Source organism: Cornus florida, unplaced genomic scaffold (assembly GCF_030987335.1).
Source record: "Cornus florida cultivar Cherokee Brave unplaced genomic scaffold, ASM3098733v1 CherokeeBrave_3.0.0_Hap2_Chr04, whole genome shotgun sequence".
Classification (NCBI taxonomy): Eukaryota; Viridiplantae; Streptophyta; class Magnoliopsida; order Cornales; family Cornaceae; genus Cornus; species Cornus florida.
In genome coordinates this window covers 57,703,108-57,775,196 of record NW_026775574.1, presented here as the reverse complement: position 1 = coordinate 57,775,196, position 72,089 = coordinate 57,703,108, and the positions used below count along the sequence as shown (strand labels likewise).

General features: G+C 37.3%; 1 protein-coding gene across 1 annotated transcript; it reads left to right on the top strand.

Annotated features, from left to right (window-relative positions):
• Nucleotides 1-40,778: 40,778 nt before the first annotated feature.
• On the top strand, nucleotides 40,779-44,460 carry LOC132303313 (glyceraldehyde-3-phosphate dehydrogenase A, chloroplastic-like). Its single transcript, XM_059800531.1, has 5 exons — nucleotides 40,779-40,938; nucleotides 41,101-41,220; nucleotides 42,177-42,499; nucleotides 42,601-42,845; nucleotides 43,849-44,460. Exons 1-5 carry the CDS (start codon nucleotides 40,894-40,896, stop codon nucleotides 44,349-44,351), a joined length of 1,236 nt encoding a protein of 411 aa, XP_059656514.1. The 5' UTR covers nucleotides 40,779-40,893; the 3' UTR covers nucleotides 44,352-44,460.
• The last annotated feature ends 27,629 nt before the right edge of the window (nucleotides 44,461-72,089 follow it).

Sequence of the window (72,089 nt, the reverse complement as noted above, 5' to 3'; positions counted from 1 at the left end):
TTTCCAGCTCACAAAAGTTGTCCTTTATCCAATCATTGGAGAATATTTTGTATACGACCCCAGCTCATTTTGTGTGTCCCTTGACCTACCTATATATAGAATATGATACACTTTTTGAGAAGGATCCATTTATCACAATAGAGGCTATTCTTAAGGAGGAAGAAAGGAGGAGAAGGCTAGAGACACAAGCTTGGGAGCTCTTCATTAACTAAGGAGTAGATTTCTTCCATGGAGTTTGCCCTTAAGGGTTGGAGAAGCATTACCATGAGTGGCTAGACATCCTCTTGGGGCTAGAGTTAGCCCCAAGCATGCTTTTTACATCTTGATTTTGTGTATTATTGAGGGATTAGTGTTGTAATACATGTTTTGGCACTTATATATATATAGATCTTGTTAATTCAATGATTTATGTGGTTTAATACTTCCAATTGATCATTGCATTCTATCCATATATCTATGTATGCTAGAATAGATGTTCATGTGTTTGTCTCTATTTCTTGTGTTATTGATGCATGTCTATGTGTATTAATGTCATAGATCTAGAGATTGTCAAAACATAGTGCTTAATGGAATGCTCTTGTAATTTTCTTGATGGTTCATGCTCATTGCTTGATGGATTGTGCCTCTCCCTTAGTTTAATTAGTTTAATTTCATATCATTAGCTTAATTATAGTGTAGTGGTAGTATAGTTGTTAGATGGAAGGGCAATCCATGCTTGCTGTTTGATGTTCCATACATTTGAATGCAAGTAGCATATGTCTCTAACCTTGTGGTGTATTTGGCTTGTGAGCTTAATGAAAGGATTAATGACTTGCTAGATATATTGTGTTTTTCACATGTTACTTAGACAATATATACTTAATTGTTAGATATATTGTGCTTTTCACATGTTGCTTAGACAATATATACTCAATTGGTCATCCTTGCTAATTGAATCAACCAAACACACACATACATCAGTATTACAACACACATTTCCCTCATTAGTCACTTGTTAAGGGTGTAGAAAAGTATTGTTTGGTGGTGACCTCTAAACCCCAAGATTTCTCTCCCTTACTTACTCTTTATTACATTCAATTATTTAGTTTAATTTGCTCTCTAGTTTAATCAACCAACCAACTATTTTGATCACTCGACCTACTAACCCTAATAGTGATTCCACAACCAAATTCAACTCCAATCCCTTGGGACGATCCCTACATGCCCTAACTATATTTTTAGTGAAGGTAGTAGTGGTTTTTATAAATGTAAAACTTGGCCCTCGCCTTAATGCACACTCTCAAGCTTGTGGTGAACGGCACACCATCAGTTTTTGGCAACGTCGTATTTGTGGAATTCATTAGGAATTAGTACTCTTTTGATCGTGTCTTTACTTTGTTTTTATTTTTCTTTTTAATTACTCATTGCATTGAGTTGGAAAGCAATCAAGCAAAGGAACATTCAAGCAAAGGAGCTAAGCAAGCAAGGAAAAATGCTAAAAATCTAAAAAAAATTGCTAAGCTAAGCTATAAATTTGGAGTTTAAGTGCTAAAGGACCTTTGTGAGCTTTTCTTTACTCAATCCCTTAGTTAAATCGTCGGCCTGCGTGGAGGCTTGTATTTCAATTCTTAGTTAAATCGTAAGCCCACGTGGAGGCATTTTAATTATTTTTTGCATTGTTATCAAAGCATGGGAGTATGGGATCATTGTATGTGGAGGAAGTTTGTTGATTATTGACTTCTTGCGAAGGAGGAGGTGCTTGTTTTGTTGTGATTTGTGTGTTGCTTGTAGTATTGTACAGACCTTGTCATATCATTCATTCTAGGCATTCACATAAAAAATCTAGAAGGTAATCTTGGCTACTTAGACCCATGTTTCATACAAAATCCCCCTCTTAATCAACATGGCCTCGGAGTTCAAGCTTTAATTCCTCCAATGGTCCTTCGTGATCATTATAATCTTCATGCATACCATGCACCTACTTGCATTGTGTTGCCTAATTTTGAGGCTAATCAATATGAAATCAAGACCGAGACCATTCAAATATGTCCACTCTTTTATGGCTTAGATGAAAAGGAACCATATAGGCATCTTAACGAATTTCTTAAACTATGTTCCACCGTGAGGTACATGGATGTCCCGGAGGAAGTTCTTAAATTACTTCTCTTCCCTTTCACGCTTAAAAATAAAGCAAAGCATTGGTTCAATACTTTATGGGTAAATTCAATAACATCTTGGGCACAAATGCGAAATGAGTTTCTAAAAAAATTTTACCCCGTAAGTTTGACCAATGTAATGCGTGCTTTAATTAGAGAATTTTCTCAAAGGGAAGGAGAGTTATTGCATGAGGCTTGGGAAAGATTGAATGACTTGCTAAGAAAGTGTCCACATCATGGTATTCCAAAATGGCAAGTTGTCCAATACTTCTATGAAAGCCTATCCGACATGCAAAAGGACATAGTTGATACCTCATGTGGAGGTTCGTATTTTGGAACACATGAAGATGACATTTGGTACCTTTTTGAAAAAATGAGTGAAAACTCTTTGCATAAATATTACACTTCTCGGCTTGATCATGGTTTTAATAAAAAGGAGAAAAGTGTAACAGTGTGTCAAATTGAAAGTTCAAGGGAAATTGCAGCCAAAGTTAAAAATCTTTCTCAAAAACTTGATCAATTCTTGTTGAATCAAAAATTGGCTACCAATTCATCTCCTTTTTCATCATACAACTCATCTTTGTGAGCCTTGCATGACATGTTTAAGTGTTTTGCATACTACTTTTGATTGTCCCCATGGACATGTGGTTAATGAGCACTTTAAACAAGTTAATGCTACATTTACTCACCCTTATTCAAATGCATATGTTCCATTGTGGAATGGAAGCTCAAGCCCTTATCAAGCTAAAAATTTTCAAAGAAAATACATTCCACCTCATAAAAGAAATGGAGATTCTCAAGGGTTTGTTTCTTCTTCTTTCCATCATCAAAGAATGAATGACTTCTCACATCCTCAAATATACGATTCCCAAGTTGGCTTTCATTATCCTCAAGCACTTTCTAGTAATTCTACATTTGAAGATAAGTTTTTGATGGCCTTGGGTAGCTTAGAGAAGGATACCAACTTGTTGCATTCCCACTCTCAATCCATATCAAAGCTTGAATCCCAAATTGGGACCATAGCTAATGCATTGAATGCAAGAGAAATTGGGAAATTACCTAGTCAACCCGAGAGGAGTCCAAAAGCCCAATTTTGTGTGGAAGCAAACCCTACATCGGGGTGTTCTTCCCAAGCTCAAGTGCAAGCCATCACCACCTTCAGAAGTGGTAAGCAAGAGGACAATAGGGTTGAACTACCAAAGGAAGATAGTGAATCAGTGCAACCTAAAGTTGTCACCCCTCTAATTCCCAATTCCACTCCTACTTCCTTGAATGAAAATGTTCCTAACCGGAATTCTCAATCTTCTTCATCATCCTCTCAAATTACAAAGTCTTGTGAGCCAAAAGCTCCATTCCCTTATGCTTTAAAAGAAACTTCACTTTATGGGAGGCAAGAAGGGAAAATATATGACATGATGGAAGTTTTTAAGCAAGTCAACATAAATCTTCCTCTTTTGGATGCCATTAAGCAAATTCCACCTTATGCAAAATTTCTAAAAGATCTTTGCACACAAAAAGGAAGAGCAAGGGACTAAGCCCTAAAAAAGTGTTCCTCACGGAGCAAGTGAGTTCCATTCTTCAACAAAACACTCCACTTAAGTTTAAAGATCCCGGTGCTCTGACTATTTCTTGTGTAATTGGAAACCATGAAATTTGTACAGCTCTTCTTGACTTAAGTGCGAATGTTAATTTAATTCCTTACTCCGTGATGTCCAACTAGGTTTGAATGAGTTAAAGCCAACCTCGGTGGTGCTTCAATTGGCAGATAGATCCGTCAAAACACCTAGGGGCATGGTTGAGGATATACTCATCAAAGTTGATAAGTTTTACTTCCCAGTTGATTTTGTAGTTCTTGATACCGAATCGGTTGCCAATCCCACCAATCATATCCCGATCATCTTGGGAAGGCCATTCCTTACCACCGCAAATGCAACAATTAATTGTAGATTCGGGATTATGGACCTTTCTTTTGGCAATATGATGGTCAAACTTAATGTTTTCCATGCAAGTCGACATCCCATAAATGAAGATGAGTGTTGCCTTGTTAATATGTTAGATGAGGTTGTTGAGGAATCAATTCCAACGATGGTAATGAAACAACCAATTGAGGATAGTCTTTCATCTCTTTTATCCGACGATCCTCTTGCTTCTTGTCTTCTTGAAATGTATGGAAATTGTGGGTTTGATGATGAAAGATCAATGAATAAAGTAAGCAATCTCATGGAATCTGTTGCAAGCCTAGATTTTTCATCTTGGAAAACTCCAATAGAACCTCTTCCTCCACTCTCTAGCACTCCACCAGTCTCATTATTAGTCTCTCCACCAATTCTTGAGCTTAAAACTATGCGTTCCAATCTTAAATATGCATTCCTAGGACCAAAAGAGACTCTTCCGGTTATAATTTCTTCAAGTCTTGAAAAAGACCAAGAAGATGCTCTTTTAAGTGTGCTTAAAGAAAATAAAGAAGCCATAGGATGGAGTGTGGTGGATCTTAAAAGGATTGACCCTTCTATTTGTATGCATCGCATACTTATGGAAGAGGATGCAAAACCTTTTAGGGATGCCCAAAGGAGACTTAATCCAAACATGAAGGAGGTAGTTAAGAAGGAAGTTGTCAAACTCTTAGATGCCGGAATCATTTACCCAATCTCCGATAATAAATGGGTGAGTCCAACTTAAGTAGTTCCCAAAAAATCAGGGATTACGGTGGTTGAGATTGCAAAGGGTGAGGAAATCTCTAAGCGTACCGCCAATTCATGGCGTGTATGCATTGATTACCGCAAATTGAATGCCGCCACTAGAAAGGATCACTTCCCCTTGCCATTCATTGATCAAATTCTAGAGAGATTAGCCGGGCAACGATATTATTGCTTTCTTGATGGCTATTCGGCGTACAATTGATGAACGCTGAAAAGTACACATTTAAACCTGTTTAGCTTGAGTGTTCTAGGACCTTTATCTATCTTATTTTCCCGTTTTAGTATTTATTTGTGTTTTTGTCTATTTCAGGTCAATAATGTTAAAATGGGCTTAAAATGGTTTCTTAAGGCCTTTTTGGAGTCAAACTAAGTCTTAGTGATGATCCGGAGCAAAAAGAGGCTGATTTGGAGCAAAACGAGGCTGATGCTGAAAATCTGCTAAGTTGAATCGATCGAACTTTTTCTGAGATCGATCGCTTTTTCTGAGATCGATCAAAGTTGGATCAGTCAAAAATCAAAGTTGGATCGATCAAACTTTTCTCCGATCAATCGAACTTTTTCTCTGATCGATCGAACTTTTGCTGGCAGCGAGCTGTCTTATTCCCGTGCGCGCCCAAAAGTCCACCTACCACATAGTACGGGATTAGATATTTTTGGAGCTATATTCCTGACTTAGTGACTAAGAAAAGGACCTTCTATATAAAGGGAAGTGACCCATTTTGTAAAGAAGCTTTTTATCTTTTTATTTTTTACATTGTATTTTTTATTTCTCTCTCTAGCAAAGTTAAAGATTAGGGTTAGAAGAAAAGAGGGAAGTGGAGGCACATCTCAAGACCCATCTCTAGATCCACTCTCTCTCCATCTCTAGAGCTTCAAAGAAGAAGAAAAAAAAGAGGAAGAAGAAGATAGAGTCATATTTGGAGCTTAATTCCATGACCACGTCTACCTCCTCCATGATTGGTTAGATCTACACTTAAGGCTTGGATGAGCCCTAAGTCTTGTGTAATCTAAACCCTTGTATTACTATTTTTAGGGATTTATATATATTGTTGTGATTAGTGTTCTAGCCTTGTGAATTTCATGAATCTTGGTATATTTCTATGATTTATATGATTTAATTCTTCCCATTAATTCTCTAGTTTATTTACATGTCTATATGTGATTAAATTAGGAATTATTTCTTACTTGATTCATATGGATTAATTCTTTCTATTGATTCTCTATTTGATTACATGCTGTCATATGTGTGATTATTTGAAAATTAATCTCCACACTAGTTTTTCTATATTAATTGCATGTCTATGTGTGGTTGATTGAAAATCTAGTAATGGCTAAGCATAGGTTTCCATTGAATGGGTTTGTCAATTAATTTGATGGTTTATACTTATACTTGATGGGTTGTTCTACAATTTAATTCATGTTTGTAGGTAGGTAGACAATCTATGCTTGTATAGATATTCCATGTCTTATTATTGCAAATTCCATGATTTTCTAGATTGATGTGTGCTACAATTGTTGCTACTTAGATGGGTCATGCTTAAAATTGATGGGTTGTGGTACACTTAGTTTAGGTAGACAATTCATACATAAATTAGATGGTCCATGCTTACTATTGCAATTGGTAGTCGTATTTTGTTCACAACAATGTATTCCCCATTAATGGAAAGCAAGTGGTTAATTACATGAGCTTAGTGGTGATTCCAACACCCTATGTCCTCTCTTCATATCTCTTAAATCCCTATCTCTAATTAGTTTTATTTCACTTTCATTTTAATTAATTGTTTTCTAGTTTAATCAGCCAATCTCTCTCTTTGCAATCATTTGGTACATTAGAGTTAAAGTTAAATTCCAATACATATAATCCCTTAGGACGATCCCTACTCACTCTTGCTACGTTAGTAGTAGTGGTGGTAGTGGTTTTTATAAATTTAAACTTGACCTAAAAGGCTTTTCTTGAACTGCACATTCACTACATTATTTTGGCATATAGGAACAACCGTCGTCAACAATCAAATAGCCCTCGACCCATTAGACCAAGAGAAAACCACCTTTACATGTCCATTCGGCACATTTGCTTATAGACGAATGTCTTTTGGTTTGTGCAATGCACCCGCCACATTCCAAAGGTGTATGATGTCAATTTTCTCGGATATGGTGGATGAGTATCTAGAGGTTTTCATGGATGATTTTTCTGTTTTTGGGTCTTCATTTAATGCATGCCTCAAAAATTTACATCTAGTGCTTAAGAGATGTCGTGAAACCAACCTTGTACTTAGCTGGGAAAAGAGCCATTTCAAGGTTCAAGAGGGTATTGTTTTGGGTCACGTTATCTCAAGGAGAGGAATAGAGGTAGATAAAGCGAAGCTTGAGCTTATTTTAGAATTGCCTCCACCTTTAACGGTGAGAAAGGTTTGCTCCTTTCTAGGTTATGCTGGCTTTTATCGCCGTTTTATCAAAGACTTTAGCAAAATTGCTCGACCCTTGTGCAATCTTCTTACCAAGGAAACTCCTTTTGTCTTTGATCAAAGCATGCTTAGACACTTTTCATAAATTGCGTGAATTATTATAATCTGCTCCTATCATGCAACCTTCCAATTGGTCATTGCCATTTGAAATTATGTGTGATGCTTCTGATTATGCCATGGGAGTAGTTTTGGGACAAAGAGTGGGTAAGCTTCCTTGTGCCATCTACTATGCAAGTAAAACTTTCTCGGGAGCTCAATTAAATTACTCCACTACCGAGAAAGAATTACTTGCCGTAGTGTATGCTCTTGATAAATTTCATTCCTATCTCTTAGGGTCCAAGGTTATTTTTTATTTTGATCATGCCGCCTTGAGACATCTATTGATAAAAAGGGAAACAAAACCTAGGTTAATTAGATGGATTTTACTTCTTCAGGAATTCGATTTTGAAATCAAGAGCAAGAAAGGCACCGAAAATGTGGTTGCCGATCATCTTTCTAGGTTATCGATAGAACCTTTCCCTAGTCTACCAATTTTTTACTCTTTTCCGGATGAACAACTCTTTCAAGTTTCCAATGGAAAAATGCCTTGGTTTGCCGACATTGTAAATTATTTGGCAATAGGCAAGCTACCAACTTCTTGGTCGAAAAACGAAAAGAATCATTTCTTTGCCAACATCCGGAATTACTATTAGGAAAACCCTGTCTTGTACCGATATTGTCCAAATCAAGTTGTGAGGAGATGTATTCTGGAGAGTGAAATTCCAAGCGTCCTAGTGTTTTGTCACACTCTTGCATGTGGTGGACATTTTAGTGCAAAGAAGACTGCCTTGAAGGTTCTTCAAAGTGGGCTCTTTTGGCCCACTATTCATAGAGATGCCTACAATTTTTGCAAATCATGTGTGATGTCAAAAGATGGGGACAATGTCTAGAAGAGATATGATGCCCTTGACCAATATACTAGTTGTTGAGATCTTTGACATATGGGGCATTGATTTTATAGATCAATTTCCTATGTCCTATGGTTTTCAATACATTTTTCTTGCCGTTGATTATGTTTCCAAGTGGGTGGAACCATGTGCTACCAAAACAAATGACCACTCCATGGTCATTTAATTCATTCAATCCAATATCTTTACTCATTTTGGTATGCCAAAGGCTATAATAAGTGATGGAGGAAAACATTTTTGCAATCAATTCTTGAAGCACTTATTTCTTAAGTACTCCGTCACTCATAAGGTAGCCACTCCCTACCATCCTCAAACAAGTGGACAAGTTGAAGTGTTTAACCGGGAAATTAAGCATATTCTTGAGAAAACGGTTAACACCACCCGAAAGGATTGGTCAAGGAAGCTAAATGATGCTTTGTGGGCTTATCGGACGGCATATAAGACTCCCATTGGCATGTCTCCTTATAGGCTTGTATATGGAAAGCCTTGCCATCTTCCGGTTGAGTTAGAACATAAAGCCTCGTGGGCGATTAAAAAGCTCAATCTTGACCTTGATAAAGCCAGAGAGAATAGGCTACTTCAATTGAGTGAGTTAGAAGAATTGAGACACAATGCTTATGATAATGCCAAACTCTACAAAGAAATAACCAAAGCCTTTCATGATAAGCATATTATGAAAAAGTCTTTGGAACCCAGTCAAAAAGCTTAGCTTTTCAACTCTAGACTGAAACTCTTTCCTGGGAAATTGAGAACCAAATGGGAGGGTCCATATGAAATCATCTTTGTTGCACCTCATGGGGCGGTTGAATTCAAAATTTTGAAGAAGGGAAACATTTTTAAGGTTAATGGATAGAGGTTGAAACCTTATATAGAGGGTCAAGTCTTTCAAAGACATTTGGAAGCTGCACATCTAGTTGACTCGGTGTATGAAAACATAAAAAATTGCATTAACAAGGGACCAAAAGCTTCTTTTGAGCTTAATCCAACAAGTTCTTCAAAGAACCATTTGTTGGGTGGAGTTAAAGCATCTATCACCCCAACAAGGAGGGGATGCATAACAAGATCTTTGACTCGGGCTAAAAGAGCCCAATGTCTTGCTAGAGACGTTAAAAACTAGCAAAAGCATTTCGTATGGTGTCAAAACCCTATTCCTCCCTTATTGCTATCTTAAATTTCATTTCTTGCCAAGTTTAGATATTGGCTTTGGGTTCATACACATGGCTAGGGACTATGGTTAGGATTGCATGAGCTTTTATGCTGGAATTGAGCATTTTGCATAAGCTCGATTGATCTCAAATAAGAGTTCGATCGATCAAACTTCATTTTGCAGCAAACCTGCATCCAAATCACCTCTCTGTCTCATCGATCCAGGGAAATTTTCCGATCTTAGTTCTCTGTTAGATCAACCAGAAGACCTTAGATCGATCCAACTTCAAAGTTCGATCGATCTTGAGCTCCAACACTTAGAAAAATTTTGAGCCTGCATCAACCTGCATATTTCAGCTCTCTGTCTCATCGATCGAAAACATTTCAAGATCAATCTGAAGTTCTTCGATCGATCCAACTTCATTATTGGATCGATCTGCAAGTCCCAACACTTAGAAAAATTTCTGAACCCAAAAACCTGCATATTCTACCTCTCTGTCAGATCGATCGAACATTTTGTTCAGATTGATCTCAATTTTGGAATTTATTGTTCTGACTTTTAAATTTTAAATTCAAAAAAATATTTTATTTTATTTTATTCTATTCTTTTCAAAAATTCCAAAAATATTTTTATTTCATTTTTATTTTACTTCCAATATATATATATATATATATATATATATATATATATATATATATATATATATATAAATAAATATAAATAATAAAAATGAGACATTTATTTGTTTTATTTTTGTGTGTGTGTACATACTTTCATTCAAAAAAAAAAAATAAGTAAATAAAAATAAATAAAAAGATTTACCATGGTGCCCTTATGTGTAGTTATGCATACTTTATGCTTGAGTTAGGGCTTGATCTCATATCTCATTTTCTTATTGTGCTATATTGTCTTAGATTGCATGCTTGATTATTCTTATCCCATTTGATAGTTGATGTGAGTTTGCTAGTGTGGTTATTTAAGTAGGTTTTTTATTCCAAGTTTGGGGGAGACATCTTTCGAATTGGATCATTGCCGGGTTTCATGTTTTCGCCACCACGGTATACTCTTTCCATCTTTTCCATTGTTCTCATTGCACATTGAGGACAATGTGCGGTTTAAGTTTGGGGGTAAGGTGTCTTTGTTGCATTCTACTTAAAGTTGAGTTTTAAATGCATGATTGAGATTTGAGATTGATTAGCAATGATTTTGATCTTTTAAGGACTATATTGCTTAAAATTTAAAAATTACTTGACTTGAGAGTCCAATACTCCTTGTATGCCTTGTGGATGTCATTTAAGAGTAAATTTTTTGAAAAATTGATATCTTGCTTACATTTGTGGTCCACATCATCCTGGTTATATCCCAATTGAGCTAGTAGTGCAATGAAAGCTTTTATTCTTGATAAAGGGGGATAACAACCCCTTTTCACTAAGTAGCTGGGATTCTAGCCTCATCAAGTACTGAACTTCTCGCGCCGAAAGGTGGAGGGCCCAAACTCTAGGTTAATAATTGAACTTGCTTCAAAAAAAAAAAAAAGCAAAAGCAATAAAAAGTGAGGACTTCTCCCAAATAGTGAGAAGTGGGAAATGATTAGATGGAGGTTGTCTTGATTTGTAGCCTAGTTGATTTGAGCTTGTAAGTCCGTAGGGGTGTTTAAACGCCTAATGCCCTAAAGCCGTCTGGTTTGAGAGTCATTGACCTAACGCTCGACCTCATGAATCGCTAGAAAGCTTAATAAATCAACATATTGCACCATGCTTCCATCTTTGATCCTAAAAAAAAAATAAAATAAAAATAAAAATAAAAATTGAGTGAAAAGAATAAGCACACCTAGATGAATAAAGCTTTAATAAAAGGTCCACTTTTTATCTTGATGATCGGTACTAGATTTTTGTGCTAGTTTGAGGGTAAGGATGTGCTCATTTCTTTAGTTGGCTTAGATAGCAACACACTTGATGCCAGTCCACTCAAAAAGGATTCTAGAGTTGTTTTGATTTGCATGATCATTTTCTTGATGTGTGGAGGACCTTACTTGCTTGCTTGATGTTGAGATTTTGGGAGATTGCTTAGAAATGTTTGAAAAATTGCATACTTGAGGTAGTTTTCTCTCAATACTTGTTTGCAATATTGGTGCCTCTTTTGAAAGAATGAGCGTAATATTTGTGGGTATCATTTCTGGAAACCCTCATGAGACTTCACTCGTCCACTAGGGGTAACCAAGGGGTTTAAAAGGCTTGTTGCATATGCTAAATGTAATCTTGTTCCCTACAAAAGTGGCATTATCCATTTATTACTTTCTAGTACATAGTTGTATAGTTGTTCATTTCATTCCTTTACTTTCTAGTTCATTGCTAGGTACTAGCAATATTTAATTTTGGGGGTGTGATGAGCGCTAAAAAGTGCGTATTTAAACCCCTTAAGCTTAGGTATTCTAGTACCTTTATTTATCTTACTTTACCGTTTTAGATTGATTTCATATTATATCCATTTTCAAGCACTTAACCTGAAAATAAGCTAACTCAGCCAAATAAGAGCAGAAATGAAGCAATTCTGGGATGAATCAAAGAAATGAGTCAAGTGGAAGCAAAAGGTGGAATTCAACATCTTCGATCGATCTCAGATCAAAGTTCGATTAATCCAACATGATCGATCTCAGTACTTCAAGATGGATCTGAGCCATGCTGACATTTTCAGAGATCTCAAAAGTCGATCGATCCAACATCATTCTTCGATCAATCAAACTACCTTGTCCTTATCCAAATGATTGATCTTATCCAGTTATACCACCCTACTAATCACTATTGTCCTTTTCCCAAAAATATCTTCGAAATATCTCAGATTTGTTTTTATCCAAAAAGGCGCCGCCATTGAGGATCGATCCAACTTCAGTTCGATAGATCTCAGCTATGTTCGATCGATCCAAGTCCAAGGTTCGATCGATCGAACTTCCTCCAGTACAAAAAAGTTTAATTTCCAGCTCACAAAAGTTGTCCTTTATCCAATCATTGGGGAATATTTTGTGCACGACCCCAGCTCATTTTGTGTGTCACTTGACCTACCTATATATAAAATATGATACACTTTTTGAGAAGGATCCATCTATCGCAATAGAGGCTATTCTTAAGGAGGAAGAAAGGAAGAGAAGGCTAGAGACACAAGCTTGGGAGCTCTTCATCAACCAAGGAGTAGATTTCTTCCATGGAGCTTGCCCTTGAAGGTTGGAGAAGCATTACTATGAGTGGCTAGACATCCTCTTGGGGCTAGAGTTAGCCTCAAGCATGCTTTCTACATCTTGATTTTGTGTATTATTGAGGGATTAGTGTTATAATACATGTTTTGGCACTTTTATATATATAGATCTTGTTTATTCAATGATTTATGTGGTTTAATGCTTCCAATTGATCATTTCATTCTATCCATATGTCTATGTATGCTAGAATAGATGTTCATGTGTTTGTCTTTATTTCTTGTGTTATTGATGCATGTCTATGTGTATTAATGCCATAGATCTAGAGATTGTCAAAACATAGTGCTTAATGGAATGCTCTTGTAATTTTCTTGATGGTTCATGCTCATTGCTTGATGGATTGTACCTCTCCCTTAGTTTAATTAGTTTAATTTAATGTCATTAGCTTAATTGTAGTGTAGTGGTAGTATAGTTGTTAGATGGGAGGATAATCCATGCTTGTTGTTTGATGTTCCATACTTTTGAATGCAAGTAGCATATGTCTCTAACCTTGTGGTGTATTTGGCTTATGAGCTTAATGAAAGGATTAATGACTCGTTAGATATATTGTACTTTTCACATGCTACTTAGACAATATATACTTAATTGTTAGATATATTGTGCTTTGCACATGTTGCTTAGACAATATATACTTAATTGGTCATCCTTGCTAATTGAATCAACCAAACACATACACACATCAATATTGAAACACACATTTCCCTCATTAGTCACTTGTTAAGGGTGTAGAAAAGTATTGTTTGATGGTAACCTCTAAACCCCAAGATCTCTCTCTCTTAATTACTCTTTATTGCATTCAATTATTTAGTTTAATTTGCTCTCTAGTTTAGTCAACCAACCAACTATTTTGATCGCTCGACCTACTAACCCTAATAGTGATTCCATAACCAAATTCGACTCCAATCCCTTGGGATGATCCCTACTTGCCCTAACTATATTTTAGTGAAGGTAGTAGTGGCTTTTATAAATGTAAAACTTGGCCCTAGCCTTAATGCACACTCTCAAGCTTGTGGTGAACGGCACACCATCAGGGTCTCAAGAGGTATGTATTAGGCACCTCCTACTGAGCCACTGTGCTCACCCCTTTATATTAACATTTTTTAGGTCACGAAAAAGAGGTGGCAGATGACAATCCACCACAAGCTTGAAGGGGGATAGAATTTCATATTTTTGTCGTCTTTTGTATCTTAGCCCAATCTTTTGTAAAGCCTTAACCTAAGAATGTATTCATTTTGTAATGTAGTTGCAACCTCATGACAACACTTGTTATATATTTAGAACTATGTAAGCATGTTGTAATGAATGGAAAATGATGTGTATTTTGTGACAAATAATTGATGTTTATAATTGTAGAATATTGTACGGTTTTGCCATAAATTAGGAATTGCATTGTTTATCAGGTTGGCTCACAAAGAGCCTAGCATTTCAAATATCACCTGCTGCAGTTAAAAGCATTCCAGGGCTTGTCGGCCAACTGATAGTGCACATTTTGGCATTCGAGTGAGCTGAGTTTTGAGGGCCATTGTTTCTACCGACCGAACCTCATCATCAGCCGGCCGAACCTCCTTCATCAACTGGCCGAACCTCATTTTCAGTCAACTGATAAACCCTTTTTGGCAAGTCCCGAGAAGTTGCATTTTTAACCATCATTTTGGCCAGCTGATCATTTCCATCAGTCGACCGAACCTATTCTTTCAGCCGGCCAATGCAGGGCCATCAGCCGGCTAACCTTGCCCTTTGACCTATACCTCTGATCCTCTCCTTCTAAGCTATAATTTTGGAGCACTTTGGACCTAGTAATGAATTGAGTATTACCTATGAGTGTAAGAAATGACAACTGTACCCTTAGTTGACCTCAGGTTCGGGTAAGGATCCGATTAACTGTTCGGACCCACGGGTTCGGGTCGTTATAAACTTGCTATCAAAGCAATGGTTCAAAAACCATTAAGACAACGGGTAGAGGCCTACCTAGGGTTGCGTGGGGAGTCACTTGCATTGTCTACGTGGTTATTTGCCAAAGTGTTTTATTATTTGAAGAAGCATGCTTAACTGTTTACTTGCTTAAGTGTTTATGTGTCTATGCTAATGTGCTTATTGCATAATCGTACAAGCTAAGTGTTAGTATAGAATCATTTTTTGTTGAGTCATTCATGTGAGAACGTCGTTCTCGGGTGGACCTGAGTGTTATCGTTATTGAACCGTTTTCTCATTTTATAGCATGATGCCACTGCGAAAGGAACCAGGGGTAGTTAGCTCTAGGCCGATAAGGGGTGATGTTGGTGAAAGCTCTAGCTCTAATCCTTCAGAGCAAGTTGATAAGGATACACTTCTTAAGGACTGATGAGCGCTGAAAAGTGCGCATTTAAACCCCTTAAACTTAGGTATTCAAGGACTTTTATCTATCTTACTTTCCCGTTTTTCGTGTTATTGCCCTTTTTAGGTGCTTATCCCCAAAATAAGCTAATTCTACCAAATCAGAGCTTAAAAGAAGCTAACTCAAGCTAGATGGAAGAAAGGAGCAAAGTGGAAGCAGATTAAAGCAAAGTATGGAATTCAGCAGGTTTGATCGATCACAAGTACACTTCGATCGATCGAAAGTTCATCGATCTAGACATTTCAAGATGGATCCAAGCTCTTTTGTCCTTATCCAAAGATCCCACAAAGTTTGATCAATCCAACAATTCTTAGATCGATTGAAAAGATTCCATCATATCCTGTTGTACCACCCCACCTACCACTACTGTCTCTTTCCCCAAAATATCTCAGATCTGTCCTTATCTAAAAAGGCGCCGCCATGGGAGGATCGATCCAGCCAAAGTTTGATAGATCTCATCCATGTTTGATCGATCTCACCATAAGTTCGATCGATCAAACTTCCTCAAGCCCGAAAAAAGATAAAATCCAACTCATTAAAGGTTGGCTCATGGTGCAATCATTGGAGGAATATTGATGTGCGAGCCGAAACTATTGGGTGTGACATTTTAACCTACCTATATAAGGAATATGAGCCATTCTTGAGAGCATACTTGACATAACTTACATATTGTATAACATATTCTTAGGAGGAGGCTAGAGACATTCTTGAGAGGTTTTCCATCTACTTCAAGAAGATGAGCATTTCTACCATGGAGATAGCCCTTGAGGGTTGGAGGACACCATTCATGAGTGGCTAGACATCTTCTTAAGGCTAGAGTTAGCCCTAAGCATGCTTTCTTTATCTTGATTCATGTATTTTTTTAGGGGATTTGTGTTGTAATACATGTTTTGACATATTTATGTTTATTCAATAATTTGTGTGGTTTAATTCTTCCAAGTGACCATTTCATTCTATCCATATGTCTATGTATGCTAGAATAAATGTTCATGTGTTTATCTCTATTTCTTGTGTTGTTGACGCATGTCTATGTTTATTAATGCTATATATCTAGAGATTGTCAAGACATAGTGCTTAATAGAATGTTCTTGTGGTTTATTTGATGGTTCATACTCATTTCTTGATGGATTGTGCCTCTCCCTTAGTCTAATTAGTTTAATTTTCATGTCATTAGCTTAGATGTAGTGTAGTTACTTTAGTTGTTAAATGGGAGGACAATCCATACTTTTTGTTTGATGTTCCATACTTATGAATGCAAGTAGTATATTTCTCTAATTTTGTGATATGTTTAGATTGTGAGCTTAAAGAAGGATTAATGGCTTACTTTGATATATTGTGTTATTCATTGTGTTATCTAGACAATATGCGCTTAATTGGTCATCCATGTTTGTTGAAACAACCACGCATACTCACTCTTGTTACAACATATGCCTTCCCTTCATTAATTGTGAATTGAGTATAGAGAAAAGTGATGTTTAGTGGTGATCTCTAAGTTCCAAGACCTCTATCTCTTGTTTTCTATATCCTTTAATTACTTGCTTGATATTGATCTTGTTTAGTTTTAATTGTAGTTTAATCAACCAAACCACCTACCTTTGATCACTCGACCTACTAACCCTAAGCCTTGTTTCCACTACTAGTGCACCCTTAATCCCTTGGGATGATCCCTAGTCACCCTAGCTATATTTTTAGTTAGAGGTAGTAGTGGCATTTATAAATTTAAAACTTGGTCACATTGCACATTCACTACCTTTTGAACATCTTTTAAGCGTTGGGGCGACTGCAGCACCAAGTTTTTGGCGCCATTGCTGGGGATTGAATTGGCAACGCCGTGTTTTGGAAACAATTAGGGATTAGTACTCTTTTGATCGTGTCTTTACTTTATTTTTATTTTTGGTTACTTATTGTGTTTGTTCTTAATTGACTAGGTGAAATTGAGCAAGGAGGTTAAGCAAAGGAGACTTCAACGCAAAGAGCTAAGCTAAGCACAAAAAGGACTAAAAAAAAAATGCAAAGCATAGCAAAGTTTGGAAGTTGAAAATTAATTGAAGTTGCTTAAGGACCCTTTGTGAGATCTTTCTAACTCAAGCCCTAGTTAAATCGTCGGCCCGCATGGAGGCTTGTTTTCCATTTCTTAGATATATCGTGAGCCCGCATGGAGGCAATTTACTTTTCTTTGCATGTTGTTTAAGCATGGGAGTATGGGATCATTGAATGTGTAGATTTGTTGATTTATTTGTTGCGGGGGCAAAGTGATTGTTATTTGCTTGTTATTTGCTTTTCTAATGTATGTATGGTCGTAGGTCATTGAATCCTACTCTTGTCCCTCATAATTTGTATCTTGAATCGGTTATTCGTAATCCTAGGGGAAGGGGTAGTTCTCATCACTCCATTTCACCAATGGAGGATTTGAATGACGGCCATGTTGAGGACCTTAGTCACATAGACCAACAAGGCAACCTCCACCCTAATGTGCATTATAAAAATGTTCAAGTACCATTAGGCATTCCTAGACCATTCATTCACCCACAATAATAAGGCCAAGTTCCATTGGGAATGCCTAGGCCAATATTTGCTCCACAACCCCCCATAGCTCAAGCTAATCAAGGTGTTCGTCTAGCACCACCAATTGTGAATCCTCCCATTGCATTGAGAAACCATTATGTGCCTAATGAATACAATGCACCTACTTGCATTCAATTGCCTCCATTTAGAGCACATCACTATGAAATTAAACCACAAACTATTCAAATACTTCCAAACTATCATGGACTTCCAAGTGAAGAGCCTTATAAGCATTTAGATGAGTTTCTTGAAGTGTGTTCCATCGTGAAATACACGGACATGCCGGAAGAAGTGTTAAGGCTTAAAATTTTTCCTTTTACCCTTAAAGACAAGGCAAAATATTGGTTCAATAATCTTAGGCCTTTTTCGATAACTTCTTGGGCTGAAATACAACAAGAGTTCTTAAAAAAATACTATCTGGTTTTTAAGACCAATGCCATGAGAACTTCCATTAGAGAATTTTCTCAAGGGGATAGGGAAATGTTTCATGAGGCATAGGAAAGGTTTAATGATTAGCTAAGAAAATGCCACATCATGACATACCTAAGTGGCAACTAGTTCAATATTTCTTTGAAAGTTTACCGAATAATCACAAGGGTATGGTTGATGCATTAATGGGTGGTTCTTATCATGACAAGCATGAAAATGATGTGTGGCAATTGTATGAAAGTATGAGTGAAAATTCCATGCATAGGTCCTTATCTTCTAAAAATGGTAGAAATCTAGGAGGAAGGAAGAATGTTGGCTTTTATCAAGTTGACAACTCCAATGATATAGCCGTCGAGATGAAATCCTTACCTCAAAGATTTGATCAATTCTTAATTAACCAAAACTCGGTGAATCAAATGCCTTCCGCCCCTAATCATGTTCATCATTGTGCATCTAATGAATCATGTATGACTTGTTCTAGTGTCTTGCATTCTACTTCTAATTGTCCCCACGGACATGTGCAAAATGAAAACCATGAGCAAGCCAATGCTATTTTTGCTAACCAAGGGAATAATCCCTATGGCAATCATTACAATCCAAGTTGGAGGAACCATCCAAACTTTTCTTAGAAAAGCCAAGGGGAAGGCTCAAACCCTCCCCAAGGTGGTTTTCAAAGGAAGTATGTTCCACCTCCGATGGAAAGCCAAGGTTCCCAAGGTTTTGGATCATCATTTCAATCCCATGGTAATCAATTTTCTAATTCTCATTTTCCTAATCAACCATCTTATTCTCAAGGACATTTTAGGAGTCCCGCCTTTGAAGAGAAAGTTTTGACCGCTGTAGGCACTCTAGAGGCGAACACTCAATTGCTTTATTCGCATTCTCAATCCATTGCTAAGCTAGAAACCCAAGTAGGGCAAATAGCTAGTACTTTAAATGCTAGAGAGAAAGGGAAAATGCCTTTGAATGCCCCACCAAAGCAATAATGTGTTGTGGAGACTCATTCCTTATCGGAAAGTCCTATAATAGAACATGTCAATGCGGTGACAACCTTGAGAAGTGAGAGAATCATTGACAACCAAGTAGGTGTGTCCCATGAAGAGAGTGAACCGGTGCAACCCAAAGTTGACACCCGTTCCGTTTCTTATCATATTCCTCCTTCATTGCATATGCATGATCATTCAAATGAGAAAGTGTCAAAAAGTGATTTGAAAAGTGAGTTCAAAAATGATTTGAAAGATGAATCAAAGAATGATTTGAAAAATTCTTGTGTTGATGATATTTCAAAGAAGGATTTTGAAAAAGTTTTTGAGCCAAGAGCTCCATTTCCAGATGCCTTGAAAGAATCCATTTATCTTGACAAGTAAAAGACAAAGACAAATGAAATCATCAATGTGTTTAAGCAAGTGAAGGTTAACCTTCTGCTTTTGGATGCAATCAAGCAAATTCTGGCTTATGCCAAGTTTTAAAAGATCTTTGCACCCAAAAGAGGAAGAACAAAAGCCAAGCACCAAGGAAAGTGGTCTTGACCGAGCAAATGAGCTCTATTTTGTAACATAACACTCTTCCAAAGTTTAAAGACCCCTGTTCACCTACTACATCTTGTGTCATTGGTGACCATGTCATTAATCGGGCTCTTCTAGACTTAAAAGCAAGTGTTAATCTTCTTCCATACTCGGTATATGTCAAATTAGGCTTAGGAGACTTGAAACTAACGTCGGTGGTTTTGTAACTTGCCGACCGATCAATCAAAAAGCCTAAGGGTGTCATTGAGGATGTATTGATTAAGATTGATAAATTTTTCTTCCGCGTTGATTTCGTTGTCATTGACACAGAACCGGTCCCGAATTCTAAGAGCCAAATTCTTATTATCCTTGGCCGTCCTTTCTTGGCAACCGCGAATGCCAATATTAATTGTAGGACGAGGATAATGAAAATCTCATTTGGCCACATGAAGGTGAAGTTGAATATCTTCAATCCAACCCCGAATTCATTTGACAAGCATAAAGAAGTGAATGTTGTAGAGAAATGTCATGCTAATACATGTGAAGGAATAGAGTCTTTGCTTGAAACCAAAATTTCAAAAGGGTTATCTTCAACCCTGAATTTGAAAAAAGTTGTTTCAAAATCTTGTTTTAAAAGGGCATGGAAGCCCAAAGATCACATTGAAAAAGGACCAACAAGTTCCTTTAAGCCTAATCCAACAAGTTCTCTAGGGAACCATTTGTTGGGTGGAGTTCAAAGTACTTATCACCCCATTAAAAGAGCCGGTCTAAATGAGCCTAACATCTTACTAAAGACGTTAAAGACTAGTACATTTCGTAAGGTGTCACAACTTTATTCCTCCCCCATTTCTATTTTAAATTTCATTTCTTACGAAGTCTAAATATTTGCTTTAGGTTCATATACATTGCTAGGAACAGTGATTAGGATTGCATACACTTTCATGTTGAAAATGGACATTTTGTTCCTGTTCGATCGATCTCAAATGAGGTTCGATCGATCGAATTCTATACCTGCATCCAAAAACCTCTCTGTCCCATCGTTCAAACATGTCTGCAGATTTTTGCATGTTCGATCAATCGGAGTACTTCTGAGACCGATCTTGGAGAAATCGATCTCTGTTCTTTGATTTACTATTTGGACTTTGACTTTGACTCTTGTTTCGAATTTTAAAAAAAAAAAAAAAAAATGGTCAAAAATACAAAAATATTTCTGTTTATTTTATTTTATTTTTATTTTTATTTTTTGAAACTTAAATATTTTCAATTTTCCATTTCTAATTTTCCATTTATTTTTATTTTATTTTATTCATTTTCCAAACAAAATCCAAAAAACATTTTTGATTTTTAATTTCTAATTTTTAAATTTTAATTTTCCAAAATTCAAAAATAGTTTTAATTTTTAATTATTTTTAATTCAGAAAAATCCAAAATTTTCAAAAATAATTTTGTCATTTAAGAGGAGAGATCGATTCCAGTTCGATCGATCTAAGGATTCAGTTCAATCGATCGAACTGAAAAGGAAATGTTTTTAAAAATCGAACCTAGGGTCATTCGATCGATTTCAAAGAAATCGATCTTCAAACCCTATAGCCCATCGCCGCTGCAAACCTTCTCTTCCATCTCCGGCGAACTCCCTCCGGTGACTTCATCTTATCCCGAATCTCTCTCCCTCATCCCAGATCTTGGATTTCATTCGCATCTCATCTTCTCTCTCAATTTAGGGTAAGATCCGAGATCCCTTTTTGATTTTGAAGCTTTATTTTGATGCCATCACTGTTTTCCATGTTAGATTTATGATGATGATGATGATTATAGCCATTGATGAAGCTTTGAAGCTCTGTATATATATGTGTATATATCGATTTTATATTTTTGGTTTTGATTTTTGACTTTGGTGGTCACGAGCCTAATCAAGTGACCATGTTTGTTGATTTGTTGTGTAAAGGGGCCCACGAGCTTACTTGTGAGGCCCCCGTGCCATCCACAACACAGATCTGTGACTTTTCGAATTTCACCTCACAGTTCGATTGATCGAACTTTTTCTCAGATCGATCGAAAATGCATCAATCTCACTTATTCAAGATCGATCGAACTTATATCGATCTCACATTTTTGTGATCGATCGAACTTCACAGATTTGCATCATACACTTCACACACCATCTTTTGTGATTCCATGCTATCTCATACATGCCCAATGCCTGTGTTTTCTACATTAGATGCATTCCATACTTATACTGTCTAAGCATGAGTCACTTAATGCCATTTATTTCTTATGACTTGCATAGATTCATATCCTTTATTCTGTTTTGTCTATCTTATTTGACATATATGTTTCTATATGCTATGCCTTATCCAGCTACTGACTTGTTCTGCAAGGTTTCCTTTTATTTTGCAGGTCGTGGCTAGGGTCAAGATTGTTGCTCGTGGACATTATCATCACAGAGTCAGGCAGAGATTAGGCGACCAGGCAGGCTCATCTCACATCCAGGACCCCATTCCTGAGCGAGAGCCAGAGCAGATACAGGACCAGTCAGAGGCAGATACAGTTCAATCCCCATCCGCTAACTCTAAACTACAGTCTTCTGCTGCCACATCATCTTCTTCAGCTGAGGCTAAGCATGTACCATCTCCTTCACCACCACCGGTATAGCCAGACCTAGTCCCCGAGAGACCTAACAGGAGATACTTAAGCCTTCCGGTGGCGCATGAGTCAGTGTTCGACATTTCTTTCTTCTCCCGGTGTATATTGACCAGGCCAACTTACGATGATCTTGACCGGAGGGGTCTTTTAGCTATATTTACCCTAGTCACTTATCCAGTTTATCCATGGCATGTTTGGTTATTGTACCAGCATCTCCGTCAGGCCACGGGTAACTTATCAGAGATGCAGACCACTATCGATGGTTACCCCATCTAGATCACAATTGATATTCTAGCGAGATCATCCCGATGTCCTTATATATGTCCTCCCGATGTTCATTACCCTATTTTAGAGAAGAGGCCTTCTTACACAAACATAGCTGTGGCACTCATAGGCCACTATGCAGATGGCGAGCTTTTCGCCACTCAGACTTATCTGCCTGATGAGCTATGGTTCTACGATTTGGTCCTATACTGAAACGTATTAATGCAGGCCATAAGATCCAGAGGCAGTCTGATTCTAGTTGCTCTATATGGATTCTACACAGGCTATTGGGTTTCTATGCTGGCACTCTACTGGACTGTCATGATGAAGTTATGTTCCACTTACATTAGTAAGGCCAAGCCTAGGCGAGTTACTAGTCTGCCATTTAGCCATCTGATCACTCAGATCCTCAGAGATCAGCGCTATCCTATCCATATGGATGAGCATCCAGAGACAGGAGCATGCCACTTTAGCAAGCAAGATTGGGATAAGAGATACAATGCTCTTATCAAGAGTTTGCGCGAGAAGGCAGTTTTAGCAGCTGAGGAGCTTAAGATAGAGGAGATGGAGCAGGCAGCAACTACAGCAATAGCAGCCGATCCAGCAGACCCACTAGTGGCTATTGATGAGCATATGTATATTGATTTAAAGCGAGAGCCACCAGCAGAGGAGCTTCTGCATCACTCTCCGGCAGGGTTGCCAATTCATTCTCAGGAGCAGACTCAGGACATACCGCAGTTTCATGATCCAGTCATACCTGAGGCTCTAGCACAGACACCTGGCCTAGGAGAGCGTTTCCAGACATTGGAGGGTGAGGTTGTCTCTCTCAGAGCAGACGTCGTCTCCCTCAACACAAATGTGGCATCTCTCCGCTCAGACGTTTTAGCTGCGCTGCAGGGCATATCTAGAGATATCCAGGGATCACGCCCCACCCGCCCTACATCCTCTGCCTGATCTCTCTACTTCTTTTTCGTTCTTATACATATCTGTGATATTAGACTGCTATTTTGATACTGTTATATTATATTTTTTAGGCCAGTCTATTGGCCCTATTCCTGTGATGTACTATATATACTGTTTCCATTTTCTATATTATGCATGATATTTTTGGATGTCTAGATTTTATATTGATATATCTGCTTGTGATTGACTCCATTTATCAGGCGCATCTCAGTGACTTCAGTGAGAGAGTGCTGCCCGAATTTTTCAGGACCACCTTTTTCCTCTCTCTTTACTTCAATTTCGTATCCCATTTACAATTGCATGTCCACTGTGCACTATTATTATCCCCTTTGTTGTCTAATGAACTTTTATCCAGTGCCAAATTTTTAGGACTACAGTTAATCCCAAGCTTAGGGGGGAATACCACCCACTTTGGATACTTGTGTCCCGGCCATTTTTTGCTTAGCTGCACTGGTATACTCTTTCCTTTGTTCTCTTTGCACATTGAGAACACTGTGTTATTTAAGTTTAGGGGGGAGGTAATGGTGTTAATTGTAGTATTTGCTTTCAATTCAAAATTTTGAGCATAACTTGTGTATTTGAGGAATTTTCTATGATTGGTCCATAACTAGCTGTGATTTTGATCTTTTAAGGACTATATTGCTTAAAATTTAAAAATTGCTTGACTTGAGAGTCCAATACTCCTTGTATACCTTGTGGATGCCATTTAGGAGTAAATTTTTCAAAAGATTGATATCATGCTTGCACTTGTGGTCCACATCATCCTGATTTTGTGATTGTTTTGAGATTCACTCTAGGATTCTACATTAGCACAGGTGCACGCTAGCATTCATTTGTGGGGTACATGCTTTGTTGATTATTGAATTGGTTATATCCCAATTGAGCTAGTAGTGCATTGAAAGCTTTCATTTTGATAAAGGTGGATAACAATCTCTTTTCAATGAGTACCTGGATTCTATCCTGTTAATAATTGAACTTTCTATCAAAAAAAAAAAAAAAAGAGAGAGAGAAAAGAAGAAGAAAAAGTTGTTATAAAAGTAAATAAAAAAAGTGAAGACTTCTTGATGAGCGTTGAAAAGTGCGCATTTAAACCTCCTAAGCGAGGGTATTTTAGTCCATTCATCTATCTTTATTTACCCGTTTTAGTGCTTATTTGTGTTTTTGTCTATTTCAGTTCAATAATGTTAAAACGGGCTAAAAATGGTTTTTTAAGGCCCTTTTGGAGTCAAACTAAGTCTTGGTGATGATTTGGAGCAAAAGGAAACTGATCTGGAGCAAAAAGAGGCTGATGTTGAAAAGCTGCCAAGTGAGAACGATCGAACTCTGATCGATCAAACTTTTCTCTGATCGATTGAACTTTTCTGAGATCGATTGAAAATGTGCTGACAGCGAGCTATCTTATTCCCGTGTGCGCCCAAAACTCCCACCTACCACATAGTACTGGATTAGATATTTTTGGGGCTATATTTATGACTTAATGGCTAAGAAAATGACCTTCTATATAAAGGGAAGTGACCAATTTTATAAAAGAGCTTTTTATCTTTTTATTTTTACATTGTAATTTTTGTTTCTCTCTCTAGAAAAGTTAGAGATTAGGGTTAGAAGAAAAGAGGGAAGTGGAGACTCATCTCAAGAACCCATCTCTAGATCCATTCTCTCTCTCTCTAAAGCTTCAAAGAAGAAAAAGAAGAAGATGGAGCCATGTTTGGAGCTTGCTCTTGAGGGCTTCATAACTACATCTACCTCCTCCATGATTGGCTAGATCTACACTTAGGGCTTGGATAAGCCCTAAGTCTTATGTAATCTAAACCCTTGTATTTCTATTTTTGGGGATTTATATATATTGTTGTGATTAGTGTTCTAACCTTGTGAATTTAATGAATAATGATATATTTCTATGATTTCTATGGTTTAATTCTTCCTATTAATTCTCTAGTTTATTTACATATCTATGTGTGATTAAATTAGGAATTATTTCTTACATGATTCATATGGATTAATTCTTTCTATTGATTCTCTATTTTAATTACATATTGTCTTATGTGTGATTATTTGGGGAATTGATCTCTACACTAGATTCTCTATGTTGGTTGCATGTCTATATGTGATTAATTAAAGATTTAGTGATGGCTAAACATGGGTTTTCATTGAATGGGTTTGTACACTAATTTGATGGATTATACTTAGCTTGATAGGTTGTTCTACAATTTAATTCATGCTTGTAGGTAGGTAGACAATCTATACTTGATTTGATATTCCATGGCTTATTATTGCAAATTCCATAATTCTCTAGATTGATGTGTGCTACAATTGTGACTAGTTTGATGGGTCATACTTAGATTTGATGGGTTGTTCTACACTTAGTTTATTTGTTGGTTAGGTAGACAATTCATACATGAATTTGATGGTCCATGCTTAATATTGCAATTGGTAGTCGCATTTTGTTCACAACAATGTATTCCCCATTAATGGAAAGCAAGTGGTTAATTATATGAGCTTAGTGGTGATTCCAATACCCTAAGACCTCTCTTCATATCTCTTAAATCCCTATCTCAACTTAGTTTTATTTTAATTGTATTTTCATTAATTGAAGTAGTTTAATCATCTCATCAAATCTCTTTGCAATCTTGTGATGCATTAGAGTCAAAGTTAAATTCCAACACGTATAATCTCTTGGGACGATCCCTACTCACTCTTACTACATTAGTAGTAGTGGTGGTAGTGGTTTTTATAAATTTAAACTTGACCTAAAAGGCTTTTCCTAAACCGCACATTCACTACATTATTTTGGCGTATATCAAGCGGCCTCGTCACTTCTCCTAAAAGGTGAGAAGTGGGAAATGATTAGATTGAGGTTGTCTTGATTTGTACCCTAGTTGATTTGAGCTTGTAAGTCCTTAGGGGTGTTTTAACACCTAGTGCCCTAAAGCCATCTGGTTTGGGAGTCATTGACCTAACGCTCGACCTCATGGATCGCTAGAAAGCTTAATAGATCAACACATTACACTATGCTTCCATCTTTGATCCTTAGGGATAGAAAAAAAAATTAAGTGAAAAGAATAAGCACACATAGATGAATAAAGCTTTAATAAAAGGTCCACTCTTTGTCTTGATGATCGGTACTAGATTTATGTGCTAGTTTTAGGGTAAGGATGTGATCATTTCTTTAGTTGGCTAAGATAGCAACATATCTGATGCCGGTCCACTTAAAATGGATTCTAAAGTTGTTTTGATTTGCATGATCATTTTCTTGATGTGTGGAGGACTATACTTGCTTGCTTGATATTTAAATTTTGGGAGATTGCTTGGAAATGGTTGAAAAATTGCATACTTGAGGTAGTTTTCTCCTAATGCTTGTTTGCAATATTGGTGCTTCTTTTGTGATATTGAGCTTAATGTTTGTGGGTGTCATTTCTAGAAACCTTCACGAGACTTTACTCGTCCACTAGGGGTAACCTAGGGGTTTAAAAGGCATGTTGCATATGCTAACTGTAATCATGTTCCCTACGAAAGTGGCATTATCCATTTATTGCTTTCTAGTTCATAGTTGTATAGTTGTTCATTTCATTTCCTTACTTTGTAGTTCATTGCTAGGGACTAGCAATATTTAAGTTTGGGGGTGTGATGAGCGCTGAAAAGTGCGCCCCTTAAGCTTAGGTATTTTAGGACCTTTATCTATCTTACTTTCCCGTTTTAGACTAATTTTGTGTTATTGCCCTTTTTAGGTGCTTATCCCCAAAATAAGCTAATTCAGCCAAATAAGAGCTTAAAAGAAGCTAACTCAAGCTGGATGGAAGAAAAGAGTAAAGTGGAAGCAGATTGAAGCAAAGTATGGAATTCAGCAGGTTCGATCGATCACAAGTATACTTCGATCGATCGAAAGTTCATCGATCTAGACATTTCAAGATGGATCCAAACTCTTTTGTTCTTATCCAAAGATCCCACAAAGTTCAATCGATCCAACAATTCTCAGATCGATCGAAAAGATTCAATCTTATCCTGTTGTACCACCCCACCTACCACTTTTGTCTCTTTCCCTAAAATATTTCAGATATGTCCTTATCCAAAAAGGCGGTGCCATGGGAGGATCGATCTAGCTAAAGTTTGATAGATCTCAGCCATGTTTGATCGATCTCACCACAAGTTTCATCGATCGAACTTCCTCAAGCCCAAACAAAAGACAAAATCCAGCTCATTAAAGGTTGGCTCATGGTACAATCATTGGAGGAATATTGATGTGCGAGCCCAGACTATTGGGTGTGACATTTTAACCTACCTATATAAGGAATATGAGCCATTCTTCAGAGCATACTAAACATAACTTACATATTGTATAACATATTCTTGGAGAAGAGGCTAGAGACATTCTTGAGAGGTTTTCCATCTACTTCAAAAAGAGGAGCATTTCTACCATAGAGATAGCCCTTAAGGGTTAGAGGACACCATTCATGAGTGGCTAAACATCTTCTTGGGACTGGATTTAGCCCTAAGCATGCTTTCTTTATCTTGATTCATGTATTTTTGAGGGAATTTGTGTTGTAATATATGTTTTGACATATTTATATATATAGATCTTGTTTATTCAATGATTTGTGTGGTTTAATTCTTCCAAGTGACCATTTTATTCTATCCATATGTCTATGTATGCTAGAATAAATGTTCATGTGTTTATCTCTATTTCTTGTGTTGTTGACGCATGTCTATATGTATTAATGCTATAGATCTAGAGATTGTCAAGACATAGTGCTTAACAGAATGCTTTTGTGGTTTATTTGATGGTTCATACTCATTTCTTAATGGATTGTGCATCTCCCTTAGTCTAATTAGTTTAATTTTCATATCATTAGCTTAGATGTAGTGTAGTTACTTTAGTTGTTAAATGGGAGGACAATCCATGCTTGTTGTTTGATGTTCCATACTTATGAATACAAGTAGTATATTTCTCTAATTTTGTGATATGTTTGGATTGTGAGCTTAAAGAAGGATTAATGGCTCATTTTGATAGAATATGTTATTCATTGTGTTGTCTAGACAATATACACTTAATTGGTCGTCCATGTTTGTTAAAACAACCACACACACTCACTCTTGTTGCAACATATGCCTTCCCTTCATTAATTGTGAATTGAATATAGAGAAAAGTGATGCTTAGTGGAGATCTCTAAGTTCCAAGACCTCTCTCTCTTGTTTTATCTATCCTTTAATTACTTACTTGATATTAATCTTGTTTAGTTTTAGTTGTAGTTTAATCAACCAAACAGCCTACCTTTGATCACTCGACCTACTAACCCTAAGCCTTATTTCCACTACTAGTGCACCCTTAATCCATTGGGACAATCCCTACTCACTCTCAGTGGCATTTATAAATTTAAAACTTGGCCACATTACACATTCACTACCTTTTGAACATCTTTTAAGCGTTAGTACGACAGCAGCACTAGGGACTTAATTCCCTCGAGAGGTGTTCCTGCTAGAAGGGACAATGTTGAGATAACCATTGAAGAAGGTGAAGGTTTGGCTGATCTGGCACTAAATCATTTGTTACAGAGAGCCTTGAGGGCTACAACTGCTTCTTTTCCGCAACCGGTACTATAAGTAGAGGAGACGGCAGCATATAAACGTCTCAAGTTGACTTCTAGGTTTACGAATTTGATGCCAATGATGTTTAAGGTTGGTGTAGATCCAATGGTAGCTTATGAGTACGTTGACCAAGTGGAAAACCACTTGACTTCTATGGATGTGATGGACGATCATTTGAAAATCATCTTGGCTACTTACAAATTTTCTAAGGACGCCAAGCTTTGGCGGAAGTCGGTCACTAACTAGCACAAGGTAGAGGACATGAGTTATGATATGTTTAAGGAGTTATTCTATGAAAAGTATTTTTCGATTACCAAGAAGTGGGAGTTAAGAAAGTAGTTTGATGATCATATACAAGGCAACATGACGGTGACCGAGTATGAAAACAAGTTCACCTCTCTTTCTCGCGTTGCTCCCGAATTAGTGAAAAGTGAGGCTGACAAGACACGGAAGTTTGTCTCTGGCCTTTATTACCAAATGAGACCATTGATAACGGCACAATATTTCAAAGTTTATGCAAAGGCAGTGGAAAGAGCACTAATGTTAGAGGCGGAAGCAAATGATAGAAATGTAGGAAGGGACCAGTGGAAGCAAAAGAGGAATTCATGATCATCTTCAGAGGGATAGTCATGGAAAAAGAATAAGGGTGGTTCATCTTAGTTTTAGGGACAGCAGTCTGCACAATCCGCTTCTACTACCCCTATGCCAGCAAGGTCTGCTAGGAGTGGTGTCATCTGTTGTCGCTGCTATCAACCGGGTCACTACAAGGTAGAGTGTCCACAGACATCTGTTAGCACAGGAGCATGTTTTGGTTGAGGCCAATAGGACAATAGGGTTAAGGATTGTCCGAATTGGGGAGCAAGCACCGGTAGTGGCAGAAGGTCACAACAGAGGTCGTTTTAGTCTACTACAGCTCAGTCAAGCTTCAGACCATTGCCACCACCACAGCCTACCATGTCTTCTCAGGGTTTAAGACCAGCTAAGAGAGATACTCCTACTATGTCAGCATAATAGTTAGGTGTTCAGGTTAGCAGTTCACAGGCACAGGTACCATAGGGGTGTCTATGCAGTTGTCCAGGCCGATACGTCTTCTGGTCCATCAGTTCTCTGAGGTATTTTCCCAGTGTTTGGCTCTTGGGTTCGTGTTTTATTTGACTTTGGTGTATCTCATTCCTTTATGTTATCATCATTTGCACTTGCATCAAGGTTAGAGGTCAGTTTCACGGATCGGGCATTGTGTGTTGACACGCCAGTTGGGGTTTCAGTGTCCTTGAGCAGAGTTGTGAGGGATTGTTCTATCATGATAGCTGGACAAACTTTCGTGTTTGACCTTATCCTTCTAGAGATGACTAACTTTGATGTCATTCTCGGGATGGATTGGTTAGCTTCATTTCATGCTATGATCGATTGTTTCAGAGGTAAAATCACAATTTGTACTCCCGAGGGAGATTGTTTCTTTTTTGTGGGAGATCGGAGTGATTCCCATTCTTTATTGTTTTACGGGGTTCATGGACGAGGTCGTGGTGACTACTTATTGGCTAGTTTATTAGTTGAAGAAGATGATGTTGTGGAAAAGCAGTATCCGGTAGTTGTTCGTAACTTTTTGGATGTTTTTCCAGAGGACTGACAGAGTTGCCTTCACATCAAGAGGAGGAGTTTGTTATTGATTTGATGCCCGGTACAGTGCCAATTTCTATGGCACCGGTGGAGTTAGAAGAATTGAAGAAGCAGCTTAATGATTTGAGATTGAAGGGCTTTATTCGACCAAGTGTGCCACCATGGGGCGCACCAGTCTTATTTGCTAAGAAGAAAGATGGTTCTTTGAGGTTGTGCATTGATTACCGGAGGTTGAATCATTCCACCATCAAGAATAAGTATCCTTTGCCAAGAATAGATTATTTGTTTGGTCAGTTGAGGGGAGCTTGCTATTTTTCGAAGATTGACTTAAGATCAGGCTATTATCAATTACAACTTAGGGATGAGGATATCCCGAAGACAGCGTTCCGTACATGGTATAGACATTACGAGTTCTTTGTTATGCCCTTTGGTTTGACTAATGCGCCAGCGGCATTTATGGACTTAATGAATCGCGTCTTTCATGATTACTTGAACCAATTTATGATAGTTTTCGTGGATGACATTCTTGTATATTCATGATCTCTAGAGGAGCACGAGATCCATTTAACTATCATATTATAGATTTTATGGCAGCATTGATTGTATACTAAATATGAGAAGTATGAATTTTGACTACAAGAGGTAAAGTTTTTGGGGCATGTTGTCTCAGAAAGTGGAGTGTCAATGGATTCATCAAAGATAGAAGCAGTTTTGAATTGGGAGCCTCCCAAGAATGTTTTTGAGATCTAGAGTTTTCTTGGCCTAGCGGGGTACTATCGGAGATTTATGAAGGATTTTTCCCATTTAGCAGCACCTATGACTCGATTGACCCGAAAGGAGATCAAGTTCTTATGGAATGAGGCCTATGAGTCTTCTTTTCAAGAGTTGAAGACAAAGTTGACTACGGCTCCAGTGTTGGTGATACCTGAGCATGGCTTGGGTTATGTGATCTATTGTGACGCTTCACGTGATGGTTTAGTTTTGTGTTGATGCAGGATGGTAGAGTAGTGGCTTATGGGTCTCGATAATTGAAGTCTCACGAGCATAACTACCCTACTCATGACTTGGAGTTAGTGACAGTTGTATTTGCCTTGAAGTGTTTGAGACACTATTTCTATGGTAAGAGATTCGAGGTGTTCTCAGATCACAAGAGTCTCAAGTACCTTTTCTCCCAAAAGGACTTGAATAACAGATAGAGGTGATGGGTTGAGTTCTTGGAAGATTATATCTTTAACTTACAGTATCATCCGGGCAAGGCAAATGTTGTAGCTGATGCTTTAAGCCGAAAATATCATGGGACTTTAGCTGGATTGGCCATTCGGAAATAGAAGATGCTTGAGGATTTAGTAGAGATGGGATTATTTTGCTTTGATGATGATATTTGCAGTGAGTCAGCATTCTTGTTTAGTCTTGTGGCTCAACCTACTCTTGTTGGATGAGTGATTGAGTCACAAAGACAAGATCTGAATTTGGACCCCATTTACACTTTGATCTCCAGTAATGAGACAGTGAAAGATTGGACCTTGTATGCAGATGGAGGTCTACGATTTAGGGGTTTATTGGTTATTCCCACAGTTTGTCGAGAGGACGTCTTACGAGAGTTTCACACTTCCCGCTTTGTAGTTCATCCAGGTGGTACCAAGATGTATCACAATTTAAGACGTCAGTATTGGTGGAATCGAATGAAGAAGGATGTTGCACAGTTTATGGCTAGATGCCTTACCTATCAGCAGGTGAAGGCCGAGCACCAGAGACCAGCTGATTTGTTGCAGCCATTGTCGATAGCGCAGTGGAAATGGGAGCAGATTACTATGAATTTTGTAACAGGTCTTCCTAGTTCACAAAGGGGAAATAAGGTCGTATGGGTCATTACTGATAGATTGACCAAGACGGCTTACTTTCTGTCTATTAAGGCAACAGATGACGCAGAGACGCTTGGGGTGCTGTATGTGAAAGAGATTGTGAGGTTGCATGGAGTTCTAGTGTTAATTGTTTTGGATAGGGATGCCAAGTTTACTTCGAAGTTCTAGGAAGGACTTCATACAGCATTTGGCCTATCCTTATACCTTAGTACAGCATTCCATCCACAGACGAACGGCCAGTAAGAGTATGCCATCCAAATTTTGGAGGATATGCTTTGGGCATGTATTCTTGATTCGGGAGGAAGTTGGGAGGATCACCTTCCACTTATTGAGTTTACCTACAACAACAGTTATCAGGCAAGCATTGAAATGGCTATATTTGAAGAGTTGTATGGTAGACCTTATAGGTCTCCAATTTGTTGGACTGAGGTAGGCGAAACAGCCGCCTTAGGACCTGACATTATACTCGAGACTACTGAGAAGATTAAGTTAATCAAGCAGAGATTGCTTCCAGCTCAGAGCTAACAGAAAATTTATGTAGATAAGCGGAGACGACTGCTATCCTTTGAGGTGGGAGACCATGTTTTTCTTTGAGTTTCTCCATGGAAGGGGTTGATGAGGTTCAAGAAGAGTGGCAAGCTATCACCACGATTCATTGGGCCTTTTGAGATCTTGGATCGCGTAGGAGAGGTTGTCTATAGACTTGCATTGCCACTACAGATGGAAAGAGTCCATAATGTTTTCCATGTGTCGATGTTACGGAAGTATGAACCGGATCCGTCTCACATTTTGAGTTAGGTTGATGTGGATATTGATGAGGATGTTTCCTATAAAGAGGGACCAGTCCAGATCCTTGACACACGGCAGAAGGTGTTAGGGGACAAGACGATATCATTAGTGAAGGTTCTTTGGAGGCATCACGGAGTTGAGGAGGCTACTTGGGAGCTCGAATAGGAGGTTCGCTCTAAGTATTCAACGTTGTTTTCTTCCCCAAGAATAGCTTGATTTCGGGAATGAAATCCTTTTAAGTTAGGGAGAATGTTATGTTTCTAAATTTTGCCATTTTCTGGAAATTCTTTTTTAAGGGTAATTTCGTCTTTTCTCGTTTTGCGTGCCAAACACCGTGGGGTGTGCCGGGTGCTTCAGAGAGTTGTTTGGGACATTTTTTTTGAGTCTAGAACTCTTGGAAATGTATCGGTAGCCATTTCAGCATTCTTTCATTTTTTGGACCGGAAAGTCCAGGGTGGGACCCGCTACCAAAATTGTTGCGCACGGAGGTTGCGTCATAGGTTCATTGCATTTCATGCATTATTATTTTATGCATAATATTATGGTAATGTGTTAAATTGTGTGGTTGTGATTTATGGTGTATATATATATTTATTTATTTATTTATTTTAAAAGAAAAAGGGTGGGATATTTTAAATGGTGGTACCGACCACCATTTTTTTTTTTTTTTTTTACTGACCAAGAGGCCATTTTTGGCCTCACTTTTTTTCTCTCTCTACGCAATCTCTCTCTCTCTCTCCCTTTTTTCTTTTCTTTTTCCTTTTCTTTTCTTCAAAGCTTTAAGCTTTGATTTCTCTCCAACTGTTGGGAGTTTGTTAGTGTCGTTTGCGGCAAGTCAGAGAGCTCGTCGAGATCTTCGATTTGATCGAAGCCAAGTCTCATTTGGCCAACCTTGGGATTTTTGAATTAGGGCTTGGATTTGGGGAAATTGGGGCTTTTCTTCAATTAAGAGGTATGGGTTTCTAATTCACAAGTTTCTTAAACTTTTGTGAGTAATTCTTCATGATTTGTTGACTAGCATGCTTAATTTTGTGTAGATTTCATGCAAAATGGCTTAATGGTTGTATGTAAAATATGTGTTTATGTGTTAATTGATATTTATTCATAAAGTATGCTTATATGAAATAATTTCATGTTTTATATGCTTACCATGCAAGATTATTGTTGAATGAAAACATGTTATTTTTTATAGAAATTCTTGTAAAGCATGCTAAATGATTTAAGCTTGAATTAGATGTATGATGATAAATATTGGCATGGCGTGAAAAACATAGTACATTCATGCATGGCATTGGGTGAGAAATGGGAAATGTGATTTGAAAAGGAAAGAAAATGATTTTGGGAAAAGGTTTTTGAATGTGGTTTTGTGAAAAATCTGGTCGCCTAGGAGTTGCCTAGGGTACGTGGCGTTAGTGCGACCTAGAGGGGACTAAGGAGACTGTCATAGCGTGGTTGAGTTACCTGGGCCCCAAATGATGCCATGGAGTTGCGATAGGTCAGGACAGTTAGCTAATCCTCCTATCATGCCACTATGGAGTTACCATGGGATGGGTTTCACTAACAGTTTAGAAATAATGACGGAAAAAGGTTTTGAAAATGGGGAGCGACATTGCATAACATTGCATCCCATTGCACAGCATAATTCATTTATGACTTAGACTGTTGATTTTGTTGCTAAGTTTACCACTAGTATGGCATAATCCCGCTTTTTCTTAGTTTCTATTCATTGCATGGATTCACGGGGTCTCAAGAGGTGTGTCTTCGGTACCTCCTACTGAGCCATTATACTCACCCCTTTATATTAACATTTTTCAGGTCACGGAATGGAGGTGGTGGATAACAATCCACCACAAGCTTGAAGGGGGATAGAATTTCATATTTTTGCCCTTTTTTTCTATCTTAGCCCATTCTATTGTAAAGCCTTAACCTAAAAATATATTCGTTTTGTAAGGTAGTTACAACCTCATGGTAACACTTATTGTATATTTGGAACTATGTAAGCATGTTGTAATGAATAGGAAATTATGGTGTATTTTGTGACAAATCATTGATGTTTATAATTGTAGAATGTTGTACACTTTTGCCGTGAATTTAGAATTGCAATGTTTATCAGGTTGGCTCACAAAGAGCCTAGCATTTCAAATGTCACCAGCTACAGTTAGTAGCATTCTAGGGCGTGTCGGTCGGCTGACAAGGACTATCAGCCAGCTGACAGTGCATATTTTGGCATTCGAGTGAGCTGAGTCTTGAGGGCCATTGTTTCGGCCAGCCGAACCTCATTTTCAGTCGGCTAATGAACCCTTTTTGGCAAGTCCCAAGAGGTTACATTTTTAACCATCATTTCGGCCGGCTGATCATCTCAATTAGCCAACCAAACCTGTTCTTTCAGCCGGCCGACGCAGGGCCATCAGCCGGCTGACCTTGCCCTTTAACCTATACCTCTGATCCTCTCTTTCTAAGCTATAATTCTGGAGCACCTTGGACCTAGTAATGAATTGAGTATTACCTATGAGTGTAGGAAATGATGACTATACCCTTAGTTGACCTCGGGTTCAGGTAAGGACTCGGTTAACAGTTTGGACCTACAGGTTCTGGTCATTACAGTATCATTTAGTTGTTTTTCGCATTTTAGATTTCAAGTTAATGACTCTAAGAATCTATGTCTTGTCGTGTTGTATTGGAGGTTCCAATTATGCTAGGTTATATCATTTATTTGTTTTCGCATTTTAGATTTCAAGTTGATAACTTTGATAATCTATATCTTGCCACGCCGTATTGAAAGTTCCAATTACGATAAATTATATCTTTAGTTGTTTTACGCACCTTAGATTTAAAGTTGATAACTTTGATAATCAATATCTTGTTACGTTATATAGTATGCTCATTTGTTGTTTATATACATAAATATTGTGACTTATGCTAGAAATGCTTTAAGGTAACTTAGGATGATCCCTGAGTCTCACTTTTGACATAGACGTTAGGTGGAATGAACAACATGGATTAATTCATATCAACTTGCAAAACTTGTAAAACATTAGGTTTATGCATGTTCATCTTCCTACAAGTAACTTTAGTTGCTCAACCTCGTTGTTGGGATATTTTTCAGGTATCGGAATCATGTTTCGGGATACATAATACTCCTTGGTTGTCTTGTAAATTTGAAGTCCTTCATTCATGCACTTGTTAGCATGAAATGCTTTAGTCTTTGTTTTTATATGTCAAAACATGTATATTCGGTTTTAATTATGCAATTGGAATGTATTTGAGGTATATGTAATGAGGCCAATGGCCATTTGCTTTTAAGTTGTTCTTTAAAGTACTTTTGGTTTTATGTGTTATTATTGAAAAATAAAGAAATTGGAAATCTTAAGTTGTTATTTAAAATTCGGTTGGTGAAAAGTGTGCCAAAACATACTCATTAGGACTCTTTTAACATGCATGAAGTGTGGCCAATGGCCAAATAGTTTTTTGAAAACATCTATGTAGTTTTGGTTTCAAGTTTTCCTTTAAAGTGTCACTTTAGGCAAATTTGAGGTTTAATAGGTTGAATTTTGCATCGGGCATATTTAGAGGTTACAGACCATTCCCGCACGTCTTAAAACACTAATTACGTTTACGTGCACAATCGTTTTAGCACACAACCTCATATTTGGTCATTTGAACACTTGAAGCAATTCAATTTTTAGGTTTTTCTTCAAAACTGAGCCAAAGGGTATTTTGGGGATTACACATCAAAATAAAATAAAAAATTAAAAAATTTGACATAGTCAGGTAGAAAACATGATTTTAAGGGGGCTTTCTTCTTTGTGTTTTCCCAAAAACAATCATTTAAGGGTCCAAAAAGCTCACTGTTCTAAAAAAAAAAATCAGAAATTGGGTTGCTGTCAACACCTGCTGTCAAGCAGGTGTCATGCGCGCGCAAGGGGGGCACGCGCATGGGGCCTGCTGGGCTGTTCCCTCGGCCACGACGACGCTCATTTTTATTTTCACCCTTTCTCCGGATTCTGAATCAAGTGATTCTTGAGTCTAACTTTGTTAATTTTTCGTCGTCTATCCAATAGTGTGCTCGGTAAAACCCAAATCTTTCTAAAAATTACCATTTTGCCCCTAAGGCTAAACTTGTCCTTTTTTTTTTTTCAAAGCGTCGATTCCGCTTTGCTTTCTTTTGGGTTTCGTGACTTCATGGGAAGTCACGTTTGTGTCTTAGGAATGATGTACATTTCTAGAGACATTGTTTTGTGTGAAAAGACCATTTTGCCCTTGGGGGCATACTTGGTCTATTTTTTATCTTTTACTTCCGCATTCATTCTCGTTAAGTTCCGTGGCCTCATGGAAGGTCACTTTAGTGTCTTAGAGATGTATTGGATCTCTAGAGATTTGGTTTCTATTTTCGCTTCCGCATTCGGGATCCATTATCGAGTCAAACTTCGGGTCATCATACCGGGGTCCTCCTCGTTTCTCGACTATATATTCTAAAACGTTGGGCCACAGCTTATAGATAAATATAATATCAAGTATTTGATTGAAATGGTGGTATATTAACTGGGGATGATGTTAAGTTTGGTCCAACTTTAAGCCCAAATTTGTGGTCTGTAATTAAAAATGACCAATTGACTATGGGTCTTAGTTTGGGTTGGGACGTGGAATGCTTTTATGGTTACTGGGTCTTTGTCCCATATCTTATATTATGGTAGCTTTGTTTGGTGTTTGTCATATACCTTTGCCTAGTGTTGTTTGTTTGGTTATGCTTTTAGATGTCGTATTGCTGTTTCTTATTACTAGAGAATATATATATATATATATAGAACATTTTACCTTTGAAAAAAAAGTGGGGTCAGGCAAGGGTCAGCCCATAATGGGTTTACCATTAATACTTATGTTAAAAAAGTAAAATTAAATAAATAATAATAATAACAAACAAACAAAGAAGTAAATCCTAGTTTAATAAATAATTATTAATGGAACAGTTTAAAAAAAAAAAATCCGGAGGTATTTGAATTTGAAACACTAGCTTTTTGTCTATAGTTAAATGTTATGTAGATTTTCTTAAATAAATATATTGGTAAAACTTTTTTATAATTTAGATACATATTTTAAAAGTAGTGTGTGTTGGTAACTTGGTACAGGAAAAAACCTATGATGAGGTGCACCTTATAACAGTTGTGCTCTCATGAAAATTATATGTTAATATTTTGTATTAAGGTTAATTACATTCATATTTTTTGAGATTTGTGGATAAACAGACCAAAGTTAGCCTAACACTCCCTCCCCGCCACTCTGACACATAATAAAATGACTAAAATATCCTTTATCTTGTTAATTGACCCATTGAAATGTTACCATTACTAATTTAACCTTTTTTCTTTATCTTCTTCCCTCCTCTATGCTCTCAACCTCTTACCGCCGCCACCCCAACAACAGCCACCACATCTGACCACCGATCACCACCATAACCGTATCTCTCTTTCTTTTTTTGAATGGTCACCATAACCGTATCTTAGTTAGTTAAGACTGCACCGAGTATTTTCCCTCTCCTCTCTTTTCCTTCTCTCATATGTACACACACAAGCAACCAGCAAAAACCTCCTTTTTCAAACTGGGCTTTTATTTCTACTTTATTTTCAATTAATTATCAGTTATAGGGCAAGAATTCCTTCCCAATAGAGGGATCGATGCCGGTCTGTGGTGAGAGAGAGGCGTGGGAGATAGCCGTGGCTAGTGACGGTGGTTTTGAGAGGAGGACCACCATCCAAAATTGACTCTTCTTCACTTGTTCTTGTAACGGGCGATACACCTCAGGAATAATCATTCGACGATGCGACGTAGACCTGTTATTGTTAATAGAAGTCGTTTTACGTATTGATCGCATAAGAATTGAGCTTTTGGGGCTCTGCTCTTCAGATAGTGAAACAAAATCTATGGTTGTTGCATAAGGCTGTTATGGTGGGGTGACGGTGATTGCAGTGTTACTTGCCATTGAATATATATATATATATATATATATATATATATATATATATATATTGTGTGTGTATATATGTATATATAAATTAAAACCCACCATTATGAGGAATTAAATCCATCACTGAAACCCACCATTGAACTGATATATATGTATATATTGTGTATGTCAGTATGTGTGTGTGTATATATTATATATATATATATATATTCATTGAAACCATATACTGAAAAAAAAAAAAAAACTCTATATATAGATGTGTTACATTGAACTAATATATATATATATATATATATATATATATATATATATATCATTGAAAATTTGAAATCACAGAATGGAAAAAATGTTAAGGGGTTTTTTAGTCATTTAAGTACTATGAAATTTTAGACTAAGAATTATTATTTTATTGAAGAGCAATAAAGTCTTTTCCCACTTTTTTAGGGACTGTTTGGTTGTAATTTCTGACCGGGAGTGAGTGTTCAAAAAGAAGTTAACTTTCATCTCATTATCAATAAAATAAACTCCAAAGGTGTGAGTGTAATTAACCCATGTAATAAACTTCATTTACAGATATTATATAAATTCATTTACAGAAAGGTTATACCTGACAATCAAACTTATATATTCTCTTTCTTTTAATTGAATTTATTTCTTAAAAAGTTAAAATGAAGTTACCCTCATCATAGAAATCACGAACTCTCTTTGTTCATCGCTAGATTTAGAACAATCTCAAAATTTGTGGAAAAAAAAAATATATATATTGCTAATCTTTTCATCGGCTTCTCCCGCCCAGCCCTAATTGTTACCAACAAAGATCACCCCTTTGAGAAAGGCTACTGGGCCAGGGGTTATGTCAATGTTTTGTAAGTAGTTCAATGAGTATTGCCAAAGAATCAAAGGCTTCCCCAGTATATTCTCATTCGTGGCGCAAACTTTATGACACTTCACTACATAAGTTTTGAAATTTTACTATACTAACCATATTTCACCATTGCTGTAGTAAAATTTTATCATTAAATTAGTGACATTTAAAATGTAAAGCCATATAATTTTGATAAGTGACGCGAGTGACACGTTTTTACACGAATTAATTTGATTAAATTAGTAAAATTTAAAATGTAAAGCAATATAATTTTGATAAGTAAGACACGTGACACTTTTAAATTTGTAATAGGAGTGGATAAGTGGATATAGATTGCTTAGAAAAGGGACCTCTTGATAGTATTCCATTCGTCCAAAAATAATTAGGTACTTTGAGAGAGCATCCAACTATTTTGAAACAGCGGTAATATTATTTATTGTTTGGACTCAAAAATGTGTAGATTGAAATTTGAAAGTAGGGCTTTTTAAACTAAGGCCTGTTTAAAAATAATAATTACAAATAAATAAACAAAAATAAAAACTAAAAAGAGCCCATTAGAATGCCATAAAATCCCAAGACCCACCCATGAAAAAAGTGGAAATACTGGGACTTGTGGAGATTTGGAGGTAAAGCAAGAAAGGAAACCACAGCCATACATTGAGTGAGAGGCTATCAATAATCTCATCCTCTTCAAATTATGTCTCTCCCCCATCTCATCATCTCCCTTAAAACTTCCATCTCAAACTTGAAGCCCACATTTTTCTACCTCTTTTATCAACCACTGCTGCTGCTGCAAACTGACCCTTGTGGTGGGTAGTGTCACCAGAGCTGAGCCATGGCCTCGGCTGGCCTCTCCATAGTCAATTCATCCTTATTCCAGGTCATTATTGTACATCTATCATACCATTTATGTTGTCGGTTATTTCATTATATATATATATAAGCATTGTGTTTAGGTATCTTGATTATCAGAATGACTTCTAAAATTAGTTTTATGTAATGGGTGATGCTAGAATTTGATGGAGTAGTTGTGCAAGTGTAGGGAAACAGTAAAGGATTCTCCGAATTCGCCGGCCTCCGGAGCAGCTCTTCTACCTTTCTCCCACTTTCTCGCAAATCCCATGGTGATTTACTCTCTCTTGTTGCCTTCCAGACCTCTGCTGTGAGTGTTTCAATTCTCAGTCTTTAATAAGACTTAATTCTGATATATAGTACAAAGAATGTGTGCGTGTGTGTGTGTGTTATCACCCATTTTCATCCAGGAAGCTAGCTGGCAGCACTTTACAATTTCTTAGCCTCTTAGGTGAAGTTTGAACAAACTGAAAATTAAGGATTGAAAATATGTTTTAAGTGGTAACTGGAAATTGTGAATTTTGGTATACTTTGTGAATTTTGAGTGTTTAGCGTTTAATGATAAGTGAAGTGCTTAGCGTAAAATTTTACCCTTTTCGTCACTTAATCTGCTTAGAATTAAATGCAGAATTATATTATCAAAGAATACTTTACCAATCACAAAGCTCGCTGGTACTCATTTGTTCTTAGTAGTTGTTGCTGAGACAACTAACAATTTGAAACCACAGCTATTTCAGTAATAGACTATTAACAAAGTGATTGCAGTGATAAAAATTTGAAACCATAGCTATTTTGCTGGCATGACATTTGAAAGTGAGGAATGATATTGAGCTGTTTCATTCCATGAATTTCTTTATTATTTTGAAATGAACGACCTATTCAGCTAGTTAAGCACGTCAATTTCACAGCTGAACATTTTTTTTTTCTCTCTTTTATATATAATTTTTTGTCAAGTTCACAAAGGAATTCAATGAAAGAATTAACTTAGGAAAATGCTATCATATGTAATATTGCTACTATACGACCGTGCCTCCTTAGTTGTTGGATTGGATGGAGGGATAGGAAGGTAGCAAGAGCACCCCATAGTAAACATACCGTATAACTAAAGCACAAAAATGCAAGAGTTGAATGTTCAGATTGGATAGAATAAAAAATGGATCCTAGATTACTAATACATTAGCTGATGTCTCAAATAAAATAGTTTTATCTCTGCTTTCCTTTTGGCACAAAAAATTGATGATTGTATGTGGTCGTGGTGATTGATAGATTGGGGTGAGTAGGAGGGGTGAGGGAAGCAGCGGCAACAGGACAGGCGTCGTGGAAGCAAAGCTGAAGGTGGCAATAAATGGTTTCGGGAGAATTGGAAGGAACTTCTTGAGGTGTTGGCACGGCAGGAAGGACTCCGCTCTTGATGTCATTGCCATCAATGACACTGGAGGCGTCAAGCAGGCCTCCCACCTTCTCAAGTATGATTCCACACTAGGCATATTCGACGCGGATGTCAAGCCTATTGGCGACGATGTCATTTCTGTCGATGGCAAGCTTATCAAAGTCGTGTCTAGCCGCAATCCCCTCAACCTCCCCTGGAAGTAATTGAATTACATTTCTATTGCTTGTGTATTACAAAATAAATGTTTAGAGATACATATTAACAGTGCTTGTTTCTTTGATGAATTGTGTTATGTTGTAGAGAGATGGAGATCGATCTGGTGATCGAAGGGACAGGGGTGTTTGTGGACCGTGATGGTGCTGGGAAGCACATAGAGGCAGGGGCCAAGAAAGTGCTCATCACAGCTCCAGGGAAAGGTGACATACCCACCTATGTGGTGGGTGTCAATGCCGATGCCTATGACCCGGCCGAGCCCATCATCAGCAATGCCTCTTGTACCACAAATTGCCTTGCCCCCTTTGTCAAGGTCCTTGACCAAAAATTTGGTAATACATCTCCCTCCTTCCCAGTCCCACCTTCTCTTCGTACTTATATTTGCATTTCTATTTCTTCAATTTTGTTTCTATCTGTTTGGTAGTTGTTTTGAACATTTTCAAGAGAAATCAACCAAGTTTTAAGCTTAAGTGGCAAACTGTTTGATGAATTTATTACCTTGATACTTTGTGAGGACTCAGTCCAATACACAATTACAGTTTGGGATTCTTTCTGCTTGGAATGCTCTAATCCGTGACATCTAATCAAGAGTTCAAATCATTCAGTTCGGAAACTGTTCTTGCTGGTGAACCAATCCATTTAAGCATGAAAAATTATTAAACCATATGATTCACAAATGGCCACTTGTTGCTTTAAGAATTCTAAGCCCATGAGGATCTAAGAGCTTTACTTCAGGAGGCCTTCTACACAAGGTCCAACTACTTGATATTTCATTCTATTTCAATTTTATCTGTCTTTCCAATATCATAGTTTATTCATTTTTGCTGTTCAAATTTCAGGCTCTCTTGTCTATTTGAGAGTGTCATTAAAGGTTTACAAATAAACTCTACAGAAAGATATATAGTGATGCAACCTTTCTCTACTCGTTTCACCACGAAAACACGTAGATGACGTGAACATTGTCTTCTTATTGGTTAGTTTCTTGCATCAAGGTTGTCTCGATAATTGATCACCCAAACGCAAATTTATTTTTTGATATCATGTTTTTCATTATTTGTGATACATAGAGAGATTGCCTGAACTTGCTGTTGTGAGTTTTTGTCCCGCACTTGTTGATTATTTATAAGGTTAAATAGGGTACAATTGTAATGTGCTTTCATTAAGATTTTTCCAAGATGCTTATTTTGTTCATTGTGATTTTTCCAAGAGATTCATTTGTTCATATGCACGTTACAGCTTTATGATCACAGATATTTGTCAATGGATTTGAAATTTCATAACTAGGAAATTTTTGAGTTAGTGCTGACATGGGATAAATGGAATATGACATGCTAGAAATCATAAAGGGTACCATGACAACCACTCATTCCTATACCGGAGACCAGAGGCTTCTTGATGCAAGCCACAGGGACCTTAGACGTGCACGAGCAGCAGCTCTCAACATAGTCCCGACGTCAACTGGTGCTGCAAAGGCGGTGGCTCTTGTCCTTCCCAGCCTTAAAGGAAAACTCAATGGCATTGCCCTCCGTGTGCCCACACCTAACGTCTCAGTGGTGGACCTCGTTGTTCAGGTTGCCAAGAAAACTTTTGCAGAAGAAGTGAATGGTGCATTCAGGGATGCTTCTGCAAATGAGCTGAAGGGGATCCTATCTGTGTGTGATGAGCCACTTGTTTCCGTGGACTTCAGATGCAGCGATGTGTCCTCAACGGTTGACTCTTCACTAACCATGGTCATGGGCGACGACATGGTTAAGGTGATTGCTTGGTATGACAATGAATGGGGTTACTCACAGAGAGTGGTTGATCTGGCTGATATTGTTGCAAACAATTGGAAGTGATCTTTGATTCTCCCATTTTCTTTTGTAGATGTATATTTTTGTTGGAATTTGCAACGAGGATGTAAAAACATTTTCCATCTTTTTTGAAATCTCAGCTTTTGAACAGGTACTAAGAGGTCTAAATTATTCTTATGTCTAAAACTGTTGAAGTTGTAGTAACGCTTAATTATAAGATAGACCTGTTCTTTACTCGTGTCTCACTGGTTTTATATTAAAACCATATAGGAGGTGAGACAAGTAGACCCCTATCACTATATTTATTAATGTCTGGATGGGAGCTTGACCTCTCTTGGGGGTTAAAAATCTTCAAAAGAGAACCAAAAGTTACTAATCTAATATTAGCATATTCTATCATTGTTCGGAGGTCGTCGGGTGTACCGTATCCACCTTAGGAATTGATTATCACAGTCGTGAATTTTTGTCAATCACCCATATATATAGTCTAAAATGTACGGATACCCAACTTTTTACTGCACAATTCGGTAAAGATAAACTTTTTACTGTACAATTCGGTAAAGATAAATGATTCGATTATCCCTACACCTTTCTTTTTTATTAAAATTTTATTAAAAAAGTACTCCCGGAATTGGTGGCAGTACGTGCAGTTCAGACTAGCGCGAACCCTATGAAATCGCCCGTTTTTGTTTAGAATTGGCGTCAAGAACTTGCCTATTCAGATATGAAGAAGAGTAACTTCCACTGTACTGGGCCAAAGCGATATCACTTTATCCACATAAAGACTCAAATTGAATTAAATAGACCCTTTTAACTCACCGGTGAAGTAACTTTATGGTATGGAGTAAGTCATCAGTTTAAATCTGATGGGCTTCTACTTTGTTTTTTTGGGCGAATTTGCCCCTTAACAAATTATTCTATCATACATTTATTTATTTTATCTCTCCTCTCTCCACGCTAATAGCTTGGATAACGTAATATAGGACATGTAAATAATAGTTGAGATCCAAGAATACTAAGCTATATTCACTTAATTTATGATTTATTTTTATTTATTCAATTTTATTATTAGTTTTTTTTTTTTTTTTTTTTTTTTTTTTTTTGGTCACGATTCATTCATGTAATTGAACAAAACATTTGCATATAAAAATTATTATGTTTCCTTTGATTTCTTACCATCTTAATAATAAGAATTTTAAGAAAAAAAAAAAACAAAAAAAAAAGCCATCTTAATAATAAGAGTGAGTAAACTTTTCAGAAATTACCCCATATACTTCGTCCACATAGTATGTAATTTTCGAGTCGTACGTGGTGGAATCAAAACAATTTTTGAGTAATGTGGAATCAAAACAATATATGATGAGATAATAAATGCATTTCTCTCAAACTAAATGACTTAAATGTCCTTTATAATTAGATTCTTGTGAATTGAATAGAGGGCAACGATATCCTTTCACATTAAAAGCGGTCATATTTTTAAATCTTTAACTTGAATACATCAACTACAACAATTTCGTCTCAAAAAGTGACTTTGGGGTATTTCATGTTCTCGAAGTAAGTAAAACAATTTTTAAAAAATTCAAATATGAAAAAGAAATTATGTTGCTTTTTATTTGCCAATTTTAGTCCACTTACCTTGCAGTAGCATAATTCAATTAAGGAAAAGAAATAATTGAACTAAGGAAACATAGCAAATTATTAATTATTTTTCTTAAAATAATTAACTGTTATAATGGCTACTAAAGATCTAATGCACTGAAGCAGTTCATGAGCTGCTTAATTTTTTTATCTTCTATTCCAACGTCATGGTGGATTTTCTCTCCTATGTGCGGTTGTATTCAATTTTATTTTATTAACTGTACATAGCTTAAATATGATTTTATTGGCTTTCCATTTTTTGTTTTTTAGGTAATTTTTCTTTGCTGATTTACATACCTTGCTTGACGGACAAAGGGAAAAGAGAGAAAATAAATAAATTGTCTGAAGAATAATCTGTTAAGGGATAATTTCGTCCGAAAAATTCCCTCAAATTAACAATCACTTAAACGGATATAAGTTAAAAATACCCCTTTGGGATCGTTGAGGGGAGTTTTGGGCCAAAAATATTCTTAAGGGGTGTTTTTCGCAACTTGGAAATAGTCGAGGGGAATTTTTTGCAATTCGCTCTTTTTTATTATAAAACTTCAGCCTTCTAAATATAAGTCAAGTGCAAAAAATACCATATACTATACTTACAATGCATATTGCACCCCTCACGGGCAAAAAATACCCCTAAATTATGACATTTGTACAAATAGGTCCTCTTTATACATTTAAGATCAAATTAAACTAAAATGCCCCTTATTGACACATTTTATAAAATATATAAAAAATAATAATAATAATATTTTTGTGAAATGACTAAAAAGGGTACCCAAAGCAACCTCACTTGAAGTTAAATAAAAATAAATAAAAACCAAACCAAAACCCATCTTATTCAACTCCAATACAGTGAGGAGAAAGAAAAAAAGCGCTGCGGTTCTTTGAAAAGGCACTGTGATTGCAAGGGATGACCTCCTCAAGTAAGGGATATGAATGGTAGTACGCTGATATGGAAACTGGCGGGGTTCAAGGTTGTGTGCCTGTTGATTTTGTGGAACACACGTAAGTGGATAAATGGAAGGTATGTTTACGGTTGTAGTGTAGGGCTTTGATGCAACTCCAATATAGTGAGGAGAAAACAATATAAAAAAATCGCAAAACCCAATTACAAATCATCACCATCCTCCGCGCCGTCGACATTCAGTGCACCGTCGGTTTAGTCCTTCATTCATCCTTGTCGCCGTCGATTCATCTTTGGTCGTCGTTGAACTCACTACCATCGTTGGAGTCGCGACTATTACATTTACTACTCGCTGCCACTGGGTAAGCTCGGTGTTTTATTGCCGGTTCCGTCTGCTTCATCGCCGTTCATCATAGTCAATAGTCCATGCTAGCCGATAAGAACAAGTCATCCATGCTTACCGATAAGAACAGTCCCGCGGTGGTAAGTTCAATCCTGCTGCTCCTTGCATTGCCGTCGTCTTGTCTTGACTCAGTTCATTGATGTCAATTCATGCTCGACTATTCAATCCGCTCTTATTCGAAACCCAACTCTCTAATTCTTCCGCCCAAACCTGGACCCACGGCGAGAACGACGGTGAACTGTTGTGGCAGAAATGCAAAAAACAACATTGTTCGAGGAGTAAACATAAGCAATCACGAAGAATAAAAACAATCACACAAAAGAACACAAGATATATATGGTTCACCCAAAGATTAGGGCTACGTCCATGGAGCGCACCAAACAATTCCACTATGGAAAAAAAATGAAGAATTACAATATAGTATTTTCTCTCAATCTCTCTCAACTGTTCTCTCCTGTGTTGGCACAAATTAATCAATCATACAATACGTATGATAATCCTCTCATCATCAAGTCATGCCCTAAAATCTTTTTAGGGTTGATATATATAGTCCCAAACATTGGAATATAACTTGTCCCACAAGAAGTTGTCTTTTGTAGAGTCCAAAACTAATAAGGAAATCACTTTATGTAGCTTCCCAAGAGAGTTAAACTGGCCTAGCTCCTACTTGAACTAGTTTGTGATGTTTCTGTTTTTAACTATTTTCCATTTTTGAGAATTTTTAAATTTTTCAGGGGCATTTTCGTCTTTTCTCGTTTTGCGTACCGGACATCGTGGAGTGTGCCGGTTGTGTCCGATAGTTGATTGGGGCATTTCATTGAGTTCATGACTCTTTGAAATGCAAGGGTTATCATTTCAACATTTTTCAATTTTCCGGACCGAACTGTCTCGGGTGAAACCGTTACCAGAGTTGTTGTGTACGGGAGTTATGTCTCAGGTCATTTGCATACCATGCATTATTATTTTTGTGCCTAAGTAAATTATTTAAGTACTAAAGTGTGTGGCTATGATATAATTGAAGCATATATATATATTAGTGGTAGAAATTAAAAAGAAAAGAAAAGAAAAAAATATTTTTAAGTGGGGCCCACCATCTACTTTAATTTTGAGGCCAAGAGACCACATTGGTCTCATTCTCTCTCACTGTCCCGACCATCTCTCTCTTTCTTTCTTTTTTTGCCTTTTTTCTTTTTCTTTTCTTCTAAACTTCAATCTTTGATTTCTTTCTCAATTTTGAGAATTTTTGGGTACCGTTTGCGGCAAATCGAAGAGCTTGTTGAGACCTACGCTTGGATAGGAGCAATTCACCATTTTGGCCATCTTTGAATTTTCAAAATTAGGGCTTTGATTTTGAGTTGTGGGGGTTTTCATCTCCATTGAGGTAGGGGTCTCTAATACATGGTTCTTCTTATGCTTTTGTGAATTTAATTCTTATAAATTGTTGAATTACATGTTTAATTAGTATAAGTTCTTGAAAATTGTTTAAATGCCATGTATGAATTTGTGACAAGGTGTTATTTGATATATTGTGCTTAAACATGCTTGTGTGAAATGAAATTTTGTGATTTATATGCTTGATATGTTAGAGAAATGTGAAATGAAAGCATAAGTTGTGTATTTTAATGATTTAATTATAAAAGCATATGTAAACTCTTATGATGGAATTGATGAATTGAAGCATGAAGCATTCATGCATTCATTGGGAAAAAAGGGGAGGGGGCGCGGGGGGGGGGAAGTGTTTTAAAACAAACGAAATTGTTTTGGGAAAATGTTTTATAAAGGTGTTTGCGAAAACCGGACTCCTAGGAGGCGCCTAGTGGTCCGTGATGTTAGTGTAGTCTAGAAGAGAGTGTGGTTGAACTAACTAGGCTGGATACGACACCTTAGAGGTGCCTTGTGGTCGTGGATAGTTAGTCAATCCTCCTTTCGTGACGCCTTGGAGGTGCCTTGGGTCGAATTACACTAACGGTTTGGATGTTGAAATGGAAATGTTTCGGATATGGAGAGCGACATTTGCATGACATTGCACTTCACTAGAATATATGGTGTACGTGTTTGGGGGATAATTGTTATATACTTGTCGTTGTAGTTGTTGCCATGCACCCCCTATGTTATGATCCCGTTTTCTTTTACCTATTCCTGACGTGGATTCACGGGCTCATAAGAAGTGTGTCTTAGACACTTCCTACTGAGGGTTTAGCTCACCCCATTATTTTAACATTTTCAGGTTCGGGAAAAGAAGTGGCAGACGTTAATCCACCCCAGCCTTAGTTTGAAGTAGAAAAATGTTTCTTCTTGCTATCTTTTGTAATTGGGCTTAATTTTGTAAAGTGTTGACTCAAAATGTAGTATTTTGCAACATGCAAAATATTCAAGTTCATTTTGTGTATGGCCATTGGGGAAATGTAATTAAGTTAACTACACTTAATCCTTTAGAGTATTTTATGTAACGTGTGCAAATTATGTTAACAATGTGGTTGTTGTTATTGTATTAGATGTTGAAATGTATTTAAATATGTACTTTAGTGTAGTGGTGTAGGTGGTTGGTTATCAAAATTGGTGTATCTCAGTTTTTCTTTGGACAGTGAGCAATTGAGTGTGGATAACCCAGAACCAGTCGACGTGAAATGCCATATGTCAACCGAATGACCTGAACCAGTCGACATGTAACTTCCCATATGTTGACCGGTATCTTGGCAGTGAGCATTTCCACTGTACAAGTCTTTAACCAGTCGACGTGTAGTCTTCCATACATCGACCGGTATGCTGGAAGTGGGCTTTTCACTATTCACGTCCCAAACCAGTTGATGTGTGATGTATACACGTTGACCGGTTCCTGTGTAGTAAACATTTGTGACTTATTTTCCCATTTTGCCCTTTGACCACTCACTCAAGTGTATTGTTACACATTATAAGGTCCAGTAAAATACAAAAATTATATTTTAACCATGGGAATGACTATATTGCCCTGAATTTTATCTTATTTATTATGTGATACAAGTAAATGACTATTTTGCCCTTTGAGTCTCAGACCATTAGAATTATGACAAATGACCATCTTGTCCTTGTTGGACTTTAATATACAAGTTTAACGTGAAAGGACCATATTACCCTTGGATAATTTTGGGTCAGGTAGGGACCCGTTTAATGATTCGAATCCAGTGGATTTGAGTCATTACATAGGGTCAAGTTTGTTGTGTTACGTTGTGTAATTCACTGCCCAACTTGAACAGATTCAAATGATCCTTGAGCTGGTTCAACGTTGGTACCAGTCAAAGTTTAATTTTACAATTCTAGTTGAACCGGTTCAAAAAACCTTGAACCAGTTCAAACTTTCCAGTAGCTAACATGAAAACCCAATCAACAAATTTAACCTCCCAAATCCTTCACGTAATCAACACGTGATCAGACTTCACAAAACCACAACAATCTCTATAATACCCCTAATTTTCATGGCATTTATTTAATTAATTTAATTGCATTTTTAATTAATTATTTGGCTATGTGTTATGTGCTTAAATGGTTTGATTATTTATTTGAATTATTTGTGTGCATTTTTTTATGTGTAAATTGGATTTGTTTATAATTTTTTAAATTAAATATTTAATAGTCTTATTTTATTTTATTATTTTTATTTTAAATATGGGTTGAACTTGTAGTAGCTAGACCAACTAGATGAGTCTCGGGCTACTTGGAACGAGATCATGATAATGTGGGTTATAATATGTGTGTGTGTGTGTGTATAGTTGTCAGACATGCTTTAGGATTAGGATTACATCTAGTATATATATATATGTAGGGTGTGTATTGTAAGGGTTTAGAAAATCCATTTAAGAGAAAGTAAAGAGAGAGAGTGCGAGGGGCAGCCAGAGAGGAAAAGGAAGAAAGAGAGGGATTGGCCAGCAAGAAGAGGGACAACGGCAAGGATGCCAATGACTACCCGAATTTCGAAGAACCCGGTACGTCAGCGAGTAACCCAAAAGTTGATCCAATAACGAATCCTAAGTGTAAAAGCAATGAAAGGGAAGAAGTTTTTAGAGGTGAATACCACCTCTAAGATGCCAGAGTGACTTCCTGAGAAGTCACGAGACTCCAAAGAAAATAATTGTGGAAGCTAGGGTTTAAAACGGACAAAGTGGACCACTGGGGGTAAAATGGTCATTTCAAACAGAATTGGATGTCACCGTGCATACCATTGGATAGAAAACAAAAAAATTAATAAATTTAGACCCAAAAATCACTTGATTTGGAGTTAGAATGAAGAAGTTATGCAATTCCGAAGTTTTACAAAAAAATTGTCAAGTGCCCAGTGCGAACAATCGTAAAAAAGTTAGGTTCGATTGTAAAAAGCTAGGATCGATCGTAAATGGCTGGGCTGCGACCGTGAAGTTTTTGAAAATACTTATTTTTTGAAGCAAAAATAGGTCTTTTTGGAAAAAGTTTGTGAAGCACCCCCTAAAAATGAGTCCTTTAATCAACCATGGTCTAAACCACATATGTTATACAACATAAAATTACCAAAATGCCCCTAAGATGAAACTACGTCAAGGAAGTAAAAATATGCTGAAAATTGAAATACATTCCATACATCAAAAGTGTTTGGCCCTTGGCCTCATTACATATATGTTATAATAGCATCAAAATAAGTTAGGTTTATATTTGTGATACCCCCGGATTTCCAGATGCGGGTTGGCATGGCCCACGCCTGATTACCCGAGGATATCAAACCAATTAGTAATAAACGAACACAGAATATAAATAAGAAAACAGGAATAAATAAATTACTGAAAAGAAACTAGAATGATAAACCAAAACTGAAAACCTCAAAATAAATTTTTTATAAATAAAGTATTAATCTGATACATCCAACTTCTCCAATTCTAATATAACTTGGGAATCCATCTGGTGGACCCCTAATAAAACCAACACTGAGAAATGAACCACCGGAAAGGATTCCAATGCTAAATCATATAGGAACTGCCTACGTCGTCGGTAGAGTGAGTAGTCGTCTCTGCTCAACACGAACAAGCTCTAAGACCTGATACCGTCCGTTACCTGAAAAATAATAGTGCATCAGGCCCACGAACAAGTTCTATCCTAACTACAATCCAAACAGAGACCCGATACGCAGATACATCCTAGATGTTTCAACCATATCTATACAGTCCGTAAATAGATATATACATATAACCACACTACATGACTCTCACTAGGCTATGCTGAGGGTCTCAACCTGAATAGAAGGCAACATACAAAAACGCACCTGAGTGGGCATAACTACCTAAGCCTAACAGGGTATACCTCAACCAACATAGCTAGCTACGCATCCTACTGCATAAATGCTCCCTAACCGTCAACTATGAGACTCAAGCTTAGATCGCGGTATCATAATTTATATATATAAATTCTCATCCAAACCAATGTAGTGCCGCTCAACAGTTCGTTGCCATGACACGACATAAAATTAGGATTTAAATGTTTTAATTAAATCCCTATCCATTATACTAATAGAAAATATAAACAACCATCCAACATGTCGTTCAACTGTTTTAGTTGATAGGACATGAAACCATGTAGGATTTAACTATTTTAGTTAATCCATTCCGTATGTATGAATGGATTGGAATTAGCGTTTTGATCTAATACGTCCCTCCATATACCACCGTCCCATACCGGTGCATACCATACATATGATCCGTAAATGATGCAATAACTCAATCAGTACATCACATAAATCCACATAATCCAAATAGTTGATAAAACAGAATTGAAACAATACATTAACTATAATCCCAAAATACCATTCCTGTAGTTACTAAAACAGTTTAATAGTCCAGCAATAAAAATTCCAATCCATAATCCAAGTAATTGCATAAACAATTTAATAATCCAGCAATTAGAATCCAAACATTTAATCCAAGTAATTGCATAAACAATTTGATAGTCTAGCAAGTAAAATCCAAATCCATAGTCGAAGTAACTGCAGAAAAGAATATAGTAATTCAACCATTAACATCCAAGATATGCATAGATCAAACTTGTTAATTAAATGATCCTAGCATGCAACCAAAATAAGATTTATAAACATACTAGATCCCGCTAGATTGCCAAAATTAAGCTTAGGCAATTTAAGTTTTCTTCCATCCATTAACCGTATAAAGAAATGCATAAATTTTATACGGTTTGTTCCGTTAATTTAGGGGTAAACTTTAATCAATTAAAGTCTTATTAACACCTAAAATTAACTTCTTAATCATTCTGTGCAGTCCTAGAATTTTTCCAGAACAGTTCAGTTCCACCCGTCCATTAACAGTATGTTAAATTGTATAGTTTAATACTATTTCATCCACTAGTCTATGGGTATAATTTTTGCCATGTGAGACTTTAATAATTCATGAAATTATGTTTAAAACCCACAGTGCACTTCAAAAACCATTTCAGAACACCAAATAAGTCCCCAAATAGTGCCCAAAAGTCCAAATTTCACGAAAACAAGGGAGTCTGCTCTTAAACTCGTAGAGCAGGCTCCAAACAAACATTGAGCATGCTCAATTAAAAAAAAAAAAGCCGGCTCCAAACACTTTGAGCAAGCTCCATTAAAAAAAAAGAGCCGGCTCCAAACACTTTGAGCAGGCTCAATTTTTTTTTTTTAAAAAAAAGAGCAGGCTCAATCTTAAAAAAAAATACCTAAACCTCCTCCGACCTTCTGCTTCTTCTCCGGCCACTCTCAACCTATCTGTTTCGTTTTGCAACAGTTCCTAAGAGTCCTAACTATGTCTAGTATAATCTCCATGGTGTGTTTACAGCGGTTGAAATCAAATACAGAAACTACAAGTTCTACAGACTTTTCATGCTTTAAGAAACACACTGATATCAAATACGCATGAACTGTAATTAATCAGATTTTAACCCATACAGATCATCAATATAGCATCTATTATACATGTGAAACTCAGTTAATGATTAATTAAACCCTAGAGACCATCTAGGTGCACAGAACACAAGCCGAAGGGAGAGGAGAGAATAAAACTTGCCTCTACAGTTATGGATTCAAAACTTTGTTGCCATCTTCCTAAGTTTTCTGGCGACGTCCAGTTACTGTCCACTCCACCTCCTACTGCTCAGCCTTCCCTTCTCCTAAGTCCGACCCTTAAACCACAGCCGAGACCTTCACCTAGGTTGTTCTGTTTCCCCCACAACCTCTCTCTGTTTTCTCTCCATCCTACTGTATGTGTATAGGGTTCTAAACCCTTTTGAAGACACATAACAATATATATATAGGCACTAATCTAAACCTTAAGCCCAATCCTAATCCACCATGGAAAACCTAATTGAGTCGGCGTGAGATATACCAACCTCGAACCCTAATTAACATTACAATTCAATTCATTAATAATTTAAACCGATTTAACTCATTTAAATAAAATAACAAAGCATTTAAACAAGTTAAAATGAATTTAATTCAATTACAAAAAAAATAAAATACAATTAAACACGTAATTCAATTAAACCAATAAGTCAATTCAAACAACACGTAATTCAAATTTCACACATAGCCACGTAAGCACTTAAAAATAATAAAATAAATACTGAAAATAATAAAATAAATAATAAAATTTCAATTATATCCTTTTTAAAACTAAGGGTAATTCAATATTACACAACAAAAAGGAAGCAATGCATGCTTCTAAACAAGTTAAACATTTACAACACCTAAAGATAACTGAATCATGCTAACACTTGCATGTCAAAAGTACACAAAAGAAATCCAAATGCTACTCAAGCAAAGCTAGGGATGTTGAACATCCAAAAAGAGAACCTCCTTGCCTGAAAAACAAATATCAACTATGGTGAGTAAACGAGTGATTCAGTAGGATGAAGCGTATGTGTATACCCTAAAGTTTCAATGGTTCTTTGCAAGTGTAATATAAACCTTACTCGGTGTATCTTCAATTAGGTTTGGGGAAATTGAAACCCGCATCGGTTGTCTTGCAACTTGTCGACCGGTCTATTAAGAAACCTCGTGGGATAATTGAAGATGTTCTCATTAAAGTTGATAAATTCTTCCAAGTTTAGAGGTGTGATAAGTGCTTAAATGTTGAACAATTTAGCCCTAAGTTATGGTATTTTAGTCCTTCATCTATCTTTAATTTTCCGTTTTAGTTCTAATTTGTATTTTTGTCAATTTCAGGTCAATAGGGTTCAAATAGGCTAAAAATAGTCTATTAAAGCTTTTTTGGAGTCATGCAAATACATCAAGAAATCCAAAAAAGTTAAAAAAAATTGCCAAAAAGGGGTCTGCGATCGATCGTAGGCCAGGTGCGATCGATTGTACTGCCACGTCAGCATTTCGTGCCACGTCAACAAACTAGCCCAAGTTTTCAGTACAACCTGCAATTTATCGTAGGAAATCCACGATCGATCGCAGCCACATCAACACCACATCAGCCAAAGCTTGGATAAGATAGAACATTGCCAGCTAGTTGTGATTGATCGCAACTAAGTTGCGATCGATCATAGCCAAGTTGCAATCGATCGCAACTTGTGCTGGCAGGATATTTTTGTGCGCAGTTTACCGGATCTTCACCTACCAAAGGGGTTGCGGGATTAAATGATTTTGGGGTTTATTTCTGACCTGTTTTGGCCTCCAAGGGTCTTGTATAAAAGGGGAATTAAACCACTTTGTAATGGGTGAGCTAATATTTCATCAAATGGACATTTAGTTAGATAGTTTTCTCTCTCTAAAATTAGGGTTTTAGGGAAAAGAGGCAAGAATGACTCTAGATCTCTAGGGTTTCAAGTAAGAAGATCAAAAGGAAGAAAATGAAGCCATATTTGGAGATTGCCCTTGAGGGTTCCATGACCACATCCACCTCCTCCATGAGTGGCTAGACTTCTCTTCAGAGCTTGGATGAGCCCTAATCTTGTAATCTAAACCCTTATCTTTATCCTTTTTGGGAATTTATTGTTGTAATTTATTGTGTCATTATCAGGATATGGTTACAATATTTTATTCCTGGTCGTGCCATTGTTAAGATGTGGTTACGGTATTTTTATATGTGGTTTTGTTATTGTTAAGATATGGCTAGTTAGGTATTTATATTATTGATATACCATGATACGAGCTTGAGGTCTCGTGATCAGTGACTAGGATTGAGGAGTATATTGCCGGTTGAGATGGAGCTAGATATAGGGATGTGTGTGCCTTGGTAGAAGGAGGACTCGTGACTACCATATGTGCTCTTTGCATGAGATACTTACTATCCGGTTAAGTCTGCCCTAAGTCCAATGAAAGTCTTTAGTGTGTGTTTATATATATGTATATACATATATTGATTATGTAAATATTACATGAGTTGGCTAGGGTTTTTTTGTTCATGAGAACTTATTCGTTGGTTTTGACCCATCTTCGTTATATTTTTCAGGTCCTCATGAGTTATAGGTTTAGAAGTTATTCATGCAAAGCAGAGACTACTCTTCATCACTTTTACGGTGTCGTCAACGTAGGATTCTTCATTATGTCTTTAATATTTAGTTTTAAACATTTATTATTATTTTCAATTATGGAATTTTATTAGGGGTACATGATACGGATTCCCGAGTTGTATTTTAAAGGATTATTTACTGTTGGAAATTGTTGGATTTATTCGAAGGATTAAATATATATATATTTTTTAAGTTTTCATTTTCAGCGGTATTAGTTATCCTTTTGTATTCTGAGTTCATTATAAAATATCAATTTGTTTTGATATCCCCCGGTTCTTGGGCGAGGACTTGATCAACCCACATTCCAGGATTGGGGGGTATCACAATCTCCCACTTGGATGATGGAGCACTTGTAAACCCATTCCATTTTCTTCTCATACATGTCCCATGCATATCGATGCTCTCATCTCGGGTGATGAGGTGTGTTAGGTAGCACCAAGTGTCCGATAAAAGGTTGGTGGTACAATCACAGATTATTGAAAATCTTGTTTTGAAGGTTTGTGACCTGGGTGCAGAATAAATTATTTTATTGTTTTGGTAACTAATGATTGTATAGTTGTTGGGAGATTCATTTTTTAGCTATCTTGAAGTTGTTAAGTGTAATGATTGCTGAGTGGTGTGGTTGGTGGTCGTTGTATGATTATGTAGTGGTGTAACCGTGTGTTGGATGGCAAGTGTTAGTCTGACTGAGAGGTGTAGATCTGAGTTTGAACCTAATTGTGTAATGGGCCGGGTTCCTTGTTTGGGATTTTGTGTGTCCTTTCAAGGATGGGCTGAGATACGATGTTGTCATGTTTAGGGGTCTTGTGACCATTCTTCTTTCAGGCTCCGAAGCCTTGTGTAGCGGTATAGAGGGACCAATATTGGTTTTAAGTCGAGTGTAGAATCCAGCGGGTTCTATGTATGATGTTGTGAGTACCCTCATAGGGTGGTGAGCATTAGGTTTTTCTGACGACAGTGTGTGATTGCCTATTGGCATCGGGTGTCAAAGGCAATAAGGTTGTTGAGTTCTTAGCTCTGCGGTTTGGTGAGGTGTTTCTCGGGAAGGTGTGTAGTAGTGGGCCTCCTTCTTTAAGGAGGGTAGATTTCGAGGACGAAATCTCTTAAGGAGGGTAGAATGTAATGTTTCCAAATTTTACAATTTTTTAATTTCTGGAATTTTTTAATTTTTCGAAGGCATTTTCGTCTTTTCTCGCTTTGCGTGCCGGACACCGTGGGGTGTGCCGAGTGTGTCCGAGAGTTGATTGGGGCATTTCATTGAGTTCAAGACTCTTTAAAATGTAAAGGTTGCTATTTCGGCATTTTTTTAGTTTTTCGGACTGGACAGTCTCGGGTGGAACTCACTACCAGAGTTGTTGTGTACGGAAGTTGTGTCTCAGGTCATTTGCATACCATGCACTATTATTTTTGTGCCTAAGTAAATTGTTTAAGTGCTAAATTGTGTCGCTATGATATAATTGGAGCATATATATATATAATTTTATGGTGGAAAATAAATCCAAAAAAAAAATCCTTTAGTGGTGGGACCCACTACTTCCATATTAATGGCCAAGAGGCCATGTTTGACCTCATTTTATCTTCTCTCCCGTAAGCTCCCTTTTCTCTCTCTTTCTTGTTCATTTTTCTTTTCTTTTCAAGAAAAATTCAAGCTTCAATTACTCTTTCATTCCTTGGAGTTTTTGGGTGCCGTTTGTGACAAATCGAAGAGCTCGGTGAGATCTTCAAGTTGATGTAAGCAATTTCAGTTTTTGGCCACTCTAAGAATTTCAAAATTTTGAACCCATTTGAGGGTTTTCTACAAATTTGAGGTAGGGGTTCCTAATCTACGAAATTTCTTGTTCCTTTGTGAATTTCCTTTGTTAATTGTTGCCTAGTATGCTTAATTTGTGTTGATTACCTCTAAAATGATTTAATTATTGTGTATGAAGTTCAAGAATATGTGTCTAAGTTGATTTATATGAAAAGCATGCCTATATGTTTATATTTCATGCCTATTGTGTTGTATGTGCTGAATTTTGTGACTTGGAAGCATGATATAAAATTTTAGAGATTTTCTACAATGCACGTATATTGTGAATAATTAATTTGCCTAGGTTGAAATTTTTGTTAGCAGGACATTTGAAAGTATGAAGCATCCATGCACTTCATTGGGAGGAAATGGGAATGATGTTTTTAAAGAAATAAAAGAAAGGGAATTTGGGAAAAAGTTTTGATAAAAAGGATTTTTTTTGAAAACCTGAACGTCGAAGAGGTACCAAAGGTCCGTGGAGTTAATGTAACCTAGAGGAAACTAGGGAAATCACCCTAGCGTGGTTGAGCTATCTGGGCCCCAAATGACGTTGCGGAGGTACCAAAGGTTAGGGACAGTAGCCAATCCTTCTCTCGTATAGCCACAGAGTCACCAACGGACGGGTTATATTAACAGTTTGAAATGTGATGGAAGTGATTTTGAAAATGGGGAGCGACATACATGGCATCGCATTTCATAACACGACATTATTTATTTGAGTTTGGAATTGATATTGTACTCTTTTCCAGTATAGCATGACCCCTATCCTCTATTCCTATTCATTATTTGGATTCACAAGGTCACAAGAGATATGTCTTAGGCACCACCTACTAAGCAAATTTTGCTCACCCCTTATTTAACATTTTTTAGGGCTCGAAAAGGAAGTAGTGGATGTAGACCCTTCACAAGTTTAAGAAGGATTAGAAATCCATTTTTTTTTTTGTTATCTTTTGTGTATTGCCAATCTTTTGTAAAGTCTCAAATCTTTGTAAAGTGTATTTGTTTTGCAAACCATGGCTATGTGTTGTAACTATAACGCTTAGTAACATTTTGATGTAAACTTACGACTATGGAAATATTCGTGATGAATGGGAAATGAAGTTTTATTTCGTCCAATTATGGATGCCACTCAATTGTATAATGTCATATTTGGTTGCCGTGAATTCGGAACTTGGATGCTTAACAGATCTAGCATAGGCGTGGCACATAAAGAGTACAGTTGGTGACCATTCCAGTGAGTTTAGGGGCCTAAAGCCTTGTTTTGGCCGGCTGATCCTCACCATCAGCCGACCGAAACCCCAGGTTTGGCCGATCAAACCTTGCCACCAGCTGACCGACAAGCTACTATAGTAGAGTCCTGAGAGCATATAAGTTTCACTATCGTTTCAGCCAGCCGACGATGTAGGTCAGTCGACCAAACCTGCTCTGTCAGCCAGCCTACTAAAGGCCATCAGCCGGCTAACCCTTCCCTCTTGACCTACACATGTGAGCACCTTGTAAAACTGTGTTCTTGGTGTATTTTGGACCCTGGACTGATTCGTGTGTCAAGTGTTAACGTAGGAAAATACGGTGTTGTCCTTAGTTAACCCTGGGTTCGGTTTGGAACCAGGTTAACGGTTCGGACCCACGGGTTTGGGTCGTTACGAAATTGGTATCAGAGCAATGGTTCGAATACTATTAGGATGATAGGTAGAGGCCTACTTAGGTTTGCATGGGGAAGTTGAATTGCATGATTATGTACTACGTGTTAAAGTGTTTAAATGTTTGAGAAGCATGCCTACTTGTTTACTTGCTTACTTGTTTATTTGCTTATGTGATCACATGCTTATATGTTTGCAGTTTTGAAGGCATGCCTATTTGCTATGTGCTTACGTGTCTAGATGTCGGTATATGTAAATGAAGTGTATATGTTAAGTGAAAGCATGTTTATTTGTTATGTGTTTCCATGTTAAGAAATTATGACTTCATCACCCATTATAGGCTTAAGTTATGATGATGGTGTCGTACGTCATGTATACTTAGAACTGGTTAGCATACAGCTTTGTATACGATTTTGTGATAGGTGTACATGCTTGGGAAGGACACGGTTTTATGGGGTAAGTTGTTTAGTGTGTTCTTAAGTGTTGTGTCTCAGTTTCGAGTTATGTAAGTGTTCAAAGCTTTGTGTCAAGGTCGCATGATTGTGTTGTATTTGACTCTTTTCTTGCCATTTTTAGAGTCATGCCTCTGAAGAGACGTAGAGAAGCAGATGATGGTAGGGAGTAGGACGAGCTCTTTGATTGGGACCTTTTGGTTAAGAATTTGGTTGAGGCAATGAAAAACTTCGTACGTGTAATAGTCATAGAGACTCAGAGGTCAATGGTACAGTCGGAGAGAATAGAGGTTTTGGACAGACAGGGAGATAGGGGCTCATGGAGTCAGGCTAAGGAGGTGGAGATGTTGTCCGAGAGTCATGTATGAAAGATGTTAAAGGGTGATTCTTCTCATTTTCCCGTTGTTTTTGCGTCATCGCTGGAGACATCCCCTAAGGTCGAGAGGGCTTGCTATAGGTGCAAACAAACAGGTCATTTGAAAGTGGAGTGCCCTTGGAATCTGCCTAGTTCTGGAGTTTATTTTATATATGGTTAGCCTGATCATAGGAAGAAGGATTATCCCAAGAGAGGTGGAACTCCAGTTGGTGGGGTAGGTTCAGGGTAAGGACCGACTTGACCTTCAGTATCACAAATTGGTGTTCAGCTTGGAAAATCATAGGAATGGGAGACTCAGGGTCGTATAGTTAGTCCAGTTGTTTCTCCTATTGAGTCACCAGAGGGACCCCCTATAGTCAAAGGTATGTAATTGCATTTATTTCTAGCATTTTATTGGTGTTTTCTTTTGGTAAGTGTTCGGTCTAATGAGTAATGGGGATAGTGATGGTAATGGCAATAATGTTGGAACAGGAATGAGGAAAAATAATGATGTTGAACTTAGGACATGAAGTTTTCTTGTTTAAGCATGTAGATCACCTTAGAAAGAGTGGTTTAAATAGTTGGTTAAGTATTAACGATTGATTGCATAGTTGGTGGTTTTGAGGAGACTGTTGGGTGTTGAGCATTCTGAGATTGTGCCCATTTTATTTTGAGGATTTGTCGGCATGGCATTACCGTATAGAGGTTCTTTCCTAGTGGTAAATAGTGGTTGTTGTGGGGGGAGTATCGAGAAGAATGGTTATTTCTTGTTTGATGATGTTACCTTAAGGATGTTTGAAGAAGAATCACTTAGTTGTGGCTTGATGGTTTGGTTGGGTGATAAGTTTGAACCGTTGTTTCGAATGAGTGGTAGTAGAGGCGTTATGGAGTGATATTTAGCATTGATGAGCATAATGGTTTCAGGTATAATTCGAGGATGGATTATAATTGTGAGTGTTGTTGTATGTTGTCAAGTAGATGATGTGGTTATGTGCCAGTTGAGGCGATTGTGGATGGCTTAGTTTTTAGAACCAGCGAGAGCAGTGTTGCCGGATAGGTACCTTTTTCTTTAAGGAGTCAACGGGTTGTTGTAACTGAGGTCACGGGTCTTGTGTGCACCGTGTTTGAGGTAATGTCGTTTGAAAAGTGAAGGTGTAATGGGTGGTAAAGTGTCATTTTATGGTTTTGAGGTTGTCATTTGGGAGTGACAGTTTCCAGATGGGACGGAATGCGGTGTCCAAAGTGCTATGATTGTTTCTAGTGATCGAGTGTCGTGAGCATTAGTGCTCTTATCTGGTTGGTTTTAGTTGGCATGAGTATCGCTATGCAGCGTATGTGGGGTTCTGTGTTTGTGTTTGATGGTCCGTAGGTGGCGAGGTCGCCTAGAATTACATTCGTAGTCCTGTATGTGTTTCCAGTTGGTTCTTCTCCTTGTGTTTAAAAAGTTCATTTTATCTCAGGTGAGATTAGGTGTCCACAGTTGGACGATTGGTGAGTAGCGTGTGACAGGGTGTCGGGTGCATTTAGGTGTGAATTGTCAGTCTTTTGTGAGAGCGGGGTTCATTACCCTTTCCATTTGTTCTAGTCCTGGCAAAGATGTCATTTGTCGTGAGACTTGTTCTCCATCTAGGAGTTGTGCGCATCCGTAGGCGGACAGATTTATGAGTGGTTTGTTACGTTGTTAGAGTTCATTGATTGAGGTCCTGATTGAAGGGGTCGACTCACTTCCACGGAGGGAGGTGGAGTCTTTGGTTTTTATAATGTTTGTTTTGAGAGTAGTTTTGACTAGTAGGATGTGAGGCATGGGTTGCCGAATAGGGGTTGTGTTTCTGATGTTTAGTATTAGCGGTGATGGCTAGGAAATGTGTCATGAATCGCGGCTTAAGGATAATTAGGTGATGTGATGTGACTCATGTATTTGGATGTTTTTTGAGGTGATTGATTCTAGCAGTGTCTTGAGGACAGGTGTTGGTATTGTTTGAATGTTTTGCAGCTAGAGCGTGATTATGGGATGATGAGCGTTGAAAAGTGCGTATTTAAACCCCTTAAGCTTAGGCATTTTAGTACCTTTATCTATCTTACTTTACCGTTTTAGATTGATTTCGTATTATTTTCATTTTCAAGCACTTATCCCGAAAATAAGCTAACTCAGCCAAACAAGAGCTTAATTGAAGCAATTCTGGGATGAATCAAAGAAATGAGCTAAGTGGAAGCAAAAGGAAGAAAAATGTGGAAATCAACATCTTCGATCGATCTCAGATCAAAGTTCGATCGATCTAACATGATCAATCTCAGCACTTTAAGATGGATCAGAGCCATGATGACATTTTCAGAGATCTCAAAAGTTCGATCGATCCAACACTATTCTTCGATCGATCGAACTGCTTTGTCCTTATCCAAATGATTGATCTTATCTAGTTATACCACCCTATCAAACACTTTTGTCCTTTTCCCAAAAATATCTTCAAAATATCTCAGATTTCTCTTTATCCAAAAAGCGCTACCATTGAAAATCGATCCAGCCTAAGTTCGATAGATCTCAGCCAAGTTCGATCGATCCAAGTCCAAGGTTCGATTGATCTAACTTCCTCCAGTGCAAAAAAGTTAAATTTTCAGCTCATTGAAAGTTGTCCTTTATCCAATCATTAGGGAATATTGTGTGCATGACCCCAGCTCATTTTGGGTGTCACTTAACCTACCTATATAAGGATAAGGATTGCTTTTTACAAGAGGGAGCCAATATTATATCATATCATCTCTTGGAGAGCAAGCTTAGAGGAAGAGGAGGCTAGAGACACCATTGGAGATTCTTCATCAACAAGGAGCAGATTTCTTCCATGGAGTTAGCCCTTGAGGGTTGGAGCAACATCACCATGAGTGGCTAGACATCCTCTTGGGCTAAAGTTAGCCCCAAGCATGTTTTTTATATCTGAATCTTGTGTATTATTGAGGGATTAGTGTTATAATTAATGTTTTGACACTTTGATATATATAAATCTTGATTGTTCAATGATTTATGTGGTTAAATGCTTTCAATTGATCATTTCCTTCTATCCATATGTCTATATATGTTAGAGTAGATGTTCATGTGCTTGTCTCTAGATTTTGTGTTATTGATGCATGTCTATGTGTATTGATGTCATAGATTTAGAGATTGTCAAAACATAGTGCTTAATGGAATGCTCTTGTGATTTTCTTGATGGTTCATACTTATTCTTTGATGGATTGTGCCTCTCCCTTAGTTTTTTTTCATGCTAGTAGTGTAGATGTAGTGTAGTTGTAGTGTAGTATTAAATGGGAGGACAATCCATGCTTGTTGTTTGATGATTTATGCTTTTGAATGCAAGTAGCATATGTCTCTAACCTTGTGTTGTATTTGGATTGTGAGCTTAATGAAAGGATTAATGACTTGTTTTGATCTATTGTGCCTTTCACATGCTATTTAGACAATATATGCTTCATTGCTTAGATATATTGTGCCTTTCACATGATGTTTAGACAATACATGCTTAACTAGTCATCCTTGCTTATTGAATCAACCAAACACACACACACATCAATATTGCAACACACCATTTGCCCTCATTAGTTACTTGTCAATGGTATAGAAATGCATTGCTTTATGGTGATCTCTAAACCCCAAGACTCTTCTCTCTCATATTTGCTTTTAGTTGCATTTTTTTGTTATCACTTAGTTTAATTTAGTTGCTCTCTAGTCTAATCAACCAACCACCAATTGTTTGATCACTCGACCTACTAGCCCTAATGGCGATTCCACAACCTTGTTCGACCCTCACAATCCCTTGGGACGATCCCTATTCGCCCTAGCTATATTTATAGTGAAAGGTAGTAGTGGCTTCTATAAATGTAAAACTTGGCCTTCACCTTAATGCACACTCTTTAAGCTTGTGGTAGGACGACGGCCACTCCACCACCAGTTTTTGGCGCCGTTGCCATGGGATTCCGTTGAAAAACTATAAGAATAATTGACCTTGGTTTTAAGGTTTTAGGCATGAGATAGTCACATTGTGTGTTTTGATGGGGTGGGAATTGAAATCGAGTAATGTTATGAGTTGTTTACTTGGTGTGGATGTTATGAGGAAATTAAGGATCTTTAGTGCTGATCGATGATGGAGACGTTTGGTGTCGTGTTGTTTTTCGCTTGTTATGATTGTGTGATCGAGGGATGATTGTCGTGTTGCTTTTAGCATGTTGATATGTGACTGTATAGTTGTTGAGGTTATGTAGAGTGATTGATTGATTAGAGAGTGGATCTCGTGGTTGTTTTGTGGACTATGTAGGGTTGTGTTTGAGGTTTAGACCAGAGGACAGGAACGACGTCTTGAGATTGGATCAATGATGAGAATGGCCTGGCTAACCATTTCTCCTAAGTCAGTTCATCTTTAGCACAATGTCGAGTCAAAGGTCTATAATTGTTTTACTTTGTCAAGAACAATGAGAGTATGGTTTTGGGCGTTGTGTCGATGTGATAGTGTGAATTCAAGTGGTTGAGCTCAGGTGATGAGGTGTGTTAGGTAGCACCAAGTGTCCGATAAAGGGTTAGTGGTACGATCATTGATTATTAAAGATCTTGTTTTGAAGGTTTGTGACCTGGGTGCAGGATAAATTGTTTTATTGTTTTGGTGACTAATGATTGTATAGTTGTTGGGAGATTCATTATTTAGCTATCTTGAGGTTGTTAAGTGTAATGATTGTTGAGTGGTGTGGTTAGTGGTCGTTGTATAATCATGTAGTGGTGTAACCGTGTGTTGGATGGCAAGTGTTGGTCTGACTGAGAGGTGTAGATTTGAGTTTGAACCTAATTGTGTAATGGGCAGGGTTCCTTGTTTGGGATTTTGTGTGTCCTTTAAAGGATGAGCTGAGATAGGATGTTGTCATGTTCAGGGGTCTTGTGACCATTCTTCTTTCAGGCTCCGAAGCCTTGTGTAGTGGTGTAGAGGGGACCAGTGTTGGTTTTAAGTCGAGCATAGAATCTAGCGGGTTTTGTGTATGATGTTGTGAGTACCCTCATAGAGTGGTAAGCATTAGGTTTTTCTGACGACAGTGTGTGATTTCCTATTGGCATTGAGTGTCAAAGGCAACAAGGTTGTTGAGTTCTTAGCTCTGCGGTTTAGTGAGGTGTTTCTCAGGAAGGTGTGTGGCTGTGGGCCTCCTTCTTTAAGGAAGGTATATTTCGAGGACGAAATCTCTTAAGAAGGGTAGAATGTAATGTTTCCAAATTTTCCAATTTTTTAATTTCTGGAATTTTCTGATTTTTTGAGGGTATTTTTGTCTTTTTTCGCTTTGCGTGCCGAACATCGTGGGATGTGCTAGGTGTGTCCGAGAGTTGATTGGGGCATTTCATTGAGTTTAGGACTCTTTGAAATGGAAGGGTTGCCATTTTGGCATTTTTTTAGTTTTCTGGACCTGACAGTCTCGAGTGGGACCCCGTTACCAGAGTTGTTGTGTACGGGAGTTGTGTCTCGGGTCATTTGCATACTATGCATTATTATTTTTGTGCCTAAGTAAATTGGTTAAGTGATAAATTGTGTGGCTATGATATAATTGGAGCATATATATATAATTTTATGGTGAAAATAAATCAAAAAGAGAACCCATCACTACCATATTAGTGGCCAAGAGGGCATATTTGGCCTTATTTTATCTTCTCTCCCGTAAGCTCCCTTTTCTCTCTCTTTCTTGTTCATTTTTATTTTCTTTTCAAACAAAATTCAAGCTTCAATTACTCTTTCATTCCTTAGAGTTTTTGGGTGCCGTTTGCGGCAAATCGAAGAGCTCAGTGAAATCTTCAAGTTGATGTAAGCAATTTCAATTTTTAGCCACTCTAAGAATTTCAAAATTTTGAACCCATTTAAGGGTTCTCTGCAAAATTGAGGTAGAGGTTCCTAATCCATGAAATTTCTTGTTCCTTTGTGAATTTCATTTCTTCATTGTTGCCTAGTATGCTTAATTTGTGTTGATTACCTCTAAAATGATTTAATTGTTGTGTATGAAGTTCAAGAATATGTATATAAGTTGATTTATATGAAAAACATGCCTATATGTTTATATTTCATGCCTATTGTGTTGTATGTTCTGAATTTTGTGACTTTGAAGCATGATATAAAATTTTACAGATTTTCTATAATGCACATATATTGTGAATAATTAATTTGCCTAGGTTGAAATTTTTGTTAGCATAACATTTGAATGTATGAAGCATCCATGCACTTCATTGGGAAGAAATGGGAATGATGTTTTGAAAGAAATGAAAGAAAGGGAATTTGGGGAAAAGTTTTGATAAAAATGATTTTTTTTGAAAATCTAGACGCCGAGGAGGTACCTAAGGTCCGTGGAGTTAATGTACCTAATGGGAACTAGGGAAATCACCTTAGCGTGGTTGAGTTATCTGGGCCCTAAATGTCATTGCGGAGGTACCAAAGGTTAGGGACAATAGCCAATCCTTTTCTCGTGTCGCCGCGGAGTCACCAATGGACGGGTTATATTAACAGTTTGAAATGTGATGGAAGTGATTTTGAAAATGGGGAGCGACATACATGGTATCATATTTCATAGCACGGCATTGTTTATTTGAGTTTGGAATTGATATTGTACTCTTTTCCAGTATAGCATGACCCCTATCCTCTATTCCTATTTATTATTTGGATTCACGGGGTCACAAGAGGTATGTCTTAAGCACCACCTACTGAGCAAATTTTTCTCACCCCTTATTTAACATTTTTCAGGGCTCAGAAAGAAAGTAGTGGATGTAGACCCTTTACAAGTTTAAGGAGGATTAAAAATCTATTTTTTTTGTTATCTTTTGTGCATTGCCAATCTTTTATAAAGTCTCAAATCTTTGTAAAGTGTATTTGTTTTCCAAACCATGGCTATGTATCGTAACTATAACGCTTAGTAACATTTTGATATAAACTTGCGACTATGTAAATATTCGTGATAAATGGGAAATGAAGTTTTATTTCGTCCAATTATGGATGCCACTCAATTGTATAATGTCATATTTGGTTGTCGTGAATTCAGAACTTGGATGCTTAATAGATCTAGCATAGGTTTGGCACATAAGGAGTACAGTTGGTGACCATTCCAGTGAGTTCAGGGGCATGAAGCCTTGTTTCGACCGGCTAATCCTCACCATTAGCCGACCGAAACCCCAGGTTCGGCTGACCATACCTTGCCACCAGCTGACCAATAAGCCACTGTAGCAGATTCTCGAGAGCATATAAGTTTCACTATCGTTTCAGCCGGCCGACGATGTAGGTTAGTAGACCGAACTTGCTCTGTCAGCCAGCCGACCAAGGGCCATCAGCTAACTACCTTTTGACCTACACATGTGACCACCTTGTAAAACTGTGTTCTTGGTGTATTTTGGACCCTGGACTAATTCGTGTGTCAAGTATTGACGTAAGAAAAGATGGTGTTGTCCTTAGTTGACCTCGGGTTCGGTTAAGGACCCGGTTAACGGTTCGGACCCACGGGTTCGGGTCGTTACATTCAATTTGCTGATTTCTTGAAAATTAGAACCTGCCACTAACATGTCATCAACATAAAATAGAAGGATAATAAAACTTAACTTAAACCTCTTGAAGTAACAACGATGGTTAACGTTGCACTTGTTTAGCCATATCGCTTCATAAACCCATCAAACTTCTTGTACCACTGCCTCGGGGCTTGCTTCAAACCATATAATATTTTCTTCAACTTGCACACTAGTTTTTATTTCTCTTTGATTGAGAAACCCTCCGGTTGTTGTATGTAAATTTCCTCCTCTAGGTCACAATGGAGGAAAACAGTTTTGACATCTAACTACTAAAGCTGCAACAATGCTAAGAACTGAGTGAATGGTACTCAGTTTCATAACTGGGGAAAAAAAGTAAGTGTAGTCAATGCCCTATTTTTGTTTAAAACCTTTGACCACCAATCTCGCCTTGTGTCTCTTGGAACCATTATGTTCCTCTTTTACCCTGTACACCCATTTGTTGTGAAGAACTTTCTTTCCCATGGGCAACTTGGCTAGTTCCCATGTTTTGTTAGAGATAAGGGACTTCATCTTGTCTTCCATTGTAAGCTCACACTTGCTAGCATCTTTAACCTGGCATGCTTCATCATATCATTCAGGCTCACCACCATTTGTGAACAACATAAAATCTATATACTGTCGATTCAGTTCATGAGGACACGTGGTCCTTCTGGGTCCAGGTCAAGGAGTTGGAATCTGCGGTGAACTATGATATGTGAGTTCTAGCCATGAACCTTCATCTGTCTGTTCAACAATAATACTCTCTGGCTCATCATCCAACTCAAGAAACTCAGGTTTACACTGTACAAAACTAGTTGATTGTGTTGCATTTCTATCCTTATACATTACCTTTTCATTGAAAACCACATCTCTACAACGATGTTCGAGGAATAAACACAAGCAATCACGAAGAATAAAAACAATCAAACACAAGAACACAATATATATATGGTTCACCCAAAGATTAGGGCTACGTCCATGGAGCGCACCGAACAATTCCACTATAAAAAAGATGAAGAATTACAATGGACAATTTTCTCTCAATTTCTCTCAATTGCTCTCTTTGTGTTGGCACAAATTAATCAATCATACAACACATATGATAATCCTCTCATCATCAAGTCATGCCCTAAAATCTGATTAGGGTTGATATATATAGTCCCAAACAATGAAACACAACTTGTCCTACAAGAAGTTTCCTTTTGTAGAGTCCAAAACTAATAAGGAAATCACTTTACGTAGCTTCCCTGGAGAGTTAAACCGGTTCAGCTCCTACTTGAACTGGCTCAGCTCCTACTTCAACCGGTTCAGCTTTGTTGTGTTACGTTATGTAATTCATTAACCAACTTGAACCGGTTCAAGTGCCCCCTGAACCGGTTCAACGTTGGTAGTAGCTAAAGTTCAATTTTATAATTCCAGTTAAATCGATTCAAAAAACCCTGAACCGATTCAAAAGTTCTAGTAGCCAACGTAGAAACCCAATCAACAAATTTAACCTACCAAATTCTTCACGTAATCAACACGTGATCAGACTCCACAAAACCACATTATGAAAAACAGTGGGTCTTGTTCTTACGGGAACGATGGTGAGTTTGGAGGATGTGGTACTCTGAAAGGCAGTGAAGATGGGCTCGTAATAGGATTTCTTCGTAGCATATCTTTTGCCCACTGCTACGACGAGCTCGATAGCGGAAACAAGGGGTAGTAGTGGTGGAACTAAGAGTGTACGCCATCGTGTCGTGGCGGTGATTGGAGGCAACGCCGCCGTTGAAGTGCTTAGAGTCGTTGTTGGTCTCTTGTTGAAGAAGCTCGTCTTCGTGATCTTCTACATCAAGTGCCCACACGCCTGGTTTGGACTTTGGACCATGCAGTGACAATTGCCGCCACCATTCTGAACTCATCTTCACCGCTGGAGTCACAACTATTCCAGTCACATTATTTCTGTAGCGCATATAATTACATATACACACACACACCCAGACACACACCAAAGTACCGCAATGTTTCTGCAATTAGTTTAGTGACCAACTTCTTAAAATAAAATAAAAAACAAAAAATAATAATAATGGAGCTCACCAGACAGCTTGCGGGAGTTCCTAGCCGGAATTAATGAAGCTCACCGAACATTTTTGGAATAGTGAGTAAGGTTTGATATGGGTATTTTCAAAAGAGTAAAAGGGTAGAATGGGCATTGCTAGGTTAATTTATGCAAAAAGTATTTTGAGGGGTTTTTCTGTACAATGTTAAAACATTGAGGATGTTTTATGCACACTTTATAAAATAGGGAGGCAAAGTGCTACCAAAAAAATACATCAGGAGTGTTTTTTTCACTTCATCCATCTAAATATTCATATTTCAAAAAATATATATTGATGTGATTTATATTTGTAATAAATGAACGTAACCAACTCTATAACATAAATCATCATTCGGCAGAGGGTTAAAAGTTCTAAAACCCGATAAATAAATAATCAAAGAGGCCTCCATTCAATAAATTAAGTTGGAAATATCACCAGTGTTATATTACAGCATTACACCAAGTCAAATGAGGAGGAACTTGACTAGACGATGAAGCAATCCATAAAAACCCATTAGGCTGAAGCCAGACTTTAGAATTCACTTTTCGAGGAGTAGGAGAAACCTAGAGCTAGATTGAAGGGGTGGAAAAAATGAATAAAAATTGTTAATACTCACGCACATGCTTCCACCAAAGTTCGAATCTTTAACTTCTAGACGCGGAGGAACTTGACTAGACGATGAAGCAATCCATAAAAACCCATTAGGCTGAAGCCAGACTTTAGAATTCACTTTTCGGGGAGTAGGAGAAACCTAGAGCTAGATTGAAGGGGTGGAAAAAATGAATAAAAATTGTCCCTTACCAAAGCTGTTCTTTACGGATAATTATGGTTTACCTAATAAACTCAACATTGTAATTGTTTATTTATTTATTTTTTTTAATACTCACACGCACATGCTTCCACCAAAGTTCGAATCTTTAACTTCTCTTTAGAAAGTAGGATTTTGGTACCATTAGATCACTAATCTATCGGTGATTATAAGAGGCTTAGATAGATGATTAATAAATTTTATGGCAAGGAAAAAAAGAAAGAAAGATAAACTATGAGATTATTATTATTATTATTATTATTATTATTATGTATTCAAAACAACGATTTTCTTAGTCAATCAGTTCTAATAAATACTTTGGTTAATAATGACAAAAAGTTTACACTGACTAGAATTGGGAGAGTGAAAGGGTGTAGAATGTGAATTATCAATAATAACAATAATAATAATTGATGGTACCTACATAGCAATGTTTTTACTCAATACACATGGAATATATATGGATATGAGGTGACATGTCTAGATTTTGGGACCATACATTTTTCTGCCATTTAGAGGCGTGGAATATGGATATCCAGTTTCCAAGACTGAGGAAACAGGCGAGGCATAGCAAGAAAATAAAAAATATGCAAAATATATATATGTATACGCTAAAGCAAAATAAAATTTTAATTGAAAAATTGTAAATCACAGTCTTATTGTGGTTTTTGCATACAACTTAGGCTTCATCTT

Bases quoted from the DNA above. Each gene is read 5' to 3' on its own strand.
- LOC132303313 (XM_059800531.1), top strand. From the start codon at position 40,894: ATGGCCTCGGCTGGCCTCTCCATAGTCAATTCATCCTTATTCCAG. The intron at 40,939-41,100 runs GTCATTATTGTA...GTGCAAGTGTAG, and splicing joins TCAATTCATCCTTATTCCAG to GGAAACAGTAAAGGATTCTC. The intron at 41,221-42,176 runs GTGAGTGTTTCA...GGTGATTGATAG, and splicing joins TTGCCTTCCAGACCTCTGCT to ATTGGGGTGAGTAGGAGGGG.